Consider the following 69,622-nt stretch of genomic DNA (forward strand, 5'->3'; position numbering starts at 1 on the left):
CTGGGCTGAGCACCGCCTAGAGCCAGGCCGGGACTGGGGGGCCCTGATGGGCTGAGCACCGCCTAGAGCCAGGCCAGGACTGGGGGCCCTGCTGGGCTGAGCACCGCCTAGAGCCAGGCCGGGACTGGGGGGGCCTGCTGGGCTGAGCACCGCCTAGAGCCAGGCCGGGACTGGGGGGGCCCTGCTGGGCTGAGCACCGCCTAGAGCCAGGCCAGGACTGGGGGCCCTGCTGGGCTGAGCGCCGCCTAGAGCCAGGCCAGGACTGGGGGCCCTGCTGGGCTGAGCACCGCCTAGAGCCAGGCCAGGGACTGGGGGGCCCCTGCTGGGCTGAGCACCGCCTAGAGCCAGGCCAGGACTGGGGGGGCCCTGCTGGGCTGAGCACCGCCTAGAGCCAGGCCGGGACTGGGGGGCCTGCTGGGCTGAGCACCGCCTGGAGCCAGGCCAGGACTGGGGGGGCCTGATGGGCTGAGCACCGCCTAGAGCCAGGCCGGGCCTGGGGGGCCCTGCTGGGCTGAGCACCGCCTAGAGCCAGGCCGGGACTGGGGGGCCCTGCTGGGCTGAGCACCGCCTATAGCCAGGCCAGGACTGGGGGGCCCTGCTGGGCTGAGCGCCGCCTAGAGCCAGGCCAGGACTGGGGGGCCCTGCTGGGCTGAGCACCGCCTAGAGCCAGGCCAGGACTGGGGGGCCCTGCTGGGCTGAGCACCGCCTAGAGCCAGGCCGGGACTGGGGGGCCCTGCTGGGCTGAGCACCGCCTAGAGCCAGGCCAGGACTGGGGGCCCTGCTGGGCTGAGCACCGCCTAGAGCCAGGCCAGGGACTGGGGGGCCCTGCTGGGCTGAGCACCGCCTAGAGCCAGGCCAGGACTGGGGGGCCCTGCTGGGCTGAGCACCGCCTAGAGCCAGGCCAGGACTGGGGGGCCCTGCTGGGCTGAGCACCGCCTAGAGCCAGGCCGGGACTGGGGGCCCTGCTGGGCTGAGCACCGCCTAGAGCCAGGCCGGGACTGGGGGGCCCTGCTGGGCTGAGCACCGCCTAGAGCCAGGCCAGGACTGGGGGGCCCTGCTGGGCTGAGCACCGCCTAGAGCCAGGCCAGGACTGGGGGGCCCTGCTGGGCTGAGCACCGCCTAGAGCCAGGCCAGGGACTGGGGGCCCTGCTGGGCTGAGCACCGCCTAGAGCCAGGCCAGGACTGGGGGCCCTGCTGGGCTGAGCACCGCCTAGAGCCAGGCCAGGACTGGGGGGCCCTGCTGGGCTGAGCACCGCCTAGAGCCAGGCCGGGACTGGGGGGCCCTGCTGGGCTGAGCACCGCCTAGAGCCAGGCCGGGACTGGGGGGCCCTGCTGGGCTGAGCACCGCCTAGAGCCAGGCCAGGACTGGGGGGGCCCTGATGGGCTGAGCACCGCCTAGAGCCAGGCCAGGACTGGGGGGCCCTGCTGGGCTGAGCACCGCCTAGAGCCAGGCCGGGACTGGGGGGCCCTGCTGGGCTGAGCACCGCCTAGAGCCAGGCCAGGACTGGGGGCCCTGCTGGGCTGAGCACCGCCTAGAGCCAGGCCAGGACTGGGGGCCCTGCTGGGCTGAGCACCGCCTAGAGCCAGGCCAGGACTGGGGGGCCCTGCTGGGCTGAGCACCGCCTAGAGCCAGGCCAGGACTGGGGGCCCTGCTGGGCTGAGCACCGCCTAGAGCCAGGCCGGGACTGGGGGGCCTGCTGGGCTGAGCACCGCCTGGAGCCAGGCCAGGACTGGGGGGGCCTGATGGGCTGAGCACCGCCTAGAGCCAGGCCGGGCCTGGGGGGCCCTGCTGGGCTGAGCACCGCCTAGAGCCAGGCCGGGACTGGGGGGCCCTGCTGGGCCAGGACTGGGGGGGCCCTGCTGGGCTGAGCACCTCCTAGAGCCAGGCCAGGACTGGGGGGGCCCTGCTGGGCTGAGCACCGCCTAGAGCCAGGCCGGGACTGGGGGGGCCCCTGCTGGGCTGAGCACCGCCTAGAGCCAGGCCAGGACTGGGGGGCCCTGCTGGGCTGAGCACCGCCTAGAGCCAGGCCAGGACTGGGGGGGCCCCTGCTGGGCTGAGCACCGCCTAGAGCCAGGCCAGGACTGGGGGGGCCCTGCTGGGCTGAGCACCGCCTAGAGCCAGGCCAGGACTGGGGGGCCCTGCTGGGCTGAGCACCGCCTAGAGCCAGGCCGGGACTGGGGGGGCCCTGCTGGGCTGAGCACCGCCTAGAGCCAGGCCAGGGACTGGGGGGCCCTGCTGGGCTGAGCACCGCCTAGAGCCAGGCCGGGACTGGGGGGCCCTGCTGGGCTGAGCACCGCCTAGAGCCAGGCCAGGACTGGGGGCCCTGCTGGGCTGAGCACCGCCTAGAGCCAGGCCAGGGACTGGGGGGCCCTGCTGGGCTGAGCACCGCCTAGAGCCAGGCCGGGACTGGGGGGCCCTGCTGGGCTGAGCACCGCCTAGAGCCAGGCCAGGACTGGGGGGGCCTGCTGGGCTGAGCACCGCCTGAGCCAGGCCAGGACTGGGGGCCCTGCTGGGCTGAGCACCGCCTAGAGCCAGGCCAGGACTGGGGGCCCTGCTGGGCTGAGCACCGCCTAGAGCCAGGCCAGGACTGGGGGCCCTGCTGGGCTGAGCACCGCCTGGAGCCAGGCCAGGACTGGGGGGGCCCTGCTGGGCTGAGCACCGCCTAGAGCCAGGCCAGGACTGGGGGGCCTGCTGGGCTGAGCACCGCCTAGAGCCAGGCCAGGCCTGGGGGGGGCCTGCTGGGCTGAGCACCGCCTAGAGCCAGGCCGGGACTGGGGGCCCTGCTGGGCTGAGCACCGCCTAGAGCCAGGCCGGGACTGGGGGGCCTGATGGGCTGAGCACCGCCTAGAGCCAGGCCGGGACTGGGGGGGCCTGATGGGCTGAGCACCGCCTAGAGCCAGGCCAGGACTGGGGGCCCTGCTGGGCTGAGCACCGCCTGGAGCCAGGCCAGGACTGGGGGGCCTGCTGGGCTGAGCACCGCCTAGAGCCAGGCCAGGACCGGGGGGGCCTGCTGGGCTGAGCACCGCCTAGAGCCAGGCCGGGACCGGGGGGCCCTGCTGGGCTGAGCACCGCCTAGAGCCAGGCCAGGACTGGGGGCCCTGATGGGCTGAGCACCCGCCTAGAGCCAGGCCAGGACTGGGGGCCCTGCTGGGCTGAGCACCGCCTAGAGCCAGGCCAGGACTGGGGGGCCCTGCTGGGCTGAGCACCGCCTAGAGCCAGGCCGGGACTGGGGGGGGCCCTGCTGGGCTGAGCACCGCCTAGAGCCAGGCCAGGACTGGGGGCCCTGCTGGGCTGAGCACCCGCCTAGAGCCAGGCCAGGACTGGGGGCCCTGCTGGGCTGAGCACCGCCTAGAGCCAGGCCAGGACTGGGGGCCTGCTGGGCTGAGCACCGCCTAGAGCCAGGCCGGGACTGGGGGCCTGCTGGGCTGAGCACCGCCTGGAGCCAGGCCAGGACTGGGGGCCTGCTGGGCTGAGCACCGCCTAGAGCCAGGCCGGGACTGGGGGCCCTGCTGGGCTGAGCACCGCCTAGAGCCAGGCCGGGACTGGGGGGGGCCTGCTGGGCTGAGCAACCGCCTAGAGCCAGGCCAGGACTGGGGGGCCCTGCTGGGCTGAGCACCGCCTAGAGCCAGGCCGGGGACTGGGGGCCCTGCTGGGCTGAGCACCGCCTAGAGCCAGGCCGGGACTGGGGGGCCCTGCTGGGCTGAGCACCGCCTAGAGCCAGGCCGGGACTGGGGGCCCTGCTGGGCTGAGCACCGCCTAGAGCCAGGCCGGGACTGGGGGGGCCCTGCTGGGCTGAGCACCGCCTAGAGCCAGGCCGGGACTGGGGGGGCCCTGCTGGGCTGAGCACCGCCTAGAGCCAGGCCAGGACTGGGGGGCCTGCTGGGCTGAGCGCCGCCTAGAGCCAGGCCAGGACTGGGGGCCCTGCTGGGCTGAGCACCGCCTAGAGCCAGGCCGGGACTGGGGGGCCCTGCTGGGCTGAGCACCGCCTAGAGCCAGGCCGGGTACTGGGGGGCCCTGCTGGGCTGAGCACCCGCCTAGAGCCAGGCCGGGACTGGGGGGCCCTGCTGGGCTGAGCACCGCCTAGAGCCAGGCCAGGACTGGGGGCCTGCTGGGCTGAGCACCGCCTAGAGCCAGGCCGGGACTGGGGGGGCCCTGCTGGGCTGAGCACCGCCTAGAGCCAGGCCGGGACTGGGGGGGCCCTGCTGGGCTGAGCACCGCCTAGAGCCAGGCCGGGACTGGGGGGGGCCTGATGGGCTGAGCACCGCCTAGAGCCAGGCCAGGACTGGGGGGCCCTGCTGGGCTGAGCACCGCCTAGAGCCAGGCCAGGACTGGGGGCCTGCTGGGCTGAGCACCGCCTAGAGCCAGGCCGGGACTGGGGGGCCCTGCTGGGCTGAGCACCGCCTAGAGCCAGGCCGGGACCGGGGGGCCCTGCTGGGCTGAGCGCTGCCTAGAGCCAGGCCAGGACTGGGGGCCCTGCTGGGCTGAGCACCGCCTAGAGCCAGGCCAGGACTGGGGGGCCCTGATGGGCTGAGCACCGCCTAGAGCCAGGCCAGGACTGGGGGCCCCTGCTGGGCTGAGCACCGCCTAGAGCCAGGCCGGGACTGGGGGGCCCTGATGGGCTGAGCACCGCCTAGAGCCAGGCCAGGACTGGGGGGGGCCCTGCTGGGCTGAGCACCGCCTAGAGCCAGGCCAGGACTGGGGGCCCTGCTGGGCTGAGCGCTGCCTAGAGCCAGGCCAGGACTGGGGGGCCCTGCTGGGCTGAGCACCGCCTAGAGCCAGGCCAGGACTGGGGGCCCTGCTGGGCTGAGCACCGCCTAGAGCCAGGCCAGGACTGGGGGCCCTGCTGGGCTGAGCACCGCCTAGAGCCAGGCCAGGACTGGGGGCCCTGCTGGGCTGAGCACCGCCTAGAGCCAGGCTGGGACTGGGGGGCCTGCTGGGCTGAGCACCGCCTAGAGCCAGGCCAGGACTGGGGGGCCCTGCTGGGTCTGAGCACCGCCTAGAGCCAGGCTGGGACTGGGGGGCCTGATGGGCTGAGCACCCGCCTAGAGCCAGGCCAGGACTGGGGGGCCCTGCTGGGCTGAGCACCGCCTAGAGCCAGGCCGGGACTGGGGGGGCCTGCTGGGCTGAGCACCGCCTAGAGCCAGGCCAGGACTGGGGGGCCCTGCTGGGCTGAGCACCGCCTAGAGCCAGGCCGGGACTGGGGGGGCCCTGCTGGGCTGAGCACCGCCTAGAGCCAGGCCGGGACTTGGGGGGCCCTGCTGGGCTGAGCACCGCCTAGAGCCAGGCCAGGACTGGGGGGGGCCTGCTGGGCTGAGCACCGCCTAGAGCCAGGCCAGGACTGGGGGGCCCTGCTGGGCTGAGCACCGCCTAGAGCCAGGCCAGGACTGGGGGCCCTGCTGGGCTGAGCACCGCCTAGAGCCAGGCCAGGACTGGGGGGCCCTGCTGGGCTGAGCACCGCCTAGAGCCAGGCCAGGACTGGGGGGCCCTGCTGGGCTGAGCACCGCCTAGAGCCAGGCCGGGACCGGGGGGCCCTGCTGGGCTGAGCACCGCCTAGAGCCAGGCCAGGACTGGGGGGCCCTGCTGGGCTGAGCACCGCCTAGAGCCAGGCCGGGACTGGGGGGGGCCTGATGGGCTGAGCACCGCCTGGAGCCAGGCCAGGACTGGGGGGGCCTGCTGGGCTGAGCACCGCCTAGAGCCAGGGACTGGGGGGGGCCTGCTGGGCTGAGCACCGCCTAGAGCCAGGCCAGGACTGGGGGGCCCCTGCTGGGCTGAGCGCTGCCCAGAGCCAGGCCAGGACTGGGGGGCCTGCTGGGCTGAGCACCGCCTAGAGCCAGGCCGGGACTGGGGGGGCCTGCTGGGCTGAGCACCGCCTAGAGCCAGGCCAGGACTGGGGGGGCCTGATGGGCTGAGCACCGCCTAGAGCCAGGCCAGGACTGGGGGGCCCTGCTGGGCTGAGCGCTGCCCAGAGCCAGGCCAGGGACTGGGGGGCCCTGCTGGGCTGGGCGCTGCCCAGAGCCAGGCCGGAACTTAGTTACCTACCCCCAGAGCCCGGGGGGGGAGGAAGCGACTTGCCCTGGGCTCTGGCAGAGACCTTGGATCTCCCCCAGGGCCCCGCCCTGTCTGGCAGCAGCGCAAGGGCAGGTGGGGTCACCCCAGGCTGTTCCCTGCCCTGCGTGGAGCGGGGTAGCTGGGCTGGCGGGTTTGGCGCCCGGCTGGCCCCATATGGGTCCTGATGTCACATTCGCTGTCTGGTCCCCAGGCTGGGGGCTCCAGTGGAGCCACATGCACATGGAGGGGCTGGAGACGTGGCTGCCACAGCCCCCCCGCCACCCCCCCCCCGGCCTCAAGCATCAGCGTGAAACCCTGGGGCTATACAGGCTGCATGGCTGGGGGGGAACTGCCAGCAGGGTGCATGTGGGGGGAGGGGGCTGCAATTCTAGCCCCTATGACCAGGGGGCAGGGCAGGGCAGGGCAGGGCAGCCTGGAGCAGGTGCCAATGCTGTGATGGGCCAGAGATGGGCCAGGCCTGACCCGTGCTGGGAAGAGGGGCAGGACCCCTGGGTTCTGTGCCCAGCTGTGGGAGGGCAGTGGAGGCTAGTGGTTAGACCGGGGGGGGGGGTGCAGGACGCCTGGGTTCTGTGCCCAGCTGTGGGAGGGCAGTGGAGGCTAGTGGTTAGACCGGGGGGGGGTGCAGGACGCCTGGGTTCTGTGCCCAGCTGTGGGAGGGCAGTGGAGGCTAGTGGTTAGACCGGGGGGGGGGGGGGTGCAGGACGCCTGGGTTCTGTGCCCAGCTGTGGGAGGGCAGTGGAGGCTAGTGGTTAGACCGGGGGGGGGGGGGTGCAGGACATCTGGGTTCTGTGCCCAGCTGTGGGAGGGCAGTGGAGGCTAGTGGTTAGACCGGGGGGGGGTGCAGGACCCCTGGGTTCTGTGCCCAGCTGTGGGAGGGCAGTGGAGGCTAGTGGTTAGACCGGGGGGGGGGGGGTGCAGGACGCCTGGGTTCTGTGCCGGGCAGTGGAGGCTAGTGGTTAGACCGGGGGGTGGGGTGCAGGACCCCTGGGTTCTGTGCCCAGCTGTGGGAGGGCAGTGGAGGCTAATGGTTAGACCGGGGGGGGGGGGGGGGGTTTGCAGGACGCCTGGGTTCTGGGCCCAGCTGTGGGAGGGCAGTGGAGGCTAGTGGTTAGACCGGGGGGGGGGGTGCAGGACGCCTGGGTTCCCCAGGATAGCCTGGCCCTGACTGCCTCGGCCCAGCCCCCTCCCCCAGCTTGCAAGGCCCAGCGGCTCCTTCCCCCTGTGCCCCGCTAGGGGGCGCCCGGCACCCACCGACCGGCCCGCGGGCGCCCGGCAGCGCCCATCCTCGTGTGCTACGTGCGGCTGCGGACGGGTTCGCTCCCGGGCTGTTCTCGGAGCCTCCGCCGGCCCACGCAGCCCCGCCCCGCCTGGAGGGGAGTGGGGACTAGTGGTTATGGGGGGGGGGGGGGACAGGATTCCAGTTCTGCCTTCGATGCAAGCCCACCCCGGCTCCGTGCCTCAGTTCCCCCCGGGTTGGCAGACGCGCCAGGCGCGCACCCTTCCCACCGAGTCACCCGGCCCGGCCTCTAAGCACTGGGCGGGGACGGGACAGGGGTGACAAGCCCGCCGGACACGTGTGTGTGTGTGGGGGGGGCTGTGAGGGGGGCAGCAACCAGAGCTGGGCGCCTGGGCGCTGAGTCAGTCTGTCCTGGGGGAGGGCATGACTGGGGGGGGGGAGCGCTGGCTGTGGATGACCTTGAGAAACTCCCGTGCCCCGTGTGCGTGTACGTGTTGTGCCTCAGTTTCCCCATCCGTATAATGGGGAGCATGAGCCTGCCATGGTGGTAGCGGGTGAGTTAGGAAGGGGACACACGGGTGCCTGGCACAGGCAGGGGGCTGTGTGCCCTGCCCGGGAAGGGGGCTCCTGTAATACACCCGATACTAGGCGCCGCGCCGCCCCTGGCTGGGACGATGGTGGCTCTGGGTGGGGGCAGGGCGGGGGGCACTGAAGCTGTCTGGCTGGGGCTGCCACGGGGCCCACCCCAGCTCTGCCACGCAGCAGCCATGCCAGGGTGTAAGCAGGGTTTTTCCCTCTTGGCTCTCGGGAGGCGGGGTGGGGGTGGCACTGGTGCATCTCCAAAGCAGCCCACGGTGTGCGGGGGGGGGGGCAGGTAGCGGGGGGCATGTGCCTGCGCCGTAGCCGGTGCCGCGTGGCCTGCGGGAGCCGTCCCGACGCCCAGAGCCTCTGCGTTACTGACTCTCCCCTCCCCCACGCTGGGACTAGAACCCAGGTGTCTGGCCCCCTCCCTGCGCCCGATGCCCTGGCCAGGCTGTGAGCCTGGGGGGCCGGGCAGGACTGAGTTTCACGAGCGCTCCATTTCCTTCGCTGCTATTTTGAGCTGACATTTCCGATCAAAGCAGCCCAGACAGACGCCGACTTCCTGACAGGCCTTTCTCAGCGGCTGGCGACTGCCCCCACGCCCTCAGCCTCCAGCTGCTGCCCAGGCCTGGGTGGGTTTTGTTCCTGAGTCCCAGCAAAGCCCAGACACCCCCTTATCACTGTGTGCCTGGTATCCCCCTCCCCCGCACGGAGGAACCCATCCGTTGGGGCAGGACGCCAGTGGAGGGGATTTTGGGGGGGGCTGGAGCAGGAGACTAAGAGGCAGAACCCCTGAGGCCTAATTCCAGGTCTGGGTGCTATTTGTATCAGCTTAGGAAAATCTTCCCCGTCCCTCACCCTGCCTCAGGTTTCCCCTTGATCAGCGGGAATGTTACCTCTGTGGCTCTGCGCCTGGGATTTGGCTTCGCACCAGAAATAGTTCCCAGACCCAGCTCCCCGCCTCTTCATGCCACATCGGTGCCTGCTAGCCTGGCATGGGCTCCCTCCACCGCCATGTTGTAGTAAGGGCCTGTGCAGGAGGATACCAGCCCTACCACCTCCTGCCACAGGCGGTGGGGGGGAGAGGGCAGGACAGACGGGTCTAGGCGCCAGGCAGCCAGTGACTCAGCGTGGTGGGATCGGCTCCCCTTAAGCCGCTAATTGCCCACGCGGCCTGGACGTGCAGAGAAGCGTTCCTTCGAGCCGCTGCTCATTGAGTTCTGCAGCGGAGGGCGCCCCGCCCTGTCCCCGCCCCGCCCTGTCCCGCGTCCTGTTTCACGCCCAGGACTGTGTCCCGGAGCCCTGTCCCGCGTCCTGTTTCACGCCCAGGACTGTGTCCCGGAGCCCTGTCCCGCGTCCTGTTTCACGCCCAGGACTGTGTCCCGGAGCCTTGTCCCGCGTCGTGTTTCATGCCCAGGACTGTGTCCCGGAGCCCTGTCCCGCGTCGTGTTTCACGCCCAGGACTGTGTCCCGGAGCCTTGGCCCGCGTCGTGTTTCACGCCCAGGACTGTGTCCCGGAGCCCTGTCCCGCGTCCTGTTCTCACGCCCAGGACTGTGTCCCAGAGCCCTGTCCCGCGTCCTGTTTCCACGCCCAGGACTGTGTCCCGGAGCCCTGTCCCGCGTCGTGTTTCACGCCCAGGACTGTGTCCCGGAGCCTTGGCCCGCGTCGTGTTTCACGCCCAGGACTGTGTCCCGGAGCCCTGTCCCGCGTCCTGTTTCACGCCCAGGACTGTGTCCCGGAGCCCTGTCCCGTGTCCTGTTTCACGCCCAGGACTGTGTCCCGGAGCCCTGTCCCGCGTCCTGTTTCACGCCCAGGACTGTGTCCCGGAGCCCTGTCCCGCGTCGTGTTTCACGCCCAGGACTGTGTCCCGGAGCCTTGGCCCGCGTCGTGTTTCACGCCCAGGACTGTGTCCCGGAGCCCTGTCCCGCGTCCTGTTTCACGCCCAGGACTGTGTCCCGGAGCCCTGTCCCGTGTCCTGTTTCACGCCCAGGACTGTGTCCCGGAGCCTTGGCCCGCGTCGTGTTTCACGCCCAGGACTGTGTCCCGGAGCCCTGTCCCGCGTCGTGTTTCACGCCCAGGACTGTGTCCCGGAGCCCTGTCCCGTGTCCTGTTTCACGCCCAGGACTGTGTCCCGGAGCCCTGTCCCGCGTCGTGTTTCATGCCCAGGACTGTGTCCCGGAGCCCTGTCCCGCCTTGTGTTTCATGCCCAGGACTGTGTCCCGGAGCCCTGTCCCGCGTCGTGTTTCACGCCCAGGACTGTGTCCCGGAGCCCTGTCCCGCGTCGTGTTTCACGCCCAGGACTGTGTCCCGGAGCCTTGGCCCGCGTCGTGTTTCACGCCCAGGACTGTGTCCCGGAGCCTTGTCCCGCGGCGGGGGAGCCGAGTGTTCCTGTGTGTGAGCGGCAGCCACCTGGGCCCCCATGCGGGCAGCTCCCATTCAGCACCCTGTTTTTACAGGTGGGGAAACTGAGGCACAAGGGGGGTGTGATCTGCCCCCCTGCACCCAAGGTCACATGCTCAATCAGTGAGCCTCAGTCTTCCCCTAGCACCTCACTTCTCCTTTGTTTTCAGGCTGGAGCTGGGGGCTGCGTGTCAGGGCCAGGGGAGCGCTGACAGCCACCCTGCCCTGGCCCGCAGGCAGCTGCACCTCGGGGCTGGGCACGGGGGCCCCTTTGGCTCCCCCTCGCCCTGTGTCACAACAGCCCTGCAAGAGGCCATGCCAGGAAGCCTGTGGTTCTCCCAACGGTCTCCTCCAGCCGGGCGGAGGGGCTCCGTCCACCACCCGTTTCCTCCCGCCGCCTGGTTTCTTAACGGAGCTGCAAAGGAGGAACCGATCCCTCCCCGCCCGCCCGCCGGGGGGGTACAGGACACCCCTCAATTCCCTCCCCCTCAAGTCCCCTCCTTGCTGGGGAGCCGGGCAGTGGGGGCAGGTGGGTCTGCGGAGATCCCCAGCCAGTCCTGCCCTCTGGGGATGTCTTCACCGCCTGCCAGGCCTGCCCCCGCCGCCCTTGCCCAGAGCCCCGGCATGAGGGGCTGCAGGGAGAGGGAGCCCCGGGCGGGGCTGGACGGCCTGGAGCTCAGGGGACCTGTCGGAGTCCGAAAGCCCTTTGTCTGCCCCGGCCTGGCCGGCCCAGCCTTGCTCCCAGGGAGAAGGCTCCAGCCAGGGGAGGCAGCTCAGGAAGGCTCCGGCTCCGGCTCCGGCTCAGCCACGCCGGGGGAGGGGGGGGCGGGAAGAGGCTTGGATGCTCATTTAAATGGCCACATTCTCATCCCTTATGGAGCCCCCCCAGCCCAGCGCCATGCTGGCTGCCAGGGGCGAGCCCCCCCCCCCCCCCGGTTCGGCCGGGGCCTTGCTCTGGGGGGCTGCAGAGCGTGTGCAGAGCCCCGCGGGGCCAGCTGGGCTCCATCCCCTGACAGCAGAGTCCCCAGTGTTTGTAGAACGTGGGTGTCCCTGTAAACAGCAGCCCCGGCGGCCTGGCAAGGGAGGGGGACCCCCCCCCGGTCCATTCTGCGCCTTGGCCCCCGGCTCTGCAGAGCAGAGACTGATCCCAGGTGGCCTGACTCCCAACCCACCCACCCCCCCCCCACTCTAACCACTAGGCCCTGCTCTCCTCCTGTGACCAGAACCCAGGAGCCCTGGCCCCCCCCCCCCCCACTCTAACCGCTAGGCCCTGCTCTCCTCCTGTGACCAGAACCCAGGAGCCCTGGGCTTCCCCCCCCCCCACTCTAACCACTAGGCCCTGCTCTCCTCCTGTGACCAGAACCCAGGAGCCCTGGCCCCCTCCCACTCTAACCGCTAGGCCCTGCTCTCCTCCTGTGACCAGAACCCAGGAGCCCTGAGCTTCCCCTCCCCCCCCACTCTAACCGCTAGGCCCTGCTCTCCTCCTGTGACCAGAACCCAGGAGCCCCAACCGTCCCATCCCCCCCCACCTCTAAACCACTAGGCCCTGCTCTCCTCCTGTGACCAGAACCCAGGAGCCCTGGGCCCCCCCCACTCTAACCACTAGGCCCTGCTCTCCTCCTGTGACCAGAACCCAGGAGCCCTGGGCCCCCCCCACTCTAACCGCTAGGCCCTGCTCTCCTCCTGTGACCAGAACCCAGGAGCCCTGGGCCCCCCCCCACTCTAACCGCTAGGCCCTGCTCTCCTCCTGTGACCAGAACCCAGGAGCCCCAACGTCCATCCCCCCCCACTCTAACCACTAGGCCCTGCTCTCCTCCTGTGACCAGAACCCAGGAGCCCTGGGCCCCCCCCACTCTAACCACTAGGCCCTGCTCTCCTCCTGGTGATCAGAACTCAGGAGCCCTGGCCCCCCTCCCACTCTAACCGCTAGGCCCTGCTCTCCTCCTGTGACCAGAACCCAGGAGCCCTGGCCTCCCCCCTCACTCTAACCGCTAGGCCCTGCTCTCCTCCTGTGACCAGAACCCAGGAGCCCTGGGCCCCCCCCCCACTCTAACCGCTAGGCCCTACTCTCCTCCTGTGACCAGAACCCAGGAGCCCCAATGTCCATCCCCCCCCCACTCTAGCCACTAGGCCCTGCTCTCCTCCTGTGACCAGAACCCAGGAGCCCCCAACGTCCATCCCCCCCCTCACTCTAACCACTAGGCCCTGCTCTCCTCCTGTGATCAGAACTCAGGAGCCCTGGCCCCCTCCCACTCCTAACCGCTAGGCCCTGCTCTCCTCCTGTGACCAGAACCCAGGAGCCCTGGCCCCCCCCACTCTAACCGCTAGGCCCTGCTCTCCTCCTGTGACCAGAACCCAGGAGCCCTGGCCTCCGCCCCTCACTCTAACCGCTAGGCCCTGCTCTCCTCTCTGTGACCAGAACCCAGGAGCCCTGGGCCCCCCCCCACTCTAACCGCTAGGCCCTGCTCTCCTCCTGTGATCAGAACCCAGGAGCCCCAATGTCCATCCCCCCACACTCTAGCCACTAGGCCCTGCTCTCCTCCTGTGACCAGAACCCAGGAGCCCCAATGTCCATCCCCCCCACACTCTAGCCACTAGGCCTGCTCTCCTCTGTGACCAGAACCCAGGAGCCCCAACGTCCATTCCCCCCCCCCACCTCTAACCGCTAGGAGCCCTGCTCTCCTCCTGTGACCAGAACCCAGGAGCCCTGGCCCCCCCCCCCACTCTAACCACTAGGCCCTGCTCTCCTCCTGTGACCAGAACCCAGGAGCCCTGGGCCCCCCCCCTACTCTAACCGCTAGGCCCTACTCTCCTCCTGTGACCAGAACCCAGGAGCCCTGGCCCCCCCCCACTCTAACCACTAGGCCCTGCTCTCCCTCCTGTGACCAGAACCCAGGAGCCCTGGCCCCCCCCACTCTAACCACTAGGCCCTGCTCTCCTCCTGTGACCAGAACCCAGGAGCCCTGGGCCCCCCCCCCACTCTAACCGCTAGGCCCTGCTCTCCTCCTGTGACCTGAACCCAGGAGCCCTGGGGCCCCCCCCCCCACTCTAACCGCTAGGCCCTGCTCTCCTCCTGTGACCTGAACCCAGGAGCCCTGGGCCCCCCCCCACTCTAACCGCTAGGCCCTGCTCTCCTCCTGTGACCAAGAACCCAGGAGCCCTGGCCCCCCCCCCCCACTCTAACCACTAGGCCCTGCTCTCCTCCTGTGACCTGAACCCAGGAGCCCTGGGCCCCCCCCCACTCTAACCGCTAGGCCCTGCTCTCCTCCTGTGACCTGAACCCAGGAGCCCTTGGGCCCCCCCCCTACTCTAACCGCTAGGCCCTACTCTCCTCCTGTGACCAGAACCCAGGAGCCCTGGCCCCCCCCCCACTCTAACCACTAGGCCCTGCCTCTCCTCCTGTGACCAGAACCCAGGAGGCCCTGGCCCCCCCCTCCACTCTAACCACTAGGCCCTGCTCTCCTCCTGTGACCAGAACCCAGGAGCCCTGGGCCCCCCCCCCCACTCTAACCGCTAGGCCCTGCTCTCCTCCTGTGACCTGAACCAGGAGCCCTGGGCCCCCCCCCCCCACTCTAACCGCTAGGCCCTGCTCTCCTCCTGTAACCAGAACCCAGGAGCCCTGGCCTCCCCCCCCACTCTAACCGCTAGGCCCTGCTCTCCTCCTGTGACCTGAACCCAGGAGCCCTGGGCCCCCCCCCCTACTCTAACCGCTAGGCCCTGCTCTCCTCCTGTGACCTGAATCCCAGAGTCCTGACTCCCAGCCTCTCCCTGCCCTACCTGTAAGGTCCCTAGGACACTGTCACCACCGCAAAAGGGCAGGGGTACCCTGGCCCCCCTGCTGAACGCCCCTCCCCTTCGGAGGTGTCTGGAACCCGGGACATCCCTTCCCATTCCCTGCTCTCGCTCTCTGGGCGCCGAGTGGAGCTCTCTGCAGCCCTGGCTGCCCCCCCCCCCGGCCCCACAGACAACGGCTCGGAGGCTCTGGCTGGGCAGGAACTGTGTTTATTTCAGGTGCAGCAGGCTGGGCCCTTAAGCAGCAGCAACGCCCCCCCCCCTCACCCCCCAAGGACGAGCTTCTTGGCTGCAGGGAGCCAGCCGGTCACGGTGATCTCCAGCCCGTCCCGGGGGCTCCCGGCCGGCGCGAGGCTGGAGCCAGACCCCTGTTCCTGCTGAACTGAGCCAGTTTAACCAAAGCGACTGAGTATCAGCTCAGTAGGCACGGGGGGCAGAGCCCGGAAGCGCGGCACGCAGGGCCCCCCCGGAGACGACAGCCGGCCCTGGCAAGGGGACCCAGGAGTCCTGAGGCCCGGGCCCCCGGGGGACCCGCTGGGCGGAGAGCCGGAGATGGACCCCAGGGGGGCGGAACTTAGCCACTGTGAACACGATGCGGATATGAACTCTGTTCACAAGCTAAGCTAAGGCCCTGCGCCCTGGCGTCGGGCGGGCACCGGGCTGCTCAGGGACTGCCCCCCCGGAGCTCCCCGCCTCTTGCCCTCACCCCCCCCCCCCAGGCTGGCCTGGGGTCCCTTGTTCCTCTCCGGGCTCCTGCGGGGATGGCTGGGGGCGCCGTGGCCCACTGCCGGTTGGAAATCCCTGGCAATGTGATTTTGGGTGGTAGGATAAAAATCGCATCACCAGGAACCCCAGCTGGCAGGGCAGAAGCTGGCTTGGCTGCTGCCCCCCATGGGAGGGGGGGCCCCACACGCCATCCAGCAAGCTGAAAAGACAAGCGAGGAAGGCGTCAGGATCTGGGGCGGTGTCCCGGAGTCCCAGCGGGGCAGACCCCCCCCCGCACCCTGTGCTCAGATGCAGTAGCCTCTGGGGTGGAGCGTGGGGGCTGGCCCCTCCCCGGCTCACCGCCATGCGGCACAGCGCCCCCTAGGGCTGCATTGGCGCAAGTCTGCGCCTTGCCCTCAGGAATGGACCCGCTGCCCATCGGGCCCCGTGGCAGAGGGCGCGTCTCTGGCTGGGAATTCATCCCCTTCCCCCCCCCCCCCCCCCCCGAGTGTCCTTGGGGCGGGGAGAGGAGAGATCAGGGAGCGGATGCTTCTGGTTTTCATTCAAGCAGCTGTGAAGTCTGGCCGGGGCCGCGCCAGCTGGGTGTCTGAGCCCCGGCTGCGGTGGGGGAGGCTGCGTCTGAGCTTCCTGGGGGAGGGCAAGCAAACGCCATCAGATCTCGGAGGCCAGGCAGCCCCAGGGAGGCGAGAAACTGCCAGGGCCTGCTGGAGCAGGAAGCCCCGGACCAAGCTGCCGCAGATCGGGAGGCCAGAGAGCAGGGGACACCACAGGCCTGGGGGCCACGGCTTGCAGGCGGCTGCACCGTGCTCCGTAGGAAGAACACAGCCCCATCACACCTGTGCTTCCCGGCATGCACACTCCTATGGAAACCCCTCCCAGGCCAAGCCCGGGCACCGGACCCAGGCAGATCACAGCCGCACACGCAGAAATCACACCCCAGCTCACACAGAGACTGCTCCCCATGCACAGCCAGCCAAACCCACTGGCCCCGGGCGGATCACAGCCGCACACGCAGAAATCACACCCCAGCTCACACAGACTGCTCCCCATGCACAGCCAGCCAAACCCACTGGCCCCGGGCAGATCACAGCCGCACACGCAGAAATCACACCCCAGCTCACACAGACTGACTCCCCACACAGCCAGCCAAACCCACTGGCCCCCGGGTGTATCACAGCTGCACACACAGAAATCACAGCCTTGCTCACGCACAATGCCCCATGCACAGCCAGCCAAAGCCCCCTGGTCCCAGGGGTGTATCACAGCCCGCACATGCAGAAATCACACCCCAGCTCACACAGACTGCTCCCCGCATAGCCAGCCAAACCCACTGGCCCCGGGCAGATCACAGCTGCACACAGAAATCACAGCCTTGCTCGCTCAGACCGCCCTACGCACTAGCCAGCCAAACCCACTGGCCCAGGGCGGATCACAGCCACACACACAGAAATCACAGCCTTGCTCGCTCACACTGCTCCACGCACAGCCAGCCAAACCCACCGTCCCAAGCATATCACAGCTGCACACACAGAAATCACACCCCAGGTCACGCACACTGTCCCACACACAGCCAGCCAAACCCACCGTCCCCAAGCATATCACAGCTGCACACACAGAAATCACACCCCAGCTCACGCACACTGCCCCACACACAGCCAGCCAAACCCACTGGACCCAGGCGGATCACAGCCGCACACACAGAAATCACACCCTAGCTCACTCTCACTGCCCCACACACAGCCAGCCAAACCCACTGGCCCAGGGCAGATCACAGCCGCACACCCAGAAATCACACCCCAGCTCACGCACACTGCCCCACACACAGCCAGCCAAACCCACTGGACCCAGGGCAGATCACAGCTGCACACACAGAAATCACACCCCAGCTCACACACACTGCCCCACACACAGCCAGCCAAACCCACTGGCCCCGGGCGGATCACAGCCGCACACCCAGAAATCACACCCCAGCTCACGCACACTGCCCCATGTACAGCTGCATGCACACACGCAGAAATCACACCCCCGCTCGCTCACACTGTACCCACATCCACTCAAGGTGGCAGACAGCCCCCCCCCCCCCGTGCTTCACCTCACACACACACAGTCACTGTGTCATGTGGTCTCTCTGAGGCACTGTCCCTGGGCCGGTGAGGGGGGCAGGACCGGGGGGGAGGCGTGCACAGCGGCTATGGGTGCTGAGCAGACAGCCTGGGCAATGGGGACTGGCTCAGGCTCAGTGTACCACCCTCCCACCCAGGGACTCTGTAGCCTCACTGCTGGCTTGGACGGGCCCCTTCCCCACTGAAACCCCGGCCGGCCCCATGGCCTGGGGGGCTGGGCCCCGCACGAGGAGAAGTGTGCAGCTGCACCCCCGCAAGGAAGTGACTTGGTCCCTGTGGGGCTGGGCTGACGGCGTTTCCTAGAAGCCAGAGGAGGCGCCCGACCGTCAAACCGCAGCCCCATCCCCCTCCGCCTGGCACGGCCGCGGGCTTAACCCCTTCCTCCTCCAGCCACTGCCCGTTTCTCCTCATCGCGCTCTCCTCTCCCCCCCTCCTGGGCTTCCCCCTGCCCCCTCCTGCAGCCCACACAACCCGGGGCAGAGGGGGGGGGAATCTGGCCCAAAGAGCCTCTTACAGATCGCCCACCCCTGCCAGAGAAATGCAGCCAACTCTGGGGTGGGGCAGGAGGCTGTTTATATCGGGATCCCTCGCCCAGCGCTGAGATGCAGCTGCCTCGGGGAGGGGGTGGGGGGGCACTGCCATGCAGCATGGGGAGCGCTCGCCTGCCGGGGCCTGGGGCCTCCAGAGACAGGAGGGTGGGTCCCACCACGGCTCCACAGCCGAGCTCAGGCCCAGGCCGGGCAGTGGGAGGAAGCAGCCCGTTCAGCAGGGCCCTCCTTCCCCTGGCCGGTGGAGGGGCGCGGGGGCTGCCGGCCGGCCCCCCAAAGGCTGGGGGGAGCAGGGACTCACCAGCCAGACGGGGGCCTGGGCAGCGTCCGGAGAGGCAGCGGGTGCCCAGCCCCTCTGGGCTCATCACGTCAGCTCGGGTCCCCTCTGGAATCGCCCGGGGGCGGAGCCTCTGACACCTGCTGGGAGGAAGGGAAGGCAAGGTGAGGGGCTGCCCATCTGACCAGGGACTCTCCCAGGCTCCCTCATCCAACCAGAGCCCCTCTCTTGCTTCAGCCAATCAGAGGCCCCCATCCAATCAGAGACCCCCCCTCCCGCCGGTGCAACCAATCAGAGAGCTCCACAGGATCAGACACCTCTCCTGCTTCATCCAATGAGAGAGCCCACCTGTTCCATCCAATCACAGACACCCATCTGATCAGAGACCCTTCCTGCTCTATCCAATCAGAGACCCCCATCCAATCAGAGATTTTTCCCCCTCCTGCGCCATCCAATCAGAGACCCCCCTCCATCTGATCAGGGACCCTTCCTGCTCCATCCAATCAGAGCCCCCTCCTACGCCATCCAATCAAAGAACCCCATCCAGAGACACCGCTCCTGTTCCACCCAATCAGAGACCCCCATCCAATCAGAGCCCCTCTTCTGCTCCATTCATAGACCCCACCCGATCAGATCCCCCTCCTGCTCCACCCAATCAGAGGCCCCCATCTGACCAGCACCCCCCCCCACACACACACACCCCGGCCTCCTTGGGCCGACTCCCCCGGAGCTGATCCCGTGCTCAGGCCACAAGCTCTGAGAGCCCCCCCCCGGCCCAGCCCTCCCCTGCGCCGCCTGCCAGGGCTGGAGGCATCTTGTTTCTGGAGCGCTTCGAGATGCCCCTAAAAATAGATTTGAGCGAGCACTGAGATTAAGTGGCAGCTCCGGAAACCGGCCTCAGCAGGGTGGGGCCCTGGGCGTGCGGCCGCCCTGTCAGAGCTCGTTTGCATTCGCATGCATCAAACCATCCACGCTCCCAGGGCCTCTCCCAGCTGCGCCTGCCAGGCCTTCCCGCGGCCCCCCGCTCCCTCCAGCCAGGACCGGCTCCCAAGCCCGGCGCTGAGGCCTCCTTCCCTGCGAGGGACTCGGCTGCCCCGAGCCGCGCGGGGCCGGGAAACAGGGCTGACTGCCTCCGTCCAGGGCTCAGTGCGTCTGGGGGCTCCCGGGGCTTGTGTGACTCCCCAGCTGGAGCCCCACCCGGCCTGCGGCTGGCGCCAGAAGGACCGGGGGGCTCCCATTCCACGGCTAAGGGAGCTCCGGCGCCCAGCCCCAGTCCAGAGAACACATCCTAAGGAGCCTTTCTTCACCTGCCTCCCCCTCCCGCCTTTCCGCTGCCAGCCCAGGGAGGTGAAGGGGGGCAGGGCACAGGGGCGCCTCTCTGACCCCGGCCGCAGGGGAGCAGGCGGGAGCTCCCCTGGCTGGCCTGGAGGCTCCGTGGGGCATGTGAAGTCTGAGGTCAAAACTGGGGTCTCTCCCGCGGCACCTGCCGAGCTAGAACCGACCGGTCCCTATTGAGGGGGAGGGAACAGGACCTGGACTCAGCTTTATGGTGCCCTGGGCTCCTAGGCGCTACCGTAACACACCTAATACACAGCGTACAGCACCCAGCGCACTGGGCCCTGCCTGGGCTCCTAGGCGCTACCGTAACACACCTAATACACAGCGTACAGCACCCAGCGCACTGGGCCCTGCCTGGGCTCCTAGGCGCTACCGTAACACACCTAATACACAGCGTACAGCACCCAGCGCACTGGGCCCTGCCTGGGCTCCTAGGCGTTACCGTAACACACCTAATACACAGCGTATAGCACCCAGCGCACTGGGCCCTACCTGGGCTCCTAGGCGCTACCGTAACACACCTAATACACAGCGTACAGCACCCAGCACAATGGGCCCTGCCTGGGCTCCTAGGCACTACCGTAACACACCTAATACACAGCGTACAGCACCCAGCACAATGGGCCCTGCCTGGGCTCCTAGGCACTACCGTAACACACCCAATACACAGCGTACAGCACCCAGCGCACTGGGCCCTGGGCCCTGCCTGGGCTCCTAGGCGCTACCGTAAAACACCTAATACGTAGGGTACAGCCCCCAGCGCGCTGGGCTCCGGGCCCTGCCTGAGTGCCTAGGCACTACCGTAGAACACCTAATACACAGCGTACAGCACCCAGCACAATGGGCCCTGCCTGGGCTCCTAGGCACTACCGTAACACACCCAATACACAGCGTACAGCACCCAGCGCACTGGGCCCTGGGCCCTGCCTGGGCTCCTAGGCACTACCGTAACACACCTAATACACAGCGTACAGCACGCAGCACAATGGGCCTGGGCCCTGCCTGAACCCCTAGGCGCTACCGTAAAACACCTAATAATGAATCAGCGATTTAGAGGCCCCTCATAGTCTGAGGCTGTAGCTTACTTAGCTTGTGCATAAATCCGGCTCGACCTGCCAGAACCCAGCACGTCCGGCCAGCTGGCTTCCACCCCTTGTGGGGAATCAATGGACTGCTCCCGAGCTATGAAATGGCACTGCCACTGGGGCATGGAGACCACAAGCAAGAGCTCACCCTCCCCCCTTTGTGGCCCCTGGCAGGGGGAAGCAGCCGCCTTTGCCCCGAAGAGTTTACAAACTAAGTAAGCCGCCTCTCCCCCCCCAGGCCGGGAGAAAACGGAGGCCCAGGGCGGGGCAGTGACGTGCCAGCTCATTCCCAAGGAACCCCCAAACGCTGCGCTACCCACTAGACCACACTGCCACATTCCCATGGCCCTGTCTTGTTTGAAACCCAAACTCGCCTCCATCTCAGTTAGCGAATCACCTGGCCGGGAAGCAGAAACCGCTCCCAGTAGCCCAACGAAGAGCAGCCACCGTGGCTCGCCCACCTCATCCTTTCCTCAGGCGGTGAAGAAACTCGTACTTATCGGCGCAGAGGGAGAACCGCTCCAAGGTTGCTCCAAGAGGCTCTAGCAGGAAACCCGAACTCTCCCCTCAATGGCCTCTAACTAGGCTTCAGAGGGGACAGGAAGACCTCCAGTAAGTCATTTAAGCTCCTTCTGAAACTTTTTTCATCCTTTCCCCAGGGCTGGAAAATATCAGCTCATCTTGTGTGTGTTCTCCCCCCCCCCCCCCCCGGGGCTCCAGAGCAAACCGGTGTAAACCGAGAAACAATCAAATAACCCTCATTTACACTGACCAAATGCTCCTCCATTCAGAGGATTCTGTTCCACCGCAGGGCGAGCGGTGATTCATGTTGAAGGAAAACAGGCAAAGAATGCCCAGAATAAATTCAATTTCACATGAAAGGCCTTTTTCTAGACACTCCCAGCCTGTATGAATTAGGAAGCAGCATGGGGTGTCGAATTTTTTTTCCATCCAGCACGAAGATGCAGACAGCTCTTAGGTGGAGCGGCCGGAGGACGCCACTGCAGTGTTACACAAGGACTGTTTGCCCCGCACTGTGATGTGCTGCTGCTGGGGTGGAGTGAAACACCTTTTTAATCGCTGCTGGCCCAGGGCTGCTAAGTCAGCACGGCAACGCGCCTGTTTCTGGGACGGAAAGGGGGGAGCTGTTTCACCACCGCCCAACAACACCGCAGGGCACAGGACCAGGACAGGAAGTGACAAAGATTCCAGCCTGTGGTGGAAAATGCAGGGGCCAGACCGGATCCGCGTCAGGCTTTGGACAAGAGGACGCTGAGTAATGTACAAAAGCGGCCATCCACCAAGGATGGCTCTTCCCCCAGGGAATTCTGCCCCTTGCTTGTTCCCTGCTGGCTTTCCCTGGGAAATGGAGCCTGTTCAAGTACCGGCCCGCCCTGTCTCTGCTTGGGCCTGTGAGCGGCGAGCTGGTTCCAAGCACAGGTGCGCTACTGCAGGCAGGTGACTAAGCGCGGCCGGCGTGGATGTGAGGGGTGGGGATTTAGGCAGGGCCCTATGGAGCGTTTCACTGCCAACTCATCCCCAGTTGCCTTAACTGAGCTTCAAGGAGGGGCCGTCTTCCTGGCTGGCATTTCCCCCGGGGCAGCCAGGTTCTCGCCTCCCACGGTGCCACTGAATCACTTCCCTGCTCTGTATTTGCAAAACACGGCCCAGCACGCTCCCCAGGGCCCAGGAGCACCCGGCAGGCCAATGGGAAAGCTGGGACAAGACGCCAGGACCGGGGATCATTACTCTCCAGTCTGGCTTTTCCCAGGCCTCAAGGCGCCCAGCCCCTCTCCTCTCTCAGCGCCCACCTAAGGCTGGAATCTCCGGTTGCACCAGGGCCAGTGAGAAGGGTACCTCTCCGGGCCCCATTCGCATCCGCTCCTGACATCGTGAAGCCACCTGGGAACAATCGGTCCCAAAGCGGCAGTTTCCTTTTGCCCAGCAGTACCCCGGCTCCCGGCCCTGGACTGACACGCTGGTGGAGGGGGGTGGCCCCCGAGGGAGAGCGTGGCGGGGAGCCGGGGGGAGAGGCGGGGTGCCCTGGAGTCGAGGGCCAATCTCAGCCTCCGTTTGAAACCGCAGCCTGGCCGCGCCGGGCAGCATGTCTCGTGGTCTGCAGAGTCGCCGCTGCCTTTGGTGAAGGGGGCCCCGAAGAAAACCTCGGGACCGACCCCAGGGGCAGGGCTGCCTGCCTGCGTTTGCAGAGAGCCTGGAGCCAGAGCTGGGAGAGGGGAGTCCTGCCCCGTGCCCCGCGGGGGGAGTGGAAAGCCAGGCCACGTGCTCACTCCTTCCCCCTCCTGCGAGGGAGGCCGGCCGGGCGGAGCAGCGTGCGCGATTTCTCTCCTCCGGGCTGGGACGAGCGGAGCCCCACGGAGGGCGGGGAGGAGCTCTCTGATTATCTGCACAATCTGCTGTGATCAGCATCTGCACCTGGCAACCTGTGCGGGCAAAGCTTAGAGGAGCGCTCGCTCCCCTCCCACGCTCTGGCGCCCGCCCTGGGGTGCCTCTGGATGCTCCAAGGGCCCGGAAACAGCTTCCCCCGCCGAGCTGCGGGGGGAGGGGACCCAGGAAGGTCGGGGCGGTTGCTGGGTCTGAACCCACAGCTGGTTGTACGCGGTGATCCCGCAGGCGCCCCCGCGGGGGAGGGTCTCGGCCTGGCGGCGCACTGCGGTTTCAGCCCCTCCCCGCCAGCGTGACTTGGAAGCCGGGTGGGGAGGGGGCCGGCCTGGCTTGGAGCGGAGGTCGCACATGGAACGGAGCAGGGCGGTTGGACAGGCTCCGACATCCCCTTTCCGCTCCCAGATGAAGCTTGGCTCCGGCCGCTTGCGTGCGAAGCCCTTGCAAATAAAACCCAGCTCTCTTCTGCTTCTGCTGTTCCTCTGGAAGGTGCGAGTCGCACGCGGGCGGGGGGGGGGGGGATCCTGCTGTATAAATAGGGGAAGCTTCGCAGCCAGAGAGAAGAGTGTGCGAGGCATGCACCGACAGACAGCGAGGGAACGCGCCTTGCCGGAGGTGCAAGGAGATCGCCTTCCCCCGCCTACGCCCCAGCCCTCCCAGATCCAGTCTGCTCTGCTTTTCCACCCAGTCCCCTGCTCGCTGGCCCAGAGGCCTCTCCCCCGACACGCTGCTGGAATGTGGAACTCCCTGCCGCAAGATGGCCCGGAAGCCAAGACCCGGCCAGAGGCAAGGGGGCACCGGAGCTGGACAGGCCTGGCCCCGCTCACCGGGAGGGCTAAGAGTGAACAATTTGGGAAGGGAGACGAAAGCTTGTGCTCCGCGACTGGAGCCAGTCCGCAAGTCCCAGGGACTGGTCTCGTTCCGAGGCCTCCCAGGCACCTGGTTCTGGCTCCGGCGCCAACATGCCTGCGACTCCCTTGCCTGGGGGTCGGGGTAGTTCCAGGGAGAGAACCCCGGAGCCCTCCTGCCACCCCCACCCAAAGCACGGATTCCCTGCCGGGTCAGGGACCACGCCCAATGGTATTCACAAGGGGTCCGCATGCTGCTAACTCCTCCCCCCCGATCCCAGCTTCAGCCCGGGGTGCGGGGGGACAGCCGGGCAGGGACCATGAGTGGCAGGGGCTGCTGCTCAAAGCTGGCAAAGCCCTGCCGGCTGGCACCGGGCATCTGTGAGGCAGCGCTGTCTTGTGGGTAGGGCTGCCAAGCCCGGAGGCTATTCCAGGTCCAAGGAGGGGAGTGCGGTCTAATGGGTAGAGCGGGGGAGCTGGGAGGCAGGAGTCCGGGGTTCTACGGCTCTATGATCACTGGCGTGGGGGACGGGCAGTGCACAGCCGGTATTGCTGGTATTTCTGGATTGCCCTGAGCCCGGTCCTGTTTTCCCAGGCCTGCCAGTGCCTTCAGCCAGCCGAGTCAGGCCGGGTCGTAGCCTGACTGCTCCCTCTGGGCCCCCGCTGTCTGTGCCGAGGCCGCCCCTTGTACGGTACGAACGGAGCCCTAGTAAAAATAACCCTGGGCCGGCCCTGCGCCACGTGGTGCCGGGAATGCAGGGCGGGCTCTCAGCCCTCCTCCCTGAGCTGCTCAGCGCAGGCCTCGAGCAGCTGCCGGGGGAGGGCGTGTCCCGGGGGGGTCCCCCACTTTGTGGAGACAGGCTCCGTCTGCTCCCCTATCCCGTCATGCATCCGGGATCCAGCCCTGTTCTGTGCCTGGGGGCTGCCGCGCCTCGCGTGCCAGGGGCCTGGAATGGCAGGGCAGGGGGGTCAGGGACCAGGCCTGCTGGGCAGCCAGAGGGGACGGTAGCTCAGGGAGGGTCGGGCCTGGCTGCGGCGGAAGGAGACGCACGAGGGGAGACCGCGGAGCCGAGCTCCTATGGAAAAGGAACCAGCGAGTAAATGAAAGAGGCGCGAACGCGCCCGTATCCGGAGCAAACGAGCTTTCGTTCTGGGTGACAGACCGGGCGGATCTGGAGGGGCATCGCCCCTTTCTGCCCTCCCCGGGCACTTGTGCGGCGGCACCAGAGAGATTCCAATGCTGCCTGGCTGGCGCACCGGGCGCCCGTCGCCGGTGTTTTGCCTCTACCGGCGGTGCACATCCGCACGCGCCTCAGTGCACGTACAAATTTATCCCGCACGTGGCCGCAGAAAGGGGAACACTGGCCGTGGCCTCGAGTCTCGCCGTACAAACGGTGCACATACAAATTTAGCCCACGCCGGCTTCCGAAAGGGGCCCGGCCAAGGCGGCGTGCACCGAGGGCCGCTCTCGAAGACAACGTTTAGGAAGGCTCAGGCCGGTGGCCTAAAGGGGTGGAGTCGACGGAGCGCAGGCCCCGCTCGGGCGCAAGGCAAAGTCGGTCGCCACGTTCCTTCTTGTCAGGAGAGGCCGTCACCTCTCTGTCCACTAGGTGGGGCGCTTCTGGACGGCGCAGAGAGAGGCCGGGGGCATGACTTAGCAACTGACTGCCGCGGTTTTTATTGCAGCCATGACAAAGCCAGGGGCGTGTGGTGCTGCCGCCGCCGGGCCGCGCCCAGCCTGTGCCGCGGAGGTGTGGACGGTCTTTTTCGGAGGAAATCGCTTCTGAGCATATTGACTCTCGGCTGTCAATCAGGGTCACGCTGCCACGACGCCACCGCACTGAGACCGGATCAGAACGTGGCCCGGCCCCCACCTGCATGCTCCTGGGGCGGAGAAGGATCCGCTTCTGGCCTGGAAATGGGGGTCACGCTGCTGGAAAACTTATTCCCACAGGCCAGCTAAAGCTTAGCCCCAGGTGGAAGGGAGAGCAATGTCCTCGGGAACCACTAAATCCAGGCCCCGAGGGGCAGAGCATAATGCCCCTGAGTCCCTCAAAGAATCAAAGCAAAACTCTGGAATCTGTTGTGGTCTAATGTAAGGGGACACACACACACACACACACACACACACACACACACACACACCCTGAAACCAGAGGCATTAAGGTCTTCACACACACACACACACACACACACACACACACACACACACACACACACACACACACCCTGAAACCAGAGGCATTAAGGTCTTCAGTCTCAAAGGCTGGCTTTGCTGGCAGGTTTGCAAACTTCAGTCTGAATTTCAACCAAACGTCTCACCTAGTTCCTGGAAATTTGAACCCCTCGGCCCAGGCTGCCTCGGCTTTTGGAGGTCTTCCTGGCCACTCGACTTGGTTGAAGTTTTTCAAAGAAATGTCCCGTCCCCCTCCGGCCCCATCAGAAAATGCAGGGGTTTTGTGTCTCGGTTGAAAAGGTTCTTTTTAATTCTTTTTGTTAAAAAAAAAAATCATCAAAACCAAAATGAAACTTGAATTTTCATCTCTGTTCCAAATTAGTATTTTCATTTCTCTGGGGTTTCCAAAAAATGGGGAGGAGGGACCCTTTTTCTGGACTCCGTCCTTCAACTACCTCTCCCTTTTTTAGTTAAAGGGGGGGATGTTTTCTTTTTTAAAGGCATAAAAATACCCCGGATCTGAGAAATCAGCCTTTTTTTCCAGACTTCAGAAAAGCAAAACATTCCATCCACAACAATCGGGCACCGCAAGTGTCATTCTGAAAGTTTCTCGTGGAAAAAAAACCAGCAGTGGGTTTTTCAAGCCAAAATGTTGATCACAATAGTTTCTCTCAAATCTGCCAAAGAAATCACATTGGATTTTTCCACCAGTTCTATTCACAATCGCAACAACCTTGAAATCCTTATCAGTTGCCTTCTGCCTCTCTCTTATCTGCGGCTCCTGCACAGTAGATCAGGGCTTCTGGGCTCTGAACCTAGTTTAAGTTTAAAGCCGGAAAGGATTTTTAGATCCTCGAAGTTGACCTTCTATATAACTAGGCTTGGTAAACGGCACTTCACACGCGCGCGCGCACACGCGCACACACACACACACACACACACAACTTCCATGGATATTAGACCTTCTATATAACTAGGCTTGGTAAACGGCACCACACACACACACACACACACACACACACACACACACACACACACAACTTCCATGGATATTAGACCTTCTATATAACTAGGCTTGGTAAACGGCACCCCACACACACACACACACACACACACACACACACACACACACACACACACACACACACACACACACACACACACACACACACACACACACACACGATCGTAACTGAAATTTACAACCAGGCGAAAAATGCTTCTTGAGAACTAGAGGTTGGTTGAAGGGTATTCACTTTATATATTTGGACGGGATGGCAGCAAGTTGACATCTTAACAGCTAGAAAGCTTTCACTTTGGCTGTCCAACATCTCTTGTCCTTAAACCAGTATTGTCCAATCCCCACAATTTCTCGCAATTGTATAAACTGAAATTGACACCAACAACCAAAGCTTCAAATCCAGAATTTTTCACAACTAGACAAACACAGGGAAAAAAACCCTTCAAAATAAACACGACTCATCCGCCAAAATTATATCTGTATAAAAAGCCAAATTCTGCCAAGTCCGTGTGTCACTCCAGGCCTCCAGATTTTTGGGGGTTTTGTTTTCCAGATTCAGAGCTTTATTTAGGCTTAAACCATTCGGGTCACTGGGAGAGGCAAAGCTGTCAGCCAGGCCACTCCCCTGCCTTGTGACCTTGAGCAAGTCATGGCCCTGCTTCGTGCCTCAGTTTCCCCGGCTCAGAATAGGAACCCACTGAGCATTTCTCTCTAAACTCGGTGCCAAAAGTTCCTGATATCAGGTGCCAGACTTGAGACACAACCAATCCGAAGGGCAGTTTCCCCGCAGCGCCTCTAGCTGGAATCTGCGGTAGGGGTAGGTGTTTCCAGCAGTTTGAAAATCAGGGACATGGTTTTCTCACCTACAGAACCCCCCCCCCCCATACACACACTGACAGCACTTGGCAAAATGGAGCTTCGAGGCTTGTTGACTGTTTCCACGCTCCCCCGCCAGCAGAAAGTAAAGTCCACCGACCTTACCAAGAAAAGGGACAGCACGCAGAGATTGCCTGACTGTCACTGCAGCGCAGAGCACGCGGGACCCGAAATACGGCGAGGGAGGAACGGAGCAGGAATCCTGACTCCTGACTGATACAGCTGACTGCTCCAGAGAATCCTCCCCGAGGCCCCGATTCATCAAAGCGCACGAGCACATGCCGAATTGGGGCCTTCACAACCCAGGTCGCTGCCTTGTATTTTTCGGCTGGATGAAGACGGCCAAGAAAACACACGGAGACAACTGAGGGCATCTTCATGTGGACCAGGAGGTTTTGTGATGACGCAAACGTGGGGCGGGGGTGAGGGGTGCTGAGCAGGGCCACGGTTTTCAGCGCGCCACGACCTCGTGTGTCCAAACCGAGACGCCGATAAGGAGGCGGGTGATTCTGAGAGGCCCTTGGCACTTTCTGAAAAATCAGGTCCCTATAAGGCATCTGGAATCGGTGCCCCACACTCATGAATTGGCTATAGGACATCTTGTCCCACAAACGTGTGTATCTACACCCGTATACCCAGTCCTGGTCCATATACGATCACAATCAGACTGCATGTACAGCCATGGCCTGTCTACACATGCACACACGGCTAGGGCATGCTACTTGTCTAGGAGACAGTGCAGCCTAGTGGAAGGAGGACAGGTTCCTGGCTCTCCCATCAATCTCCCCTTGAGCAAATCTCTGAGCCTCAGTTTCCCCGTCAGCACAACATGGGTAGCAATACCAGCCTCTTTTGCAGAGGGCTCAGAACCTCCTGCCGGGGAGCGGTAGAGCAAGGGTATGCCTACATTACCCCGCTAGTTCGAACTAGCGGGGTAGTGTAGACATACCCCAAGGGATTAGTTCGGTTTGCCTGAGTAGCTCCATTCTAGAAGAGCCTTTCCAGCAGCTTGTAAGTTTCGCCTTCGGGCTAAATCCTGGCACCTCTCTCCTTTGCTAGGGGGTGAATCGTTTTGGAAACTCTGAGCAAAACCAGGTCCGCTGTTTTGGGGTACAAAGCCAGCGGGAGTCTGGGTTGCCTTTGGCCCTCCTCAGTGTTACTTTGGTAACTTTTTGTACACACCCAGAGAGGGAGCAGAGAGTCATGTGTACAGGGAAATCAGGGGAGTTGGCAGAGGCGGGGGGGGGGGGGGAGGGGGGGATGCCAATAGCCCCATTTTGCAGACAGGAAAACTGAGGCAGAAAGCAGGGACCTGAACCTCTGACCACTAGACCGAGCTCCTGCCCACAGTTCGGAATCCAGAGGATCTGGCGCCCAGCCCGCGTCTACTCAGGCTTAGGATCAGTTGCAAAAACTCCTGGGAGAACCGTGCGACAGGGCCTCCCTCGATGTTCTCCTGCCGTTCTGGATCGAGCTAAGCTCCGCCCTCCCCAGTGACGTGATTGTGTCCATAGAAACTCTCACACTTCAAAGGGGAAGGTGGAAGGAGACCAAAGACCCAGGGACAAACAATGGAGAAACTCAGCTGCTTCCACACAATGTCTGATGGTGCCCAGGGGGGCTCTAAAAGTTTTATTGCCACTTGTTTGGGAAAACCGGTGTGTGCTCCCTGGCCATGCCAAAGGGAGCGGGGCCGGGCGAACTCGCGCCTCAGAGCGGAAACCAGGGCTCCGTGCGGTCCAGGAGCCAGGACTTCTGAGGTCGAGGAGGGCAGTGGGGTCTAGTGGCTAGTGCAGTGGGGAGGGGCTCTGGCCCCAGCGTTGGGAGGTGAGTGGAATTTAGTGGGTTAGAATGGGGGGGGGGGGCTGGCCCTTTCCCCCATCGGCCTCTTCGTTGCTTCGCTGCCCAGCTCTGAGCCTCCCTGTGAAATGGGACATTGGGCCCCAGCTCCTGAGGAATGGAGCTGGGACGCATTCGGGCATCCCCAGAGGGGGGAATCAGCAGAGCTCTGTGCCTCAGTTTCTCTTCCCACTTTTTCTCTAGTTAGTCTGGGAGCTCTGTTGGGAGCAGTCTGCCTGTCCTAGGCGGAGTGAAAGCCCCGCCGGGGGGGCAGCCCCACCTGCGAGCTGGACGTGCACGGGGAAGTCCCCAGGCCTGCCAGGGCTGAGAAGGAAGGTGGCAGGGTCAGGGCCGGGGCGCCACCGCGCTTCCTGAGATCTGCCGTTCCCCGGTGAGCGGGCTCAGCACGTGGGTTTCCCAGGGATGTGCTGCCGGTTTCCAGGACTCTTGGGCTCCCCTGATGGGGAGCGCAGCAGCCGACTGGACGGAGCAGGGTCTGGGCCCCAGGGATCCCCAGGCTCCGTTGCAGCCCGATGGGAGCTGCTTGACAAAGCTCTCTGCTGTGTCTATAGCTGAAACTGACAAGCGGCCCATTCCCAGTCTGGGAGGGGGGGACGAGTGCAGGGGGCTCGCCCAGCAGGACAGGCGCCCAACCCCCCGCGACAGGTATCTCCATGCCTGCGGCGCGCACAGCGACAGCTCTGCAGGTGCAGCCTCCCTGCCCGGCCCTGCAAATCTGGTTACGTATTAATGGCGTCCGAGTGACGGGTAAACCTGGGCAGGGCCGCTTCTGCCATTTAACCGTCTGCTGGGGCCTCAGCGGGAAGTGCTAGACATGTGGGTCACCCCAGGGGGAAATCAGCAGAGCTCCATGCCTCAGTTTCTCTTCCCACTTTTTCTCTAGTTAGTCTGGGAGCTCTGTTGGGGGCAGTTTGCCTGCCACTTTGTGCCGGGACAGCAACTGGCCTGACGGGGCCCTGATCTTGGCCAGGGTCTGGGCAGCGCCCGGCCTGACGGGGCCCTGATCTCGGCTGGGGTCTGGGCAGCGCCCGGCCCGACGGGGCCCTGATCTCAGCCGGGGTCTGAGCAGCGCCCGGCCCGACGGGGCCCTGATCTCAGCCGGGGTCTGGGCAGCGCCCGGCCCGACGGGGCCCTGATCTCAGCCGGGGTCTGAGCAGCGCCCGGCCCGACGGGGCCCTGATCTCAGCCGGGGTCTGGGCAGCGCCCGGCCCGACGGGGCCCTGATCTCAGCCGGGGTCTGGGCAGCGCCCGGCCCGACGGGGCCCTGATCTCGGCCGGGGTCTGGGCAGCGCCCGGCCCGACGGGGCCCTGATCTCGGCCGGGGTCTGGGCAGCGCCCGGCCTGACGGGGCCCTGATCTCGGCCGGGGTCTGGGCAGCGCCCGGCCTGACGGGGCCCTGATCTCGGCCGGGGTCTGGGCGGCGCCCGGCCCGACGGGGCCCTGATTTTAGGTGGGACTTTTAGGCGCTACAATAACACACGCACTAAACTAAACCGCAAGAGTAGGGGTGCTCCTGTAAGACACCTCGTGTGTCTGCTATTTGATGATTTTCTTTGGACTCAAAGCAACACCGCGAGCCCACCCTGCTGGTCAGGTACAACGGCAAAGCCCAGTTCAAGAGCCACTCAGCTCCCCCATCAACCCAGCTCCTCAGCAACCCGACAACTCCCCCTGGACTCTGCTCACGGGCCCGGGAAAGCCGCTGGCTCCCAAAGCAGAGCTCTGGCCTGCTTCACAGCCGGGCAGGCGCGTCGAAGGTCAGAGCCAGTTCACCCCCCAGCTGGGACACGTCCCTAGTCTCTCTCGGCCTCCACGGCTCCGGTACACCAGAGGAGCGCGCTGCCTTGGCTGGAACACGTGCCTAGAAACGGGTGTTCGATTGTGTGTGTACCTCCTGCTCACAAGCTGCAGAGTGTGTGTGTGTGTGTGTGTGTGTACCCCCCCACCCCAGCATGTTTTCCTGTCACTGATCCACAGATGTTCCCCATTTCTCAGCGATCCAGGGAGCAGAGACCCGAGGCCTCCTCTTGACAGGACGTCGCCCAACCCAGCTGACAGCTGGAGATCTCGCAGCAGCGCGTGGTCGTCGGCGATAGCTTTGCCGAAATGGCGCTTGAGGAGACTCTGCCCAGGCCCGACTGGCGTCCTCGCCTGGCCTGGTCGCGCCCTGCCCAGCACTGCTGCCCGCCGAGAGGGCAAACGTCACCAGCCAGCCCTCTGCAAAATCCCGAGATTGTGCTGAAAAATCACGACGCTCTCGGTGGGCATTTCGCTTGCCTGCTGCTTTCTGCACCTGGAGGGAGGACTCGAGTCAGGGTTTTAAACTTTTCTCTCCACCCACGCTGGCCAGAAACATCCTTGGGGAAGGTCGGCCGGATGATCATCCATGCTGCAAGCTGGGGATTCCAGAACCACATCCTACCGCGCGAGAGGGGGCTGCAGCCCCAGCCTGGGATCCTCAGCGAGGAGAGAGACGGCGTCTCCCACGCGTCAGCGGGAATTAACGGGATTCTGCGGCAGGGTCCGCTTGGCAGCTCCCACTTCGGCGCTGAAGACCTAGCCAGGTGTCTGTGGAGAAGTGTGCGCTGGAGGGAGAGCCCTGCAGAGCCACGGCTGTCCGCGGGTACGTCGATGCCGAGCTCCGTGGCTTGGTTTTGCCGACACAGACGCAAACGCTGCATCTTGAGCCCCGCAGATGTGCGGCTGCGTGCTCAGTCTTGGCAGCTGCGGGCGCGGCTCTCCGCCACGCGGCCCTGCAGATGCGGACACCCACGTTTCGAGCACAGAGTTTGTATCCGCGTCTGTATCCCCACAGCTGAGCTGCGGCTCGGTGCCCACAGCTGTGGATCCCTGTGGCGACAAAGCGGCTGTCCGCCCATGTGCCGGGCACTGCCCATTTTGTACCATGCAGGGCTCTGTCTGTGGACCGGGAACCGTCTCTCACGGCACCCGCACAATGGGATTCTGGCCCAAGACGGGGGCTGCAGGCCGCTGCCGTAATACACAAAAGAAACGCACAGGAGTCCTGACCCGTAATACGAAGGCTAAGGACCCTCGCCGGGCGTGGACGTCAGTTTCAGAGGGATGTGCTGACCTCCTCTCCAGAATCTAAGGCACAGGCCCACAGCTCAGAGCTCCAAGGCCCCCTTTTCAAAGAGGCCCTTGGCCCAGACATGTCAGGACTTTTATGGAGATCCGGGGCCACGTACACCGGCACGCAGGGCGAGGGTCCCCCGACAGGCAAAAGGGGGGTTCTTCCCAACACAGGGTTACTCTCATCATCAGAACGGAAATCGACACCTCTCGGGTCCTCCGCGCCCGTCTGTGCGAGCTTCCGTTTCCCCGCACCACGCTGCAGCTGGGTCAGACCCAGACGCCTGACTCTGCTTGGGGCAGATTCAGAGACGGAGCCAAACGTGTGTGGCTTAGAGCCGGTGGTTGGAGACGAACCTTCGGCAGGCTCAGATTTCTGGGACACCCTTTGTACTTTGTGTGTGCGTGTTTCACCAAATAGCCACACGCTCGCCCCCGCTCTCACGCACACACCAGTGGCTGGAAGGTCAGGCGCGGGGCGTGTCCCGTTGGGCCGATTCACAGTCGAAGAGGGGGACCAAAGAAACGAAAAGAAGGATTCGGTGTCTCCGCAACGCTCTCTCTCCCCTTACTTTGACAGGCGCTGTTTTCTTTTCAGGCTCTCGGGCCGAGCACGGCGCGCGCCGGGGCGAATTTTGGTCGAGTATCGGTGCCATGTGAGGTGTCACTGCCGTGTTTACGGTGCTGAGAACTGGGGCGAGGCTGGGGGTGGGTGAGAATTACCTAGATGAGAACTAGCATGGGGGGAGGGGCACGGACAGACCCCAAATTCTCAGCGCTGCTGAAATCAATCCCTGATGTTTGTGGTTGGTCGTTTTGCGTCGCAGGGTGTGGCCGAAGAAGCCAGGCTCTGGATTTCTGCTCTCTGCAGGGACGAGTTAGAGACAAGCCCAGTGGGATCGGAATCAGCCCCCGATCCAGGGGGGAGGATCCTCGGGGGCCGAAAAGGAACCCAGCTGCTGTTCCGAGCTCTGCTCCTGTCTCCGGCGCCTGGGACACGGGTGGGTCTGAGCCCCCGGCCGAACCCGCTCGCCTCCTGCGTAGGACGTGATCACCGCTCAGCTCGGCCCCGGACAACCTGCAGTGACGGCGCATGGGGGCACCCCCCAGAGCTCCCCTCAGCTCCCCTTCCCCCGCCAAACCTTGCCACTTAGCCTGGCTCTGCTGCCGGGGGGAGGGGGGAGGATCCTGCCTGCACAGAGGCCTCCTGGCTGCGTCCCCAGGGAGACTCCAGTGCACCCCGAGTTGCTGGCACTGATGTGGGCGTTAACGGGGTCTCTTGGCCTGGCCCTGCCTGGCTGGAGGAGGCTGTTCCTCAGCGGCAAATGCAGTGGGGGTGGGGAGGGGGCTGAATTCCTGTGCCAGCCCAGATCAAGGAAACGCCCAAGCGCTTGCTAACATGTCAGGCTGCTGGGCAGTGGGAAAGCTCCCATTGATTTCAGTGGGTTGGGTCCTTACAAGCTGGTAGCCCCCAGAGGCATGGTGTATGGGGGTAGGTGTGAGAGAGGTAGCCCTCAGAGACATGGTGTGTGTGTGTGTGTGTGGTGTGGGTGTGAGCACACGTGCGTGTGCCCAGTGCACGTGACTAGGAGACATCACCCTTAGGAGCGACCATAAGACTCTCAGAAGAGCTGAGCATCAAATCCGCCTGAAATCAGTTGGCAGCGCCTCCCGCGTCAGGCCCACGCCCGGTTTCGCAGCAGGGCTGGGGCGCCCCCGGGTGCTGATGGGACTGGCTCTGCCCCCAGGCGAGGGCTCTGGCTGGGGCAGGACTCCGTGGTTGGTAGGGCTTGCCCTCCCGTTCAGGGATGGGCCCAGTGTGAAATTGACCGCCTTGGCTCCCCTCCAGTCGTCCCTCCCTGGCTCAGAGAAGGATCGCCCTAGACCACGCTCCCTTTCCTGAACAGCCGCAGCCCGACGCCCGCTCCCCAAGCCAAACGTCCCGAACGTGGGGCGAGAAGCTGGGATCCACAGAGGGCCTAGGATCAGCTCCGCGAGTACGGCGGCCTCCCCCTGCAAGGCCCGTCCACTCCAGGCAGCAGGATCCCAGCAGGACGTCGGGGCTGGCGGCTCCTTCCCCAGGCCCAGAAGGACCAGCTGGACCCCTCTTTGCGGCCCTACTTCTGCCGTTTGACCCACCCGCTGAGTCCCTCTGCCAGCAGCTCCCTGCCTGCTTGGAACAAAGGCCGCTTGTTTCTTTTCCAGGGAAGGGGCTTTTTCCAGGGGGCCTCTTGATTTTATTTTGCAAGGGAAAGAGAAGCTGAGATCAGTTTTGAAACCCAGCCCAAGCGTCCCGGGGCCGGGGCTGCCCTCCCCAGCTCCCCCGGCCTGTGCACGGCAGATCTGCCCGTGGGCTCAAAGCCTCTTGGCCTTTTTAGGGGGGCGAGGAGCAAAGATCCCACGAGCCCCTTGGAGAACCCCGCAGGCGCTTTCCCCGCCCGGCTCCCGGTGTGTAGCGCGTGGGGGGGTCAGAGGTGCCCGTCCCGGCTGGAAGGGGCTGTCACGCACGGGGCTTCACTCCAGCAAACAAATCTGGCATTAGGGCCACGGAGCCTCTCGCGGGAACCACGCCCTGCCACCAGACGAGAGGACGACTGACGTGGGCCGGGGCACCTCAGGCGAGGCCCAAGTCACGTGGCTGGGACGCTGCGGATGGCAGCCGGGTCTGGAGCGGCGAGCGAGCAGCCAATGAGAGACGAGTCAGCGGCCTGGCCCGGTGCCGGGGCGTTAACGGAGCTGCGCAGCCGAGCGGGGTATCTGCGCCACGACCCCCCCAATTCCACACTGCGCCAGGAAGCCCCGGAATGCCCCTCTCGTCCCACCCAGGGACTCTTCTGCCCGCAGGAGGGGCCGCGTGGGGCTAGTTCAGGGCTGCTCCCGGTCCAGACGCCAGGCCGGCCATGGGCAGTGCCCGTCTGGCTCTGTGCGGGGGCATGGCCGAGGGGTGGGGGTCGCCTGGGTGGCAAGGAAGAGGGGGAATCCAATTGGATTCTCGTGCACGCGGCGCGAGCCACAGGAGGGACAGAGCGACCAGTCGAGGTCCCGGCTAGAACACGCATGTGGCTCCCACAATGCTCCCTCCCCAGCTTAGCTGCCCCATCCCGGAGGGAGTCCCAGACGCGCCCACGGGAAGGGGGTCTCGGGCTCTCGCCAGCCAAGCCTACACTGGGCAAGTCTCGCCCCAGGGCAAACTGAAGCCTCAGCAGTTTTGATTCCCAGGCGCTTACGTCACAAAGGAAACCGAAGTTTGGCCCACGTGTCCTTGCTGGGACCGGCCCAGGACCCCACCGGAGGGAAACGACGCACCCGACACCTAAACCCCCCTCCGCCCCATCCCGGGATGTGGGGCCCGGGGCGTTGGCAGGAGAGACGGGCGACAGACGGAGGGCGGGCTCCGAGCACCCCCAGGTGGGGTGGCCGCCCTCCCAGCCTTCCCCAAAGCGGCAGCTCCCCGGGGGGCCAATGGGAGCTGGCGGGGCCTGGCCGTCGGGGTCCTACACGGGCAAAGGGTCCGCAAGCCTCATCGCTTCCACCCTTCCCCGGCCCAAAGCCCACGGTGCCCACACCTGGGGGTTTAGAACGAGGGCCGCGGCGTCTTCGCACTGCGCAGGGCCCTGCCCGCCTGCCGGGAGCGAGGCCGATTTCTGGGGCGGCTTCAGCCCCGCGGCTCAGAACCTGAGCCCCCCAGCCCCGGCCAGTGGTGGGCTAGCGACAGAGATGCCAGGCCCCCGGGCTGCCCAAGGGGGGGCTTTTATCGCCCTCCCCCGCCCGGCTCGTCCGTGGTTCCACCGTGCCCCTCTGGACAACGGCCAGCGCCCAGCCCGTCCGGCCGCGCCAGCCTGCGCCGAGCCCACGTCCCGAGGCCCAAAGGTGCCCGGGCGGGCTCGTAATTTACCGAACGCTTCGGCCCACAAAAGGGAAACGCGAGAGGCACCAGGAAAGAATGAATCACGCTCGACGGTGACACGCCAAGGCCCAGCCTGCCCCCCCCCCCCCCCCCGCACGCTGGGATCCGTGGCGGTGCGGGGCCCACCCCCCATCTCACACCCCTTCCCCCCTGTCCTTACATAACTCCGCCCGGGCGGTTATACAACTGCAGAGGGGCGCTGGGGAGAGGGACCGACCCGCCTCTTGGCCACGCTGCTCGGCTTTGCCTCGACGGGGAGGGGGGTGGCTCTTCCGCCCCCGCCCCCCGGGACCCCCTCCCCAGCCCCGAGCCCCTTCCTGGGTTGGATTGATTCGCAGCGGGCCCGCCCCCCCGGAGAGGCGGCTCGGGCCCCATCTCGCCCGTCCCGGGTCACCCCCGAACCCGGCTCGGAACCGGGACCGATCGGCTTTGCCTTAACCCGCCCGGCGCCGCCCCGCTCAGGAGGGTCCCCGCCTGGGGGCGGCCTCTTGGGCCCTCCCCAAACGGGGCAAGAGCCGCTTTGGTTCGTGGCCACGGACGGGGGGGGCTCGCCCAGCCCGACCCACCGCGCTCCGCCCGCCGCATTCTTTCCATCCCGCAAGAAGCCGCCCGGCCCGGGTGTTTACACGAGAGTCCCCCCCCCCCGCCCCACGCAGGGGGCTCGTCCCGCTCCCCGGGACACCCGCCACGCGGGGAGATCGCGGCCGCGGAGCCCAACCCGGCCCCCGTCCGCTGGGACCGCGCCCCAGACCCCGCGCCGGGGGGCGCACCCGCCCGCCCGCCCCGCACGCCGCCCGGCTCCGCACGCGAAGCCCCGAAAAGTTCCTTACCCGCCCCGCAAGTCTCGGCTGCCGGAGCTGCGATCGCAGGACCCCCCTATAATTCCACTGGGACGGACAGAGGACGGGCGGGCGGACCGACGGGCGGGCGGACGGACAGACGCTCCCTCCGGCTCCCTCCAGCCAGGCTGGGCGCTTGCCCATCTCAAGTCACTGACTTTTACTCAAAGAAGGGAAATCCTTTTTAAAACCTTGGCCCCGCCCCCCGTGCTAATTACGAGGGGCCGAGGGAGAGATGAGACCGGCGGTGGGCGGGGCCTCCTTACTGTAATGCCTGGAGTAGAAGATGACTGACTCCCTTTCAAGTCTGCTGGACCTGCTGACTCAGTGGGAGCTGCACAGGGCGGGGATGTCTTCCAGGAAGCAGGGTTTTTGCGGGGGGGGCCCGCAGGCTCCACAGAAAGGGGAGATCCCCGGCCGCCCCGTCCCTTTGGACCCGGAGCCGAAGGCTCCCACAGATCTGGGGTGGCTTTGGCCACCAGCCCCGAGAGGAGGCCGGCCCCCGAAGATTTCAGGCCGGCCAGGCCCATGAGACAATCCGCTGACTTGTGCGGTTGGCGTAAAATGAATGGAAGCGGCTCTGGATTTTCCCGGCCTTGCGTGGTGCGGAGCGAAGGCTCTCCCCCTGGGACCCGGCTGGAAAGAGCCGGTGGTTTTGGGGCAGGCTGCCTCGGAGATGACAGATGAGGCTGGCGTTGAATCCATGTGTCAACCGGACTCCCATCTAGAGCGCTGGCCTAAAGTTCAGCAATCTTCCTGGCTCTGCCACTGGCCTGCTGTGTGACCCTGGGCAAGACCCTTACTCCTCCAGGCCTCAGTTTCTCCATCTATAAAATGGGGATAATGGTCTTGGCCTCCTTGGGAAAGGGCTTGGAAATCGACCGATGACAGGCCCTCTCTAAGAGCCAGGCCCTGGGGCCGCTGCGCACAGCCGTGAAGTTCAACACATGAGTACATGTGTGGAAGGTTGGCGCCTGAGCTGTTTTGCAGTTATGCCCATGGCACCTCGGCAGGGCTGCGGCGTCACCAAGCACTCAGGAATCAGGAGCCCACGTGCCTCCCCCTCAGAGCGTCAGATCAGATTGAAAATCACGTGCTTTATTTTTTTTTTTCATATTATATCGGGGGTTCTGTTTCCGTGGAAAACAGCCACACACGTTGACAAGACAGGTTGGGCCCTGCCATTGAAAGGAAAAATGGCTCTCAGGTCAGGAGACCTGGGCTCAATTCCCTGCTCTGCCCTAGGCTCTCTGTGTGACTGCAGCTCCGTGCCTCAGTTTCCCCTCCTGTACAATGGGAATAATCGCCCTGCCCTGCCTCCTGAGGGATATAAGGATAAATGGCGTAAGAGAGCCTGGTCATGAGGATCAGGCAAATGCCTTAGCTAGATGGCGTGTTGGCCCATGGGGAACAGCCTGCAATCTCGTCTGCTTAGGTGGAGCCCTTGCACCTTACAGAGAGAAACTGTCAGATGAGGCCTCAAAATCTGTCTTGCCTGCCCTCCATCCAACCATCCATAATTGGCTGGTTGGTTACTTATAACTGCCATGACAACAGAGCATCCTGAGCAATGGTCCCTCTAATTTTTCCCATCTGCGTGCAGAATAATTATTGTTCTGTGCACCAAGGCATGTGTGGATGTGCACCGCCAGGAGAAACGCCCGCTTCCAGCTGTGGGCACTCTGCTGATCAGCTGGGCAGCACCCGAATCTCTCCTGGGTGGCCGCCCAAGCGCTCGGCTTCCAGGGAACATGGGTCCCGGGGTCAGAGGTGTTATGGGCGAGTCCAGGGAGGAGACACAGGGTAAGGAGAGCTGGCAGCCACGCTCGGCAGGTGGAGATGGGGCAACATGACAGGACAGGACTCGAGAGCAGCCAAGTGGAAAGGGTCCGAATTCGGGGGAGACGGGCGATGTGCCCAGAGAAATGGAGGAGGGCCCCGAAGAGGAAAGTCTGGGCGATGACAAAACCATCACGGCGAACACTTGCAAATCACCCCAAAATGCCGGGCTGTGGCGGACAATCCACAGAACACGAGCTCCTGGCATGCCCCGGGGGCCCAACGGAATCATGACCCGCGGCTGCATAACAAGGGGATCTTGCGGGAGATTATTCTACCTCTCTATTTGGCACTGGTGCGCCCGCTCCTGGAACATGCCGTCCAGTTTTGATGCCCGCGGGCCAAGAACGGGGTTGCTACATCAGAGTGGGTTAGGAGAGGAGCCGCAAGAACGAGGGAAGAGCCAGAGGACCTGCCCTATAGCGCTACGCTAAACAGGCCGAGCAATTTGATCTTAACGAAGAGAAGATGCAATGATGTGTTTGCTACCGTGGTGGGCAACCAGTGGCCCGTGATGGACAGCAGGAGTGCCGGCCAGCACCCGGTGACTAAGGGGTTAAACTCAGGTAGCTAGCAAGGGTGTTGGGAGGGAGCCAGAAGAACCAATGGGGATACAGGGATGAAATCTGAATTGTATGTTGATACCTGGCCTGCTCTCTTTGAAAACCAATTCGAAGTCAAGGGAGCAGATGCAGGGATTGGAATTACCAGGCCCATAAGAAACACTGGACAGGAGAGAGAACCAGGCCTTGAAGTACAGCTCAGCCCGGATGGTGAGGAGAGGGGAAAGGTGTATTCAGAGGGGAAAGGTGCGATTGGGGTGTTTTCCTTTGTAGTGGTTGTTTGGTTAAACGTCTCTGTGTGGACCCGAGCCTTCCCTCCCGCACTCACTATCCAAGAGCTGTACCCAGAGACGCTCTCTGCGTCTTCATTTGGTTTACGCAGTTGCTCTGTAACATCTAGCTATTAAGTGCACGTTATCAGGTAAATCCTTTTGCTTTGTTACTACCATCACCTTTTGGAAGGCGATGAGCTGAGTCTTGTGTCCTGGAACAAAACAGGAGGCCTGGCCATGTGTGTCCGCCTGCCTCAGACTAAGGGTGTGTCTAAACTACATGGCTTCATCGACGGAGCCATGTAGATTCGGCTGATCGGCAAAGGGAAATGAAGCCGTGATTTAAATAATTGCGGCTTCATTTAAATTTAAATGGCTGCCGCACTGAGCCGACAAACAGCCAATCAGCTGTTTGTCAGCTCAGCGCGCTAGTCTGGACGCTCCCCTGCCGACCAGAAAGCCCTTTATCGACCTCCCCATTATGCCGCGTAGGATGAGGTTTACTGAGGAGGTCGATAACGGGCTTTCATGTCGGCAGGGGACCTGCTTTTTCTTTGTTTTCAGGGAGCTTGGGGGTACCCCTCTGGAAGAAGTCCCAGGGCTTTCTTCCCGGGTTCAAGAAGACCTCCTAGACTTGAGAACCTCCTGAGGTCCCTTCCAGCTCTATGATTCTATAAAAGAGGTTTCCTTTATTTCACTTGGTGGTGGCAGCTACCCCCGAAGCCAGCGAGTTGGCCCACTGAAGTTCTGTGTGGTCCACAGGACACTTGGTGACCGTTGCTGCGTTCCGCCCGTGTCGGGTTTTTCCCTGCCGGGGTTAACTCAGTGACACGCCCAGGAAGCCGGAGCAGGCGAAGGGGGGCGCGTGCCGAGGGCACACCCCACGAACGGCACAGCGCTGCGAGGGTTCAGTCAGCTCCCCCTCAAATTCCTGCTCCGTGGCAAGCGCCGTGAGTAAAACTGCCCCAGCCCAGAGACCCGCTTGGCTACAGCCGTCTTGCAGGAGAGACCGGACCCTCTGCGGCCCACTCACTAGCCTAGGCTGCCCCTCGCTGGGCTCAGGGTATCCGCATGGGGAACAAATCTCTGACAACGGGCTCTTCACGCTAGCAGAGCAAGGTCTCACATGGGCATTGATCTTAAAAGGGGGCCACCCTGGACAGGGCGGGGCCTTGGGTGGAAGGGGTGGGGCCTAGAGACGTCTTCTGATTGGCCTGGGGGTGGGGGAGCGGCTGGGCGGCCGTGGGCCGGAGCCACGGCGTAGCGGGCCGACCTTTGCCCAGGCCTGGTCTCACAGGATCCAATGGGAAGAAGCTGAAGCTAGACCAATTCGGCCGGGAAGCAACGCGTCCATTTCTACTGGTGACAGTAACCAGCCGCCGCAACCATCTGCCAAGACTCGTGGCAGCTTCTCCCTCCCCGGCAATGGGTAAATCAGGCCGGGTGGGTTTCTACCAGCTCTGCTCGGGCCTGTGTGCTGCAGCGCGTTGGATCGCTGTGTCCTCCTGCCCGGGCATCTATGAACCTACAGAGCCCGGCGAGCGGCCTGGGCTTCCCTTCCCTGCAGAGACCTGGCCTGGAAATCAAACGCCGCAGCCGGAGGGGGGACATGTGCGGGGAGCAGAAATCTGATGGGAACCATCTGTCTCTCTGATGACTTGGTCAGCAAGATGATCTCCCATTATTGCTACTGAGGCCTGGCTCTGGCTGAGCATCTCACACGCACACACATGTGCACACACGCGCGCACATGCACACACATACAGACATGCAAACACGTGCGTGCACACACATGCACACGCATTTGCACACACACACACACATTTGCACACACGCACACGCATTCGCACACATGCACACATACAGACATGCGCACACACGTGTGCACACGTACACACGTGCACATACATGCACATGCATGCGCGCACACGCGCACACATTTTCTCACACACATGCACATACATGCACACATACAGACATGCACACACACGTGCACACATGCACACACGTGCACACATGCATATGCACACACGCACACACATTTGCCCACACGCACGCACGCACATGCACATACATGCGCACACACACACATGCATGCACACACATACCTGTGCGCGCACACACACACACGTATGTGCGCACACGTGCACATGCACACGCACACACACAAACACACATGCATGCACACACAGACGGACACACTTGCCCGCGCACACACACACGCACATTCACACTCTCTTTAGAACTAGAAATGGGCTCTGGGCAGTGTTCCCTGTAGGCCGAGCGCTTGGGCAGCCACTCAGGAGAGAGTCAAATGCCACCCAGCTGATTAGCAGAGTACCCACAACTGGTGGTGCATGTCTGCACATGCCTTGGTGCATAGAACAAAATTTATTCCACACGTGTATGGAAACCATTAGAGGGAAACATTGGCTCGGGATGCAAAGATTTGGAACTAGATTTCAAAGAGGCACAAAATCTGGTCTGCAGTTCAGCCTCTCGGGATGGCAGTGTAGGTCTAGTGGGTAAAGTAGGGGAGATCCAGGACTCCTGGGTTCTGTGCCGAGCTCTGGGAAGGGAGCAGTGTCTAGCGGTTACAGCAGAAGGGACTGGGGGTTGGAATGATTGGAACGGGAGAGTAGGACGGAGGGCTACTGGGGTCTATTCCCAATTCTGGGAGGGGAGCGTGGTTAGACTAGGGGGCTGGGCACTGGAGTTCTCCCCCACACTCTGGGACAGGAGTGAGGTGGGGAAGGGGGGCAGGACAGCTGTGCTCTGGCCCACGCTGTGCCACGGATTCACGACGCTCTGTCTCACGGTCCAGAGCGGGCCCATCGCCCCAGTGCGGGTGCGGGGTTGGGTTTCAAATCCCCTTGTTTCCTGGATGCCTAGCGCTGGGAAGGTTTTGGCCCTGGCCTGTCTCTGGTCCCAACCCCATTCCTGCGGCGTGAGTTACGGGTGTTGTTATTTCACCTTTCCGAGGGGGGTTGATGATGATTTTATTTTTGATTTCAAAATCCCAACGTCTAATTGCTGCCTGTGTAGGAGGTGCGGATTGACTCACCGGGAACGCACCTTTGGGCATCTGTCAACAGACTCGGAGATCCACGCTGAAGGCAGCTGCGCCCGGGAAAAACCCAGGGGCTGGCAGATTGGCACAGGGGGCGGCCAAGGACGGGCGGAGGCCCAGACTCCGTGGGCTTTTTCCAGCCAGAGCCATTTACAAGCTACCTGCCTGAAAAACAAGCAACCCCCCCTCGTGCACCCCCTGCCTTCCTAAACCGCTGGGGCAAGTTGGCAGCTCCGCGTCGGAGGTGGCTGCCTTTCGGGGTGGGCGAACAGCCTCACGCCGCCCGCAGGGAGCGGAACCGTCCTCGGACAGAGAGCCTAGCGCACACCGGCCACGGGGATCGCTCGGCTCGGCTCGTTCTCCACCGGCAAGGCCGCCACCTCGGCGCGAGGGGCCGCACAAGCGCAGAACCAAAAGGCCCCAGAAGCTGCCCCGTGAACCCCACGTCCCCTGCAACGCGCTTGCTCGCGAGCCTCTGGCAGCCGCAAAAGCCCAAGGCTGCTCCCTTGATTTTCGAGCCTCTCGCCCTGGAAAGGAGGGTCCCTGGCCCAGGCCTACTGGAGAATATAAACCTGGCGGATTTAGACCCTCCCAGCCCCTCGGCGTTATCTGACTCCAAGACACCTGTTCTGGCCTCACCCGCCTGATCCCTGTGTCCGCCGGCCCCCGCCCGCCCTGCCTTGCAATGCAGCCCCCAGCGTTCCCCAGCCCCCCTCAGGTGGGCGAATGCTAGCTCCCTCCCCCAGGCCTGAGCAGATGTGCCGGTCCCTCCCCCATCCGAGGCCAGCTGTGCAGAGGGGGCTGCCTGAACATCCCCCCCCCCATCGGCTTTAGACCCTCCCTGAACTTAGTCCTGCCCGGAAACACCCGGCCCACGTGCAGGGCGGTTCTAGACTCACTAGCTCCTCTAGAACCCCAGTCCCAGGTCTCTCTGGGCCAAGGCCCTCGCCTGAGCCTGCTGCGCTCGGCTCTAGAGCCTGTAGCCTGAGGATGGCCCAGCAGCAGTTCTTGTTCTAGACCCGCTCTAGAGCCCCCAGTTATGACCCACCCCCCCGAGGTGGGGGGAGCAGCAGGCCCCGCTGCAGAGCCACCGGGGGTCCCAGCTGCACCGGCCGGGTTATTAGAAGGAGTATGGCCCAGCCGGGCGGCCCACAGGTACCTCGCTGCCTGCCCCACACGGCCCTGCCCCACAGCCCAGCAACCGGCCATACAAACTGGGGGGGGTTGGGGGAGCGGGGGCTGATGTTCAGACGGGGTTGGGGTCGGGCAGGGAGGGGGTCTCAGAGCTGGCTGTTCAGAGGAGGCTGGGGGCTCGGGAGGAGGGGGGCGGCGGCGAACACAAAGTGGAGACTTGGGGGTCCTGGCTGCCAGGAAGATTTGGGGGTTCAAACGGCCCCAGAGCTGCCTGGCCGTGTGGTACCCTGGGGGACATGACATGAGCTGTCCCTGGATTTAAGGACAGGGAGCGAAGGAGACGCCTGTCGCCTGTGAGAACTGGGGAGGGGGGCGGCAGACAATCGCTGTGGTGTCCACGAGGGTGCCAGGGCAGTGGACGCAGCGGGGGACACAGGAACAGCGTCCTGGCAGCCCGCAAAGCAAGCGCCCGTTTGGCGGGGAGGCGGGTGCCCCCTTTCCCCGGGTGGGGGGCGTTCGCAGGGTGAGGACGCGGAGGGGCAGAAAGGGGCAGGTTCGCCTGACAATTGGGGCCTGGCGAGAAGGCTCCGCTCCACTCCGGGGCCATTGGAACATGGCAGAGCCGCTCCCTGCCCTGCTGGAAAGGGGCCGAGAGCCAGGGAGCAGAGGCGCGGCGCCTGTCTGAGGATCCTTTCTTCGGCTGTCGCGGCATTCACACCCGGGGCTACAGGTGTGGCTGGACTGCGGAGAATCTCCCCCCAACGACCTGACCACACTTAGGCCTCAGCGGGAGGGTTGGGTCCAGTTCTGGGCACCACATTTCAAGGAAGATGCGGAGAAATTGGAGAGGGCCCAGAGAAGAGCAGCAAGAATGATGAACGGTCCAGAGAACAGGAGCTAGGAGGCGAGGCTGAAGGAACTGGGCTTGTTTAGTTTGGAAAGAGAAGACGGAGGGGACATGACAGCGGTTTTCAAGTATCTAAAAGGGGGCTACATGGAGGAGGAAGAAAATTGTTCCCCTTGGCCTCTGAGGACGGGACGAGACGCAAGGGGCTTAAACTGCAGCAGGGGAGGTTGAGGTTGGACATTAGGAAAAACTCCCTGCCTGTCAGGGTGGTTGAGCACTGGAGTAAATTGCCTGGGGGGTTGTGGAATCTCCATCTGGAGATATTGAAGAGCAGGTCGGATAAATGTCTATCAGGGATGGTCTAGACAGTGCTGGGTCCTGCCGTGAGGCCCTCGCATGGGCCCTTCCAGTTCTGAGTCTATCCAATACGGGGAGACAGAGCGTGCGCAGTCAATCCGGGGCATAGGACCATGGGACTGGCAGGGACCTCCTGGGTCTCTGAGGCCAGCCCCAGCTCTCGCAGTCCCCCCCGTCTCCCCAGTAATCCCACCCAGGCACGTATCAAGCCGAAACCTGAGCCAGGCTTGCGATCCTGTGGGCTGGAGTCTTTTCTGGTGTGGTGCTGCCTGGAGACCAGTGAAACGGCCCCCTCGTGCGATGTTTCACTAGTGCAGTGTGAGATCCTCGTGCCGACACCTGCACACCTGCGGTCACACCCGCACCCTCCCATTTATGGTTCAGATCACCACTCACTCCATGGACAGAGCTTCGGCTTCAGTAGGAGATCGCTAGCCACGAGACTAGTGGTTTCGCCCAGGGGCTTGCAGCTGGGGGGACATGGGATGGGCTGGGGGGGGTCCCACACGCAGAGCCGGCCTTAGGAGGTGCCCAGCCGTGTAGCTGCCCTGGGGTGCACGCCCCCGGCCAAGGTCCGAATCACCGTGAAGTGTGAACACACCACTGACATCCCAAGAGACGTACTTCGTAACGACAATGAGCAAGCGCGCCTTCTCCCTCGTAGCGTGGGACGGGGTGTCTGATTCTGTAAGCAACGTGTGACTAGGCGAGGGGAAACTGAGGCCGCTCCCGTCCAGTCAGATGCCCGACAAGGGGCAGAGCCAGCTGGAAAGGTCGAGAACCCCCCTCCGGCGGCTGGCTGCTGCCGCTCGTGCTCAGAATCCAGCCCGCTCCCAACACAGAGGGAGAGCAAAGAGGCTTTTCTCAGCCAGGACACACAGGGCTTGGACTCCCCGGTGGCACAACGGGGAACAGAATCCACCCGACAGCCTCCGGCGCTACAGGCGGAACGAGACTGTGGCAGCCACGCGCTCTCCAGCCAGGGAAATGCGGGGGGGACAACCCTCTTTGCCAGTGCAGCCGTCCGCTCCACGGTCCGCCTGCGCCTCGCCCGGATCATCGAATCGTAGAATCCGGGGCTGGCAGAGACCTCACGAAGCCGTCCAGTCCAGCCCCCTGCCCAAAGCAGGGCCAATCCCAACTCAATCCACCCAGCCAGATTAGGGGGAATCCAGGAATTCCCCTCCGCTTTTGTCAGCCCGTAGGTAACAGCCCCGCTCTGCCTGGCGTCAGACGCTGGTGGAGGCCAGATTTGCTTTCCTGTGATAAGCAAGGCCCCGAGCGCGCACACACATGCACACACCCGGCTATTGTCGCCATGGCAACCCTACACACAGACATTAAACAGTGTTTTACTTCGGAAGTCGGCAAAGCCGCACGACGTCACTGTGGTTATTCCAGCTATGCGAGGCCTATAATATAACACTTAATTCAGTGCAGGCTGCCCACGGGGGCTGAAGTTAAGGGATTTTTTTTTCTCTCCATGCAAATCTCTGTCATTTGAGCTGTCTCTGACACCGTCTCCTCCTGCCCCGACTGTTGTTTTCCTGCCATAGCAACGGACTGTTTGATTGACTGTGGGTACCCTCGAGTTGTTCATCCTGCAAATGTCTGTCCCAAAGTGCCAGACACAAAGTAATCAAGAGCCCTGAAATGACTGTCGCCCTCTGCCCCCCCGGTTTGTAATTCAGGGAGCTGACACTACTCTCGGTGCCTTGATACTCCCCACTCCCCAGCTGCTTTTGAGGGAAAGTTATTATTAGACTTTTTGTATAAAGGGGAAACCGAGGCACAGTGCAACACAGGAAAACTCACGGTCATGTGGTGAGCCAGGGACTGAGTTTGACAGTCCTGACTCCAAGCCCCCTGCTCCGGCTACGGGACCATGCTCTGCCCCAGAGCTGGGACGACTGAGGTGATCCACGGTCAGTGCTCCCTGGGCACATGGGTGGCTGCCCAGGAGAGATTGAAATGCTGCCCAGCTGATTAGCAGAGCACCCACGCCAGCAGCATGTGTTTCCATGGGTGGTGCACATCCACACATGCCTTGGTGCACAGAACAAAATTCATTCCACACATGGGCGGAAGACATTAGAGGGAACCTGGCCCACGATTCCTGAGGCCAACCCCCCCCCCCCATATGCACAGTGACAGTTAGAGGCCTCACGTCACCCCCACGGCTCAGATCACCAAGAGGTGCAAATCAGGCACAGTCCCCCTGGAGTCCATGGGGCCCAATCCCGAGCTGGCCCATTTGAACGGGACGCTAGAGACGGCAGCGGTGCCGGCGTCCACCAGCGAAAGCCCTTGACCCACAAGGTGCAGAGTCGCCCCTAGCGAGGCCACTGGCCCTGTCCAGAGCTGACACATCTCACGCCGGCCTCATGCGGTCCCAGTAGGCCAACCCGGGGGGGCCAGGCCACAAGGGTGTCTGTCACGCGGGCCATCCTGACCCCGGGGAGTCGGTTCGTCGGGCCGCAGCTTGGTCCTTGGTGGGGGCGCGCCCCAGGCACTGACTCACGGGGAGTGCCGGGGCGCTGGATTCTTGCTTGGCCCCCCACTGCACAGCCCCCCCAGAGCCACGCTGGGGCACGGAGGTCCCCTCCCACTGACACAGGGGGCCGAACACATGCCCCTCCGAAGCCCCCTGACGTGGCCTTGGTAGCCGCCCATCCAAGTAGTAACCGGAGCCAGTGGGGCTAAAATAGGGCAGCACAGGGGTCCAAAATCCTTTCCCCAGTGGGATTAATTATGGAATTGTTTTTCAGGTAGCACTTTGGGCAGTTAGTGAAATAGCAGAGTGTCTGTCTGCCTGCCTGGCCACCAACCTACCTACCTACCTACCTACCTACCTACCTACCTACCTACCTACCGTTCCTTTCTTTCTTTCTTTCTTTCTTTCTTTCTTTCTTTCTTTCTTTCTTTCTTTCTTTCTTTCTTTCTTTCTTTCTTTCTTTCTTTCTTTCTTTCTTTCTTTCTTTCTTTCTTTCTTTCTTTCTTTCCCAAGACCACTGTGATCACCTCATCTCTCCGCCTGCATAACGCAAGCCAAAGAACCGCCCTCCACAAATTCCCGGGGCAGATTGTTTAGCAAGAAAACAACCAATTTTGTTTTCCAACTGGCCAGGGACGGAGAAGCCGCCGCAGCCCTTGGTGAATTGGGCCAGTAGTTCGTTCCCCTTCCCTCCGTGTTAAAATTCCATCTCGCCACCCACCAACCCGCCATCCGCCCTCCCCACGCGCCCCTCCCCCCTCCCCGCGCCTCGGCCCGCCCTGGATCCGACAGGAAGCGCACGCCCTCCCCGGCCTGGCCAGCCCTTCCCAACTGCCCCAGCCTGGCCCAGACGGGGTTAACCAAGGGCGCATGTTGTGTGTTGTGCTCTGGCTGGATATTGCAGCCTTGCCATCTCGGCCCTGGCTGGCGTCACGGCGGGTCGCCATGGAGACGCTTGGAAGTTCCTAAATACAATTATTGTGAGGTTTTAAATTTCCTCCATGCTCAGAATGCGGCGAAACAATAACAGGATAGAAACAATGTGCCTGGTGCATCCCGGGGCGGGCGGCAGCCCCGGCTCTCACGCACACTCCCTCCGGCGTGCTACACACCCCTCTGTCCCACGCTCCCTCTCCATCGCACTCTCTCGTGCGACACGCTCGCCCACACTTCTCTCTCGTGCCGTTTTCACTTTTTGTAGCTCACTTTCTCCCCCCCCGTTTAATACTCCTTGTGGTCTGTGTTTGCACCGTCCAGGGCAGGACTCATCGCACAGTGAATTCACACGCACTGGTGCACACGACTGTGCAAGGGCAGGCTGACCACGCCCCAGGCCCTGTCCCACCTACCCCCCTGCCAAGCCCTGGCCGACGGCTCCTTGTGCTGCACAGCTGAGATGGCTGGCGAGTGAGTGAGGACGCTTTTCACAAGCGAGTGACTCATGCCTCTGCAGGATGTCGGGGCCTTTCGCTTTGCTTTTGTTTGGTAACCCTGCACAACGTTGTCATGGGCCAGTCTCCACACTCTGCCAGGCGGGCGGGCTCAGACCCACAACGAGGGCAAACCCACCAAGCTCCGCAGAAATCTGACCTGAGCATTTCCACATAAACCCAGGCAGCAGGGCCAGCGTGCAGGTCCCTCCCCCCTTCCCTTTTCTCGTCCTCGGGCCTCTACCTAGACCAGCCCAGAGCGTGGCCGCCCGTCCAGCTGTGTCCATTCCCCGTCGCCAGGCCCAGCACATCTGGATTGCCCCAGAATGCGCGCTTCCTGTTGGCGCCCAGACGATGAAAGCTGGAGGTAAAAATAAAATTAGTCCTTTGGAAAAGCTAAAGCAGGCAAACCGCATTCTCTCAAGTGCCTCCAACTGTTCCGCACAGACATTTGGTATCAGTTAGGACCACTCCCCCCCCCCCAGGTACTAATTTTAAATGTACACACGCCGCATTCAGATACACACAAAGAACCTTCAAATACTCACACACACACACACACACACACACACACACACACACACACACACACACACACAGCATTCAGGTTACACACACTTGCTGCATGTAAACACACACACACAGAACATTCCAGTTACACACATTTGCTGCATGCAAACACACACACACACACACACACACACACACACACACACACACACACACACACTTCCAGTTACACACGCTTGCTGCATGCAAACACACACACAGCATTCCGGTTACACACGCTTGCTGCATGCAAACACCGGTTACACACGCCTGCTGCATACAAACACACACACACAGTTGCTTTGAAACAATAGTCAAACACATACACATATGCCGCATGAACACAGACATGCTGTGTTCAAATGAGCAGATGCTGCATTCTCTTTCTCACACACACACACACCCCACACACATGCAGCCTCCCCCCATACACCTCCAGCATGGTACAGCAGTGCTGAATTTTAATGTAAAAGATCCAATTGAGAATCTGTCAGTGTTTACTCTGGACCGTGATGGGCGAGAACTCACCATAGGACACAAATGCGGGTACTTTGGGGACAAATTTACAGCTGTTGCTTTTGTGTTTCCGGCCCAGGATCTCGCAAGCATGGGGATGATTGACGCCACTGGAAAGATGGGGAAACTGAGGCACAGCGCGGGCGTGGGGAGGGGAAGAGGAGCTGTCGTTTTCCCAAGTTCACCTGTGTTGAATCAGGTAACGAATCAGCCGCCCAGGTCATGCTCCCCCAGAACGGCCTGACGCCATGGCTCTCGTACCGTTCTACCCTCGCCGTGGTACGGGCCCGGGGACGGCGCCTTTGAGTCCACGGGCCTCCCATGGCGCTTTGCAGACCTGCCGGGGGTCACGCTGCTCTGCCACCGGAACGTACCCCGGCAGGGTGGGAGGGACGCCCGGCTGCTGCCCGCCCAGAGCCGAGGTGGCTTCGCTGGAGGGGTTCCCTGGGGGCCGCCTCCTTCCACGGGGAAACTCCCTGATCAACTGGGAGAAGATACAATCCCAGAGGCGGCTGCGCTGCTCTCAGAGGCAGGGTCGGCAGGGCTGGGGGTCAGGACCCCCGGGTTCTATTCCCAGCTCTGCAAGGGGTCTGGGGGAACCAGGACTCCCAGAAGGACGTGGGGTCTCCTGCATGGAGTGGGGCAGGAGGGCAGCTGAGCGCCCTGCCTCCTAGGTTCTGTGCCTGGCTGTGTGGTCTAGTGGTTGGAGACGGCGGTCAGGGAGGCGCGCTGCTCGCTGGCTAGTGGGGCGGGATCCGGCAGGACGCGTAGCCTGGGGGGAAGCGCAGGAGAGGCGAGCTGGCGCCAGTCGCATGTCAGAACAGCTCCGTTCAAGCCCCGTTTACACCAGCTAAGGACCTAGAGCAGGGGTGGGAACCCGGAGCCTCCTGCCCCTTCCCCCCCACTCAGACCCCACGCCCTGAGCCCGCTTCCTGGCAGCCCCTCCCATACCCTGACCCCCTCACTTTGGACCGCCCAGAGCCATGGGATCCCGGGTAGGCTCTGGTGGGGGAGGGGAATGTGCCCAGTCAGGGGTCAGGCCGGTGACTTTTCTTTTTTTTTGCTTCTCACTTGTGTGCGGCCCCCGACTGATTTTTCTGTGGGTCAGCGGCCCCCGGCCCAAGAAAGGTTCCCGCCCCCGACCTAGACCCTGCCATCCCCTGGCTGCTGAGCCACTAGTTCACAAGGTGCCGGGGGGGCACACCTCTTCCCCGGGCTGCGCCTTAGTTTCCTAGTCTGTGAAATGGGGAGAAGAGCTGGTTGGGGGGGGGGGCACATGCCTTCCTCTCCCAGCTGTGGGGGGAGGGTGCAGCTGCGACGGCCCCCTTCTCCCCGCTCCCCGGGGCCGGCCAGCTCCCCCGGCCCGCCAGCCAGCCATGTGTGGAACACGCCTCCCACACGCATGTGCGCCGGCTGGCAGCTTCTCTGAGAGACACAGATTTTCCAAGCGGCTGCCTGCCTCCCCGGGCACTCCCTTTCCCGTAAACAACTTCCCTTCAGGCAGGCGGTGAAAGGCGCTTTAATCACGCTGGCCCCCTCGCCGGGCGGAGGACGCTGGCTGGACGGAGCCCAGTGGCAGCGGCCCGCCGAGATACTCCAGCACCAGGCCCTGAGTAGGGGCTAAGCTCCCCCCTTTCAAGTGCTGTGCAGACCTCCCTTAAGCAGTGCCCCCCTGCCCCCTCCTCTCGCCTCCCCATAAATACAGGGTTGCTATAAACTGAAGTCGCATGGACTGTGGGTTTGGCATTTGGGTTTTTTTAACTTCTGTGGAAAGTTTATTTTTCGCATTTGATCTTGCCGGGGCGGAATGGGCTTTTCTGCCAGTCTCCGTGTGCCAGAGATTCCCGCAAGAAGCGGCAGGACTCCTGGGACCCGTGCCCGGCCCTAGAGGTAGGGGACTGGGAGTCAGGGTTCCTGGACTGTCTTGTGAGTTTTCAGACAGTGCGGGGTCCACTGCAGAGCTTGCGGGAAACCGAGTCAGGGCTCCTGGCCTCAACCCACAGCGCTGGGTCGGGAACGGGGCCAGGAGAATAGTGCCAGGGCTCAGCGGATCTGTGTGCTGGTCCCAGCCACGCATCTTCAGGAAGGGCTACGGTACCTTTGGTGACTCAGTTTCCCCCCAGTACCACACGGGTGCGAACATTTCCAGCCCCCCCCAGAGGCCCAGCCAGGCCACATGAATGAATGCAAATATTCTCGCCCGGGCGCTCTTGTCAGTATTTCAGCGCCGCCCCGGGCACTCAGCCTGTGCTATATTAACTCTTACAACGCTGGCATCCTTCCAAGCTGGCAGCCAGACGAATACTTAGCAGGACGTCCTCCTGTCTCTCTCCCTAATCTCTCCAGAACCTCGTCGAGTGTCTGACGGGCGGGCGACAGCCAGTCACGAGGCCAGACATCTATTCCTGGTCCTGACATTGACTCTCTGGGTAACCTTGGGCCGGTCCCTTCCCCGCCCCGTGCCTCAGTTTCCCCCCTCGCTGTAAAATGGGGACACACCCTGCTGTGGGATTCAGGTGGCAAGGCTGACTACAGTAAGGACTACAGTGGGGAGGGGAGGGGGAGGAGGGGAGGAGCCGGGACTGGACTAGGACCCAATCAATGTAGTTCTAATCCCAGCTCCGCCACTGACGTCCTAGCTCCTGGGCATCCTTGGTCATGTCACTTAGTCTCTCTGGGCCTCCATTCCCTCACCAACCAAAGGAGGAGGAAGATGCCCTACGTAGTCTGGGGCCGTGACCATCTCTCACTTCGTGTCGCTGCCGGGCCTGGCCTTGTAGGGCCCCAGTCTCAGTCTGGCCAGTCCATGGTACAGTGGGGGGCCCTGACCTCACATGCTGCTACTGCAATGTAACTGCTGCAGCGTAGCAGCCCGCTAGGAAGCAGGGAGGCCATACGGGTAAACCGAGGCAGAGAGAAGCAAAGTGACTTGCCAAGGTCACGAAGCACGTTGGGGGCTGGTCCACGCTGGGGACGCCTCGGTGCTCCCATAAAGCACCTAAAAAGCGCAGCCCCCGGGTATGAGGGGGCCCCATGGGATTGGTAAGAAGCTGTAATTGCCTTTGGTGACTCAGTTTCCCCCCAGCACAGCAGGGGGAAAAGGACCACGGAGTATTCAGGGCACGAGGGCGCAGGAGGACGGGGATGGGGCTGTCGCTGTCCCGGCCCCTGGCAGCGCTGGGAGCGGCCGCATGACAGAATGATCAAGGCACCCCACGGCGTCCGCGTCGCTGCTCTAAATGGGTCTCGGCCACGTGGCAGTGGCTCCAGACACGGGCGTGGCAGGAGGGGCCCGGGAGCTATTTCTGAATTAAATATACACGTCGATTTCAAACCCCTTGGGCCTTCACGCAGAGACAAAAATCAGACAGCCCCAGGCCTGGCTGGGGAGCGAAGTCCCGTCCCCAGGCCCTGGTACTGGGAGTTGCGTGGCGTGATCAGACTCTCAGCACTCCCTGCCAAGCGGCTGTGATCTGCTAGATGCAACGCCTGCCTGAGCGCGAGGCACTTACTCCGAGACTTGGCAACTGGCCTGTCCCCCTGCTGGCCACCCTCCAGCCAGCCAGGCCATCGCTGCGCCTGGACCTGCTTTTTCTGCACCACGGGCCGGTGGAACTCCCTGCCACTGCGTGCCAAGGGCCAAGCAGAACTCAGGGCCGGGTCAGCCATTTGTAGGGAGAATAGAACAGCCAGGGTTGGAACGAGCATTAAATAAATAACCCCGAGTCCCAGAGAGGCCAAACGCTCCTGCCGCAGGGCACGAGCCACCCTTGGGCACGCCAGTGTGTACCCAGTGGCAGAAAGCCGCAAAGGATGCAGCTCCAGACTGAAGCCAAAGCAACTTTGCAAGGCTCCTTGTGGTGGGGACCCAGGGCACATGCCTGCGTTGATGCCCCGAAGCGCTGGCCTTGGCTTTCAGATGCAGAGCCAGCGGTGGTGAGGGTGGGCCATGCAGAGGGGTGGGGGGGGGGACGCTGCACTAGCCAATGAGAAGAAGCCGTTTTCCCACCTGCTTCTTTCAGCGTTTCCTTTAAGGTCGGAAGAGCGGCCAGACTGGCTCAGCGCAAAGATCCGTCTAGCACAGGGACCGGCCCGTGTTACAAGGCCGGGGCTAGCGGGCCTGAAAAGGAGGCCGTCTGGAGAGCTTTCCCAGGCGTTAGACTAGCGGGACAGGCCTGTGGGCAGGATCGCGGCCGGGGTGCCTAGCTAGACAGGCGTGCGTCAGGATTTGCTCTCGGCCTCTTTCGCAAGACGGTTGATGCTTGATGTTTACGCCTCTTTGCAAGGTGGGGGCGCGGTGCCCCTCACAGAGGGTGGGGGGACCCTGCTCGTTTCTTCCATCCGTGTGCAGAATGCACGTTGTTCTGTGCACCGAGGCAGGTGCGGCTGTGCACCACCAGGAGAGCCACGTGCTGCTGGCGGTAGGCGCTCTGCCAACGCACTGGGCGGCTTTTGAATCGCTGCTGGGTGGCCGCCCGAGCGCCCAGCTTACAGGGAAGACTGTGCTACACGCTGCGTTAGGTCTCCTGCTCTAACTGCTAGGCATCAGTGCCCAGGGGAGAACAGACTTTACATCGCCGCCGGAGCCCCGTGCAGTGCAGTGCTGGCGGCGCTGAGGGCGGGTGGGGTGAGGCGCAGCTGAAGGCTGGCCGCTCCCAGCCCCCACCTTTCCATCCAAGGCCCCGCCCCTTCTGGGGGGCGGAGCAAAGAGCCCCCCCGCACATTGCCAGGGCGTGGCGAAGTCTGTCGCCAGCCCTGAATTACAGCCCAGAACGGGAACCCCTGCCCGTAGCGGTCACGCCAACGCCAAGGCCACAGAACTTCCCTACTGCTGATTATGCCCCCGGACCCGCTCAGACCTTCCTAGAGTCCCTGCTCCCCAGGATCAGGCCCAGAGGAGCGTCAGGAGCTTGGCCAACAATTCGCCCGGCTCCATTGCGTTCGTCTTGCGAGAAGCCGGGGCTGGCGGGCCTACCGCAAGCCAGCTGCTGCTCTTCTTTGGGGGCATTCGAAATTAACCAGTTGGCCGCATGCAGGACCTGCGGCTCGCGGCGCGGCGAGGGGGCCAGACAAGGGCTAGCCGGGGCGGGGCCTTTCTCAGGAGGGCGGGGCGCGGTGCAGGCCCCACCTCCACTCTGCCGGTCAAACGGGGCGCCCCGCGAGGAGGCAGAGGGCCCCAGGTGGGGGCAAGAGGCTTGGGCAGGGAGGGGGGCTGGCTGCTTTCGTGAGTGCTTGTGTCCTCGCTTCCTGGTGACTTTCTGCCTGCCCAGACTCATGGGGGCCCGGTCAAAGGGGGGGGGCAATTCTCCTCCCTTGCGCCTTTCCCCTGTCCAGGGGGCCTGGTCCAGCCCACGCGGGACGACGGATGTCAGGGCGGGGAAGAGAGAGCCAGGGCTCTCGTGGCACCCGCGGGGAGAGTTCCAATGAAGGCAGGACGCTATGGTTTCCGGGAGCAAGTCCATGCTAAGGACCGGTTCCCAGCCCCAGGCCGCTGGCTTTTGCAGCTACACATCGAAGAGCATCCCCGTCACAAAGAGCTGATAATCCAAACGGACAAGTCAGGGAAAGGATGGGTGGGGAGGGGAAACTGAGGCACGGCATGGGGGCGTGACCAGCCCCAAGATCAGTGGCCGAGCCGGAAATGGAATCCAGGTGTCCAAGCTGCTGCTCTAGCCACTAGGCACCCCTGCTTCTGCTCGGAGGCCTCTTGCAGACTTGGCATCCGGTGCCGCCCCGCCCCCTAACACCGTGGTCTTGTGCCTCCTTCGCTCCAGCTCTGATGCCCCCCCCCACTGCTCCATGCTCTGCCCAGCTGCTCCCAGCTGTAACCAAAACTGCGAAAGGGAGTCCGGCCAAGGTGCTGGCTGAGAACAACCTCTTGTCCCCCCCCCGCCTGCCTCCAGAGAGAGGCCCCCGAGGTGGCTGGCAGGCCGCCCCACACGCAGCGAAATCCCAAAGCAGAAATGTCCTTTCTAGGTAATTACTGTTCGCCAGACGGCAGGGTCCTCCGAGCTGGCCCCGCGCTCCGCACACCCACACGCCCAGACGGGACGCATTCCACCCGCCTGACTCACCCGCGCGGGGGGGGGGGCGCGGGAATGATTGTTTTGACTATTATGGGCTGCAGGCGGCGAGGAACGGCGATCGCCGCTCGGTTTGCTCCGCTCCCGCAGGCCCGGGGTAGGCGGCAGGGAGGGCGCGGAAGCGAGCGGTGGAGAGCAGGAGCGACTCCGGTGAAGTCGGTGGCGTGCACCAGGCCTCCGGCGGACCAGCACACAGCCATGCACCGACAGGCCGCTCACAGCCGCACGCCTACCGCCTGTGGGTGACCGCGGGCAGCACCAACACCCGGGAACCCCGCGGGACACCTCGCACTCCCGTGCCCAGCCCCCACCGGCCGCACGCATGCCCAGCCACAAAGGCGTCCACATGAAGAGGTGGTCACATCCCTCCCCACCTAGCACTGCACACGAGATGCGTGCGCGTGCTCACACCCCTCGGTTACCACCTTGGGCAAACGCGGGCTCTGCTCATCCCAGGAAGTGGGTGGTGCCCAGGGAAGCTCACGAGACGATAGATATTTTTGTTGCTTTCTAACGTGCCACCTGGTGACTCCCTGTTTTTATAGTTACAGACGAACACAGCTCCCTCTCTGAGGCTAATGTTCCATTACTGGTGACACTCGCTCATAAACACACACAGTGGCCACAGTGTTACCTAGTGGCTAGAGCATCAGAGTGTGATTTAGGAGACCTGGATTCTTTTCCCTGGTCTACTGCTGGGCATGACACTTTCCCGCTCTGTGCCTCAGTTTCCCCATCTGTAAAGTGGGGATAATGATACTGCTCTCCTTTGGAAAGTACTTTGTGATCTGTGGAAGTGGTCGGTGTTGTTTTACTATTTTACACAGCAACACAAACACCCACACGCCCACAACCGCATCCACAATTATGGACAACACACACTCAAGAGGAACCCTCTCTCAATGGCCCTTCCTGTGCGACAGCAAACAACATCCCGGTTTGCTCCCACAACACACACAAACGACAGGCTCAGCCGCAGCACACTAAGCAGGCAGGGCCACACAACAAACCAGAAGAGGCACAAAGAACACACACAAGCGCCCCCCACAAATATGTGCACACGGCCACTAATGAGGCTCCAGCAAACCATCCCCATGCACAGCCCTGAGAGGATGATGTGTTAACATCCATCGGCGACCACGTCACACACACACAGAGCTATTACAACTGTGCAACTGGCACTCAAATGTAAACCGCACCAGTCTCAAATAGTCACATGCAAGCAATATTCCTAGCCAGAGAGGGTATGGCTGGATCGCTCTCTCTCTCTCTCTCACATACACATGGCTCTCTCTTTCTCACACACACACACACGGATCTCTCTCTCTCTCTCTCTCTCTCACACACACACACACACACACACACACACACACAGCTCGATCTTACTCTCTTACACACACACACACACACATGGATCTCTCTCTCTCTCACACACACACACACACATGGATCTCTCTCTCTCACACACACACACACAGAGCTCGATCTTGCTCTCTCTCACACACATACAGGGATCTCTCTCTCACACACACTCATGGATCTCTCTCTCTCTCACACACACACACACACACACAGCTCGATTTTGCTCTCTCTCACACACACACACGGATCTCTCTCTCACACACACACACACACACGGATCTCTCTCTCTCTCACACACACACACACACACACACACACACACACAGCTCGATCTCGCTCTCTCTCTCACACACACACATGGATCTCTCTCTCACACACACACACACACCTCACTCCGACTGGATTTGTAAATTTAATGTTCAAACACAGTCTGGCCAACCCGGGGAGTACAAATACCAGGAGTCAACCCTAAAAACTCCCATGCTCTTTCAGAAAACCAGCGTCTCCGCTGCACTCTGGTTTGCGAGCGCTTTGGGTGGGCACTTGGCTCACATGATCTGGGCTGGCTCTGTCATTGCGAGGCCTGCAAACTTCCTTTTTTCTTTTTTTAAATGAAAACCAAGCTCTTCACCGACCCACGGGCCTCCCGGCTTTCAGGGAATCGCCAGCTATCGCGATACGATCCCGCGGGCTGGCGCCGCCCCACACAGAACAGCCCCGCGCGGAGTCCCCGAGACGGAAATCCAGCTGCATCCCCCTCCCCTCCCGGGAGTGTTCCTGAGGAGTGGGTGGAAAGGTTTGCCTGATTTGAACCCGCTAGTGAGTCACTTGGCGGCTGCTGAGCGGGGAACCGATGGAGCTGGCTGCTCGCAAAGCGACGTTTGTGGCTCACACGCCCGGCCCGACAAAGGCCCTGCCAGACGATGGGTTCTGTGTGTGTGTGTGTGAGACTCGTGTGTGTGACTCCAGTTATCTTTAGCTTATCCCCACCCCCAAAAAATTCCATCTGAGTTTCGCTGCCCCAATCCCGGATCTGCGTGGGAATACGGGAGGTTTTAATAACAGGCTGGATCCCAGGACTTGATTCAAAAGCTCCTCGCTCGGCTACAGCTTGACTCCATTAAGACAGCCCCGGATTTCTCACCACCGTCTCCTCCTTATCCCAAATGGACGCGACTTTCCCCAGGGCCTGCTGGCACGCAGACTGAGCTGGAGCCGAATTCGGTCCTACCCTGCTGGGTTGTAGCCAGACACGCCCCCCCCCCCATGCCTAATTTTGTAACACAGACGAGACCGTTCTTGCTGGCTTAAAACGAACTAAGTTTGTCCCTGCTGGGGCAGCGATCACACACGCCTGGGTGCGTCCGGCCCGCTCTGGCCCACGGGCTCCAAACAAGCGAAAGAGTTTGCTCTTTGCTAGGGCCGGGGGCCTAGTGGTTAGATCAGGCAGGCTGCTTGCCAGGAGTCCTGGGGTCTAGCCCTAGGACGGGGAAGAGAGTGTAGTCTAGTAGTTAGAGCAGGGTACTGTTGATTTGGGACTGGACAGCCAGGCTCTGTTCACACCTCTCAGGGCAGGGAGCTCAGTCTAATGGGGCTAGGAGTCCTGCGGTTCTCTGCTAGCTCTGGGAAGGGAAGTACGGGCTAACAGTTACAGCAGGGCGGTAGGAGGCCCAAGTCCTCTTCCTGCCTGACTTCTTTGTCCAGGAGGCACCTCTCTGGTCCGGCACCCTGGGGACCGGACTGGTTCCGAACCAGGGAATTTGCCGGACCACGGGAGTCAACATCGTCTAGCAGCGTCGGCAGTGTGGCCGCTGCCTGCTGGGCTCCGAGGCCAGTGGCCCCCGACCCTTTCATACCACGGGCCCCTTCCCAGACCTTAGGGCGACTGGTGACCTTTGAGTCGCATAGTTGCATGGTCATGATAAAAATAATGAATATTCAAATATGCAAATAAAATGTTACTGGTCCATTTGCGAATGGGTTTGCTGGTCCTTGGCATAAAAAGCCCCAGACTCCAGGGCCAGCCCTAACCCCCTAGAGCCCCCCCTCCACTACCCCCCAGGGCCAGCCCTAACCCCTAGAGACCCCCCTCCACTACCCCCCAGGGCCAGCCCTAACCCCTAGAGACCCCCACCCCTCCACTACCCCCCAGGGCCAGCCCTAACCCCCTAGAGCCCCCCCTCCACTACCCCCCAGGGCCAGCCCTAACCCCTAGAGACCCCCACCCCTCCACTACCCCCCAGGGCCAGCCCTAACCCCTAGAGCCCCCACCCCTCCACTACCCCCCAGGGCCAGCCCTAACCCCTAGAGCCCCCACCCCTCCACTACCCCCCAGGGCCAGCCCTAACCCCTAGAGCCCCCACCCCTCCACTACCCCCCAGGGCCAGCCCTAACCCCTAGAGCCCCCCCCTCCACTATCCCCCAGGGCCAACCCTAACCCCTAGAGACCCCCACCCCTCCACTACCCCCCAGGGCCAACCCTAACCCCTAGAGACCCCCACCCCTCCACTACCCCCCAGGGCCAGCCCTAACCCCTAGAGCCCCCCCCTCCACTATCCCCCAGGGCCAACCCTAACCCCTAGAGACCCCCACCCCTCCACTACCCCCCAGGGCCAACCCTAACCCCTAGAGACCCCCACCCCTCCACTACCCCCCAGGGCCAACCCTAACCCCTAGAGACCCCCACCCCTCCACTACCCCCCAGGGCCAGCCCTAACCCCTAGAGACCCCCCCTCCACTATCCCCCAGGGCCAACCCTAACCCCTAGAGACCCCCCCTCCACTACCCCCCAGGGCCAGCCCTAACCCCTAGAGACCCCCACCCCTCCACTACCCCCCAGGGCCAACCCTAACCCCTAGAGACCCCCACCCCTCCACTACCCCCCAGGGCCAACCCTAACCCCTAGAGACCCCCACCCCTCCACTACCCCCCAGGGCCAACCCTAACCCCTAGAGACCCCCCCTCCACTATCCCCCAGGGCCAACCCTAACCCCTAGAGACCCCCACCCCTCCACTACCCCCCAGGGCCAACCCTAACCCCTAGAGACCCCCCCTCCACTATCCCCCAGGGCCAGCCCTAACCCCTAGAGCCCCCCCCTCCACTATCCCCCAGGGCCAACCCTAACCCCTAGAGACCCCCACCCCTCCACTACCCCCCAGGGCCAACCCTAACCCCTAGAGACCCCCACCCCTCCACTACCCCCCAGGGCCAGCCCTAACCCCTAGAGCCCCCCCCTCCACTATCCCCCAGGGCCAACCCTAACCCCTAGAGACCCCCACCCCTCCACTACCCCCCAGGGCCAACCCTAACCCCTAGAGACCCCCACCCCTCCACTACCCCCCAGGGCCAACCCTAACCCCTAGAGACCCCCCCTCCACTATCCCCCAGGGCCAACCCTAACCCCTAGAGCCCCCCCTCCACTACCCCCCAGGGCCAGCCCTAACCCCTAGAGACCCCCACCCCTCCACTACCCCCCAGGGCCAACCCTAACCCCTAGAGACCCCCACCCCTCCACTACCCCCCAGGGCCAACTCTAACCCCTAGAGACCCCCACCCCTCCACTACCCCCCAGGGCCAGCCCTAACCCCTAGAGACCCCCACCCCTCCACTACCCCCCAGGGCCAGCCCTAACCCCCTAGAGCCCCCCCTCCACTACCCCCCAGGGCCAGCCCTAACCCCTAGAGCCCCCCACCCCTCCACTACCCCCCAGGGCCAGCCCTAACCCCTAGAGCCCCCACCCCTCCACTACCCCCCAGGGCCAACCCTAACCCCTAGAGACCCCCACCCCTCCACTACCCCCCAGGGCCAACCCTAACCCCTAGAGACCCCCACCCCTCCACTACCCCCCAGGGCCAACCCTAACCCCTAGAGACCCCCACCCCTCCACTACCCCCCAGGGCCAACCCTAACCCCTAGAGACCCCCACCCCTCCACTACCCCCCAGGGCCAGCCCTAACCCCTAGAGACCCCCACCCCTCCACTACCCCCCAGGGCCAGCCCTAACCCCTAGAGACCCCCACCCCTCCACTACCCCCCAGGGCCAACCCTAACCCCTAGAGACCCCCCACCCCTCCACTACCCCCCAGGGCCAACCCTAACCCCCTAGAGCCCCCCCTCCACTACCCCCCAGGGCCAGCCCTAACCCCTAGAGACCCCCACCCCTCCACTACCCCCCAGGGCCAGCCCTAACCCCTAGAGCCCCCACCCCTCCACTACCCCCCAGGGCCAGCCCTAACCCCCTAGAGCCCCCCCTCCACTACCCCCCAGGGCCAGCCCTAACCCCTAGAGACCCCCACCCCTCCACTACCCCCCAGGGCCAGCCCTAACCCTAGAGCCCCCCCCTCCACTATCCCCCAGGGCCAACCCTAACCCTAGAGACCCCCCACCCCTCCACTACCCCCCAGGGCCAGCCCTAACCCCTAGAACCCCCACCCCTCCACTACCCCCCAGGGCCAGCCCTAACCCCTAGAACCCCCACCCCTCCACTACTCCCCAGAGTATTAGCCCCCTTCCCAGGGCCTGCCCTGCCCCCATAACCGCTCACTACTAGCCCCATCCCCCGTGCCCCCCAGTGCCAGCCCTCCGCCTCCTAGAGCCCCCCAGTACTAGTCCCGCCCCCAGATCCCCCCTGCACTAGCCCCGCCCCCTCACCTAGCCCTGCGCTGCCTCCCAGCTGCCAGCTGAGCACTGCTGCCCAGGTGGGGGTGGCTCTCAGGCCAGGAGGGGCCCCCACTCCCACCCCCGCCCAGCGCTGATTGGCCGAGCAGCGGGGCAGGACACGCCTCTCCCAAGAGCTGGGACGGGGTACCCAAGCCCTGGCCCCCGAAGCCACCGCGGCCGGGACACTCAGGGTACGTTAGAGCTAAGAACAGCCCAGGACACGAGTCAGGGCTGGGGGCAGGGCTGCGGGAAGCTTGGCCACGGCCTGGCTCCCGCCACTGCCGCCGGACCGCGGAGGCTGGCGGAGCAGAGAGGTCCGGACCAAGGAGGCTCCGGCTGTAGCCCCTCGCGAACGCCCACCTAGAGCGCCCGGGCCGCCGCATTGTCTGGGGGGCCGGCCTCCCCAGCTGCTCCCGCAGCAGGGCCCGCGTCTGAGGAAGGGGGTGGCCTGTGAACCCCCCCAGTGTGTGCGCCACGCCCCCGGCCTGCCGAGCAAAGAACAGGAGGCCCCGTGGCTGCCATGGAAAAAATAATATTAGGAGCAGGCAGGCGTCGCGGGCTCGCGGCCTCGTTTCATGCACTTTAGCAGCTGGGAACCAAGGGGAGGAGCGAGTGGTTTGGCCGGGATTTTTGTCCCCGTTCAGCTCCAGTTGCAACACGGGAGCGAGGGGCCAAGTTTCCAGCCCTGACCGGAGCGTGAGGGGTCTTGGCGCACGGAGTCCTGCGAAAAAACAACCCCCCGAGGTCGGCTGGGCCCCATCGTCTCCCTGTCGCCGCGGGCTTCCCACGGACGCGTCTGGTGCAGCCACCTGTCGGCAGCTGGTCGGACACGCCCCCTTCCACACCGCCGGGGTGCACGTGGTCCCATGGGCGTCAAGAGGCTGATCACTTCGGGGGGGCGGGGGGGGGGGTTGTGGGCTGGGAGCTGCTGACCCACAGAAAAATCAGTCGGGGGCCGCACATAAGTGAGAAGAAAACCCCCCCAAACTGCACTGACGTGGCCCCCGACTAAGAAGGAGAAAGACCCTCCCCCCTTTCCCAGGCTAGTAGATTTTGTGGGCTCCAGGCCTGTGGGGGGATGGTTGTGGGGGGACTGGAGCACCAGCGCGGGCTCCCCAGTACTGGAGGGGAGCTCCGAGTCTCAGGGGCAGGATCCGGGCCCCGGGCCTTAGTTTCCCTGTCCCTGGTACAGCCGTCTCTCCGTGGGGACTCAGGCGTTGGAAAGAGAAGTAGCTGACGCCAGGGTCCTATTGTAAACCCCCTGGGGCAGGGGCCTTGTGCAGCACCGAGCACACGCTGGTGCCGGTTCCTGCCTGGGGTTCCCAGGCGCTGCCGTAATACACCGAATAAACCACCCATGTGGACTCGCGGCAGAATACTCCCAGGCTCTCATTAGGGTGTTTCAGCCAAGGATCTCAAAGCAGGCCTGTAGCCACGGGGGGGAGGCAGCATGGCACGAGGGGAGGGACTTGTCCGAGTGTCTCCAGCAGGCGTGTGGCAAAGCTGGGAATAGACCCCAGTGCTGCTAAAGCCCCATCCACGGCGTTATCCATGAGGCCACCTGATTACAAGCACCCAAAATTACTTTTGGGGGTAGATAAGCCCTCCTCCCCTTCTAGCACAGGTATCTATGGGACTGAGGGGGCTCCGGGAGCGAGTCCCTGTGTCGTGACCATCTTCCTGTGCGGCCTTGGGCAAATCACTTAGCCTCTCGTGCCTCAGTTTCCCCATTGGTACAATGGAGAAACAGCCCTGCCTCGTTGAGGGGCTGAATACACGAGATTGCGAGGTGTCACCCGCCGATAGTAGGATGACGTGCGCCCGCACAGATCTTAAAATAACTCCCCCTTGTTCGCCTCAAGCCCCGGCCCGCAGCAGCTCGCAAAGCCCTTTCCAAAGGAGGTCGGGATCACTGGCCACATTTTACACAAGGGGAAACTGAGGCACGGGGATGTGCTGAAGGTCCCCTAGCAGGGGGGGATAAAACCCGGGTCTGCTTCCCCCCTCTCCAGCGCTCTCTCCACTAGACGATCGACCCAAGCCGGCCAGACTTCGCTTTGCTCCACCAGTGCGATGCCAGACTGTATCCTGGTGAGTAATTCTGGGACTACTGACTGAGCCGGGAGCTCCGGAGCTACCTCTCATAACAATAATAATATGTTGCCTGTGCAGTCAGCCTTTAATCCCAAGAGAAATTAACGAGGCGCTGCTGTAATTAGCAAAGTTCTGCGGCTCATTGAAGTAACTCACTTCAAAGCCTTTGTCTTGGGGGGGGCCTTGAAATCCTGTTCGTCAGGTACTGGCCTCTCTCCGACGCGCTGCAGGTTCTAAGGGCCCTCGCCAGGTTTTTTACCCGGCACTCGAGAGGATCCGATTATTTGGCGCCAAAGTGCAGCCTGACATGTTTGCCTCTCGGTCCTCGCCAGGCTGCAGTGTCAGATCAGCCCCAGGCGCCTGCCCGAGCCAAGTGGCAGAGATGGGACACGTGTGTCGCCTGGCGGAAGAGGCAGGAGGGGAGGGGAAAAGGGACCAGAGATGGGAGAGGAAGCGAAAAGGGGGAAAACACCTTGAAAACAAAAAGCCAGGCTGGAAAACCAGACTCCTCCGAACAAAGCCGGACAGTTTGGGGACTGGAAACGAGACGTTTTTTTCAAATAAAAATACGGATTGAAATATTCCAACCACTTCTACCGTATGTTTTTATCACCAGTCAAGCACATCCCCCTCTTTCTATCCCCCCCCCAGCTCCACACAACTCCCCGTCTCCATATCTAGCCATACCGCAGCAAAGCAAAGGCCCTGAAACAGGGATTGACCAGGGTTGGTAGCAGCCAGTTCATCGTACCAGGCAGGCCAATTTGCGGCCTATGTCACGGACGGGAGCTCAACAGCACCCCCAATCTCCCCTGAGCTCCTGGGGGGCAGCTGTCAAGAGATGTGAACACAGCAGGATTGGGGGGGGGCATGTTTCCTCGAATTTTTCCACCCATGTGCGGAATAATTTTAATCAAACTAAGGTGTGTGTGGATGTGCACCACTCATAGAAACGCATGCTGCCAGCTGTGGGCTCTCGGCCAATCAGCTGAATCTCTCCTAAGCACTCAGTTTACAGGGAACAGTGCTTGGGAGAAACAGGGAACTCCTGGTTCCCGGTCATCACTTGCACAGAGAGGAAAGATGGTTTTGTGGCTGAAGCCCGGGCCTAGACGTCAGACCTCCTGGGCTCTCTCTGCAGCTCCGGGAGGGAAGCTGGGCGTAGCAGGGGGGATGCTGAGTCAGGATTCCTGGGTACTCATTGCTGCTGCTGGGAGGGGAGTGGTGTCTAGTGGTTAGAGTGGGGGAGAGTCGGGACACCTGGCTTCCATTGCTAGCTCTGGCAAGGCGTGGGGGAGGGGGGGATCTGGCAGGAGAGGGAAAGATACACGAGGCTGCATCTCACCGGAGAACCTTGGCCCCGCGGGCGCCGAGGAAGCCACCACCCGACAGCGGAGGTGATAAGCCGGCGGCGCTATCAAAGCCATCTGGACTCAGCCCTCGCCGTGCCCCGGCCTCACCTCCAGCCCCACGTGGCGCCCGGAGTGACCCTCGCTGGCAGGGACACCACAGCCACCCCAGCCGGGCCCGTGGGCCAGATCCCCCAGGATGGAAATCAGCCACTCCGGGGGGGGGGGGGCAGCGAGCCCAGCCCCCCCGATGGTATCGATCTGCGTGGCTCCCGGAGAGACACGCTGAGGATCCACGGGTAAAGCCTGCAGCCGGGGTGGGGAACCTAAGGCCCGGGGGCCGGATCCGGCCCTCAAGGCCCCCCCCAGCACTGGGGAGCCAGCACTAGTGCTCCAGTCCCCCCCCCCCGCACCATTCCCTCGTGGGCAACCCCCGACTGGTTTCCCTGCAGGCCGGCAGCCCCCCGGCCCAATACAACTTCCTGCCTCTGAGCAGCGAGGGCCCCACACAGGGCACCAGGCCGTGGGGGGGGGGCGTTCGTTTGCGCACTGTAAGGTTTCAGCAGGGCGGAGGGTGGTTGGAACCGCTCCTCTGCCCGGAGGGCTGTGCACACGCCCTCCTCCCCACCCCCAGCCCGGCGCTCACGCGTTGCCATCGGCCTTCGACTGAAACGCTGGCGTGACGCGCGCTGCTTGGTTGGTTGTGTGGAACGTGCACATAGTGCCCAGGTGGAGAGAGAGCAGCTGGGTGTTGTGGTGTGTGTGTGTGTGTGTGTGTGTGTGTGTGCGCGGGCAGCCAGGTGTTGCGGTGTGTGTGTGTGTGTGTGTGTGTGCGCGCGCAGCCGGGTGTTGCCATGTGAGTGTGTGCGTGCACGCAGCCAGGTGTTGCGGGTGTGTGTGTGTGTGTGTGTGTGTGTGTGTGCGCACAGCCAGGTGTTGCACCCCACCCCGGTTGTGCCCGCTGGAGCTGCAGCAGCCACGGAGAGGCGCGTCCCACCTGGCCCCAACCTGCTGCGCCGAGTGAGGGCGGGGGGTGTCCTTTCTCCCCAGGGCGGCCTGCACCCTTCACCCCCCCTCCCCAGCCCCGCCCCGGAGCCGTGGGCTCACTGACGCCTGGACAATTTCATTTTACTTCCCCAAAAGCGACAGTGAATCGAGTGCCGGAGCCGAGCGAGGCCGGGTAACCCGGCTGCGAGCAGACGGCCGCGCTGGAGACGCGCAAGTCTGACAAAAGCGTTCGGCTCTCGGCAATCCGTGCTCCGCCCTGCGACGAGAGCGCCCTTCGGGACGCCGGGGGAAGGGGTCTGGCGGGCAGAGACGGCCATTCTAGTGCGGAAGGGCTGGCTGCGCATTTCTCTACGAGTTGGCGTCCTAGGGGATTCATGCACAAACCCCTTGGCCAGGCACAAGCGTAAGGAGCAGGCTCTGGGCTCCAAGCCTCGGCCCAGCCCTCGCACATGCGCTTTTACGGAGTCGCTCCGTGGCCTTGCCCTGCTCGGCCCAACAGCCCCCCCGTGCCCCCACCCCCGTGCAGCGTGCAATGTGTATTGTGACCCTTGGCACGGAAGGGGCTGCTGTGAAAGTCCGTGCAAGGTGATTGTTGCCATTAGCATCATCTCTACGGATCAAGGCGAGCTCCCGAGGCCTGGCGTGAGGGAGGCGAAGCGCGAGCTTGGGACCCAGGGACGGGTTTTATAATCCCGTGGCAAGGCCCGGAAAATTGCCTGGCGCGCCTAGGCTGCCTCTGGGTGAATTTGGGGAAGACCTTTTGATTCCTGGCGCATGTTGGGGCCGGTCCCAGGCGAACGCCGCCTGCCGGTTCCCACCCACCCGTGAGCCGGCGGGGAGAGAGCAGAGCGGCTGTGCCCGGTGACGGAATGGGGCACCTTCTCGCGCGCCGCCCGGGGGCCGTTTCGCAAGAACAGCCACAGCGAAGGGCCGGGCGGAAGGACGCCGCGTTCCTCGGTGCCGCAGAGCGTCGGGGCGGGATTATTAATATGGTCGCAGCTGGGAGCCGGTGGAGAGCCCGGTGGTCCGACTGCCCGAGGCGAGGGACTTGGGGCGGCTGTTTCGTTGGTGTGCCGGACGGTTACGTGTAAAGGCCACATCGTGTATGGCCAGGCTGTGGAGCGGGAGGGAAGGGTGGGAGAAGAGCAGGCGGGTGGAACGGACAGCGGAGAAGCGGCAGGCCCGGGACAGGAGGGGGGCGCTAAGTGAGCTGTTAGCGGCAGGCCCGGGGCGGGGGGGGGGGTGCTAAGAGAGCTGTTAGCGGCAGGCCCGGAGTGGGAGGGGGGCGCTAAGAGAGCTGTTAGTGGCAGGCCCGGGGCGGGAGGGGGGCGCTAAGAGAGCTGTTAGCGGCAGGCCCGGGGCGGGAGGGGGGCGCTAAGAGAGCTGTTAGCGGCAGGCCCGGGGCGGGGGGGGGCACTAAGTGAGCTGTTAGCGGCAGGCCCGGGGCGGGGGGGGGCACTAAGTGAGCTGGTAGTGGCAGGCCCGGGGCGGGGGGGGGGGCGCTAAGAGAGCTGTTAGCGGCAGGCCCGGGGCGGGGGGGGGGGGGCGCTAAGTGAGCTGTTAGCGGCAGGCCTGGGGCGGGGGGGGGGGTGCTAAGAGAGCTGTTAGCGGCAGGCCCGGGGCGGGGGGGGGGGGGCGCTAAGTGAGCTGTTAGCAGCTGGCCCGCAGCAGGGCTGGAATCGGGTCGGGTCGCCGACGTTACGCTTCTCTTTCCAAGCCGCTGCCGTATTATCCCAGCGCTTGGCGTCCGCGGGAAAAACCAAGGAAGCCGCAGGCTAGCAGGGAGGGCTGGGGGGAAGCCCAGGTGAAAGGCCTGTGAACAGCGACTACCCGAGTGGGCACAGGGCCTGGCACCGCGGTTCGGAGGCGGCCGGGGGCCGGGCGTGGTGTGTTCCAACCGGCTGTGCAGCAGGGACAAAGGGAAAGGCCCCTGCCCCTGGGAAGAGCCTGGCCTTTGGGTGCCGGGGCGGGCCGGCATTCGGGAGAGACTCGGCTGTGCAGCTCCTCACGCGGAGAAGTGCCAGGCTGGGCGGGCAGGCGAGGCGGTGAGCAGTTCCCCTGGGCCGTGTCACGCCAGGGCCCACAGAGGCAGACCGTGCGTTACAGCAGCCCTGAGGCTGCTCTTGTTTACACCAGGCCCCAGGAAGGTCCCTAGGATACAGAGAGGGGAGCAAATCTGCCCGGATTCCTGCCCTCCTGCAGGAACCGCGTCCTGCCCCTCCACCGGCCAGGGGCATGCCGAGGGACGAAGGGCTCGGGGTGTTCTCCCCCCCCAGTCCCCACTCTTGGGCACAGCCTCAGGCTGCTCCACGCTGTGGCAGGGAACAGTTTGGGGTTTGGTGCAGCACGGGGGCTCGGCCCATGATGGACAAACGCCCCACAAGGGCTGGCTACACAGCAAGGCAGGAGAGGCGGGCGCAGGGTGGGGAGGCCGGAGGGCAGGGAAGAGCTGGGGAGCAGCCGGGGGAAAGGGGAGGCCCGGAGAGAGGCAGGCGCAGGGGGGGAGGCCGGAGGGCAGGGAAGAGCTGGGGAGCAGCCGGGGGAAAGGGGAGGCCCGGAGAGAGGCGGGTGCAGGGGGGGAGGCCGGAGGGCAGGGAAGAGCTGGGGAGCAGCCGGGGGAAAGGGGAGGCCCGGAGAGAGGCGGGTGCAGGGGGGGAGGCCGGAGGGCAGGGAAGAGCTGGGGAGCAGCCGGGGGAAAGGGGAGGCCCGGAGAGAGGCGGGTGCAGGGGGGGAGGCCGGAGGGCAGGGAAGAGCTGGGGAGCAGCCGGGGGAAAGGGGAGGCCCGGAGAGAGGCGG

General features: G+C 63.7%; 1 long non-coding RNA gene across 2 annotated transcripts; it reads right to left on the bottom strand.

Moving 5' to 3' along the window:
- Window positions 1–14,765: 14,765 nt before the first annotated feature.
- Window positions 14,766–37,802, bottom strand: LOC142825299 (uncharacterized). 2 transcript variants are annotated; one of them, XR_012899733.1, is made up of 3 exons: window positions 37,191–37,802; window positions 17,781–17,899; window positions 14,766–15,435 (listed from the first exon to the last, which is right to left on the bottom strand). It is a non-coding gene; the product is annotated as an uncharacterized LOC142825299 (long non-coding RNA). The 2 variants fall into 2 exon arrangements; XR_012899732.1 differs by having other exon boundaries at window positions 14,773–15,007; window positions 37,191–37,794.
- Between the last annotated feature and the right edge of the window lie 31,820 nt (window positions 37,803–69,622).

This window comes from Pelodiscus sinensis, unplaced genomic scaffold (genome assembly GCF_049634645.1).
Source record: "Pelodiscus sinensis isolate JC-2024 unplaced genomic scaffold, ASM4963464v1 ctg88, whole genome shotgun sequence".
NCBI classification, from domain to species: domain Eukaryota; kingdom Metazoa; phylum Chordata; order Testudines; family Trionychidae; genus Pelodiscus; species Pelodiscus sinensis.